Genomic DNA, 72,089 nt, shown 5'->3' with positions numbered 1-72,089 from the left:
AAAGACCAGCTCTCAGAGTGGATACGAACCAATAGGAGATGCTGGCGCTGTGGCCTTGCTCATCAGGCTGTCCACTGTGGACTAAAGAAACCATGTCCACTTTGTCAGAGAAAGCATCTACGAATCCTCCATGAGGTAAATGAGAGGCCTGCCATACAAGCATCCAAAAGAGAGGCTTGCTTAGTCAGCTCAGCAACACAGACATTGTACCTGAACAAACCAGTCAGCAGTAATAAAGTCTTACTCAAAGTTGTCAGAGTTCTCCTTCACCATGGCAATTGCACCCTGGACACATTTGCAATCCTTGATGATGGATCCGAGCGTACGATGCTCCTGCCAGAGGCCGCACAGAAGCTTGGCTTGCGAGGGACTCAAGAAAGCTTAGCTCTGAGAACAATCCGTCATGATGTGCAAACCCTTGATGGAGCTTCAGTCTCATTCTACATTTCTCCATATTCCAGTCCGAAGAAGCGGTATCTCATATCTGGAGCTTTCACTGCCCCACAGCTTGATCTTATTGATCACTCTTACCCAATATCCAAGCTGCAGAAGCAATACAAACACTTGGTTGGACTACCACTGCAGTACTTTGAGAAGGCAAAACCTCTCGTTCTTGTTGGCGCAGATCAAACTCACATAATCTCACCAATCGAGCCAGTAAGACTTGGTCCACCTGGAGGCCCAGCTGCAATAAGAACAAAGCTGGGATGGACACTCCAGGGCCCTACCAGCCTGTTGGAGCAGAAACTCAAGCCAAAACAGTGTCTCCACCTTTCCATTCCCCTCAGCAACACAGAACTGTTCAAGAATGTTGAAAGGCTGTGGCAAGTGGATGTTTTGCCATTTCAGAATGAAAGGGAATGTACAAGATCCAAGCAGGACCAAAGGGCCATTGAGCTACTTGAAACTAAGACTGTCCGCGTAGAGGTGGATGGAATACGCCGCTATGCGACACCCCTGCTACGCAAGTCTGACATGCCCTATCTTCATGCTACTATGGAAGCTGTCATGCCACGCCTACGAAGTACTGAGAGAAAACTTGCTAGAGACCCACAACAAGCTGAAGCTTATTCCTCTGAAATCCTGAAATTGGTTCAGTCTGGAGCTATCAGAAAGCTCAGTCCAGAAGAAAGGAAAAGAGATGGTGAGTCCTGGTTTATTCCACATCACATGGTGTGCCATAATGAAAAGAATCGTGTGGTGTTTGATTGCTCTTTTCAATTCAATGGCCTCAGTCTGAATGATTCCCTCCTTGCTGGCCCCACCTTGGGTTCATCACTCCTTGGGGTCTTACTCAGATTCCGTGAGCATGCAGTGGCCATCAGTGCTGATATTCGGGGCATGTTTCATCAGGTCCGCCTTCTTGCAGTAGATAGACCACTTCTTCGGTTTATCTGGCGTGACTCAAAGGAGAAGAGTTCCCCTGATGTCTTTGAATGGCAAGTTCTGCCATTCGGGACAACCTGCAGCCCCTGCTGTGCTACCTTTGCCTTACAGCAGCATGTAAAGGATCATAGCCAACCCAACGAAGATGTGAGGTTCTCAATAGAACAATGTTTCTACGTCGACAATTGGTTGCAGAGTTTGTCGTCATCAGAGGAGGCAAGGCAATTGGTTGACAAAATGAGGGGTCTGCTGGCTGAGGGAGGTTTTGAGTTGAGACAGTGGGCCAGCAATGTACCAGCTGTCATTCACCATCTTCCACATGAAGCCAGATCGGAAGGTCTTGAACTCTGGCTAGCCCATAAAAAGACTGATGTCCAGGAGTCCACATTAGGCCTTAGCTGGAATTGCCCTACAGATGTCCTTACGTACCGTCACCGGCCCATAAATCATGGCGCTCCAACCATGAGGATTATTTACAAAGTTCTAGCTAGTCAGTACGACCCCTTGGGATATATCCTCCTGTTCACCACCAGGGCTAAAGTACTGGTCCAACAACTTTGGAACAAGCAGCGCAGCTGGGATGACACCCAACTTCCCCAAGCTTTAGTCCAGAACTGGAACGAATGGGAAGGTGAGCTGCGGTTTCTGTACAAGATCAGTTTCCCAAGGTCATACGTACCAGCTTCAGTGGATCAAACCAGATCTGTAACAGACCTTCATGTGTTCAGCGACGCCTCAGAGAGTTCATATGGAGCAGTCGCTTATCTGCGCACTGAAGATCATCTTGGTAAGATCCATCTGTCATTCGTACTGGCACGTTCGAGAGTGGCACCAAAAAGAGTCCTGTCAGTGCCCCGTTTGGAGCTCTGTGCTGCTGTAATTGGTGCACAGTTGACAAACCTGCTGAGAAAAGAGTTAACTTTGCCACTTCGCCACACAGTTCTTTGGACAGACTCCACCACGGTTCTGTCCTGGATTCAGTCAGAGTCCTGCCAATTCAAAGTTTTCGTCGGTACCAGAGTGGCTGAAATCCACGAGCTTACCAACCTCACTGACTGGCGATATGTGGACTCAGGTCAAAATCCAGCAGATGACCTTACAAGGGGAAAGACTTTGAAAGACCTTGCTAAGCCCAACAGATGGAGCCAAGGGCCCCCATTCCTGCTCCTCTCACCAGAAAGCTGGCCAGCAAAACCTGCAGAGTGCCCTGAGATTGACAAGTCTGAGCTCAAGAAATTTGCATTCTGTGGAGTAGTAGCTGTAGATGTATCATTTGGCAGTGAGCACAAGACCTGGACAGAATTGGTAAAGGCTGTTGCACAAGAGCTACATGGGGCGGCTGGAGAGCCAGGAGAACCTACAGCGAACACTTACCAAGCAGCAGAGATCTGCATATTCCAGAAGGTTCAAAGTGAAAGCTTTCCTGAGGAATTACAACGGCTGAAATCAGACAAGCCTCTTCAACATAATAGCCGCTTACTCACCCTAGCTCCAGAATATGATGCAGCTTCCAATCTAATCCGAGTTGGCGGTAGGCTAAGACGTGCTGAAACATTAGATCCTGCCCTGAAACATCCCATTGTACTAGATTCTAAACATCCAGCTGTCAGGTTACTCCTCCAAGATTTCGATAAAAGTCTCTGCCATCCAGGCCCTGATCGGGTGTTTGCAGCAATAAGAAGACAGTTCTGGGTTCTAAGAGGAAGAGAAGCCATCCGCAGCTTACAGCATGCCTGTATAGAATGCCAACGTCTGAGAGCCAAACCTACCGTTCCCAAAATGGCAGACCTTCCTTTAGCACGCTTGCGTCTTTACAAACCAGCCTTTCATTCAACTGGGATGGATTGTTTCGGTCCCTTCCTCGTGAAAATTGGTCGACGAGTAGAAAAGAGGTGGGGTGTCCTCTACAAGTGTCTTACCACCCGGGCTGTACACTTAGACCTTCTGCACAGTTTGGACACTGATTCCTTTCTGATGTCCCTTCGAAGGTTTATTGCACGTAGAGGTTCCCCTGTAGAATTACTATCAGACCAAGGAACAAATTTCCGGGGTGGGGAACGGGAACTCTGCGAAGCATTCCATTCTATGTCACCTGATCTTCAGCAAAGACTTGCACCACGGAAGATAGCATTCCATTTTAATCCTCCTGCAGCACCACACTTTGGGGGAGTGTGGGAGAGGGAGATAAGATCCATTAAAATGGCATTATCTGCGACTATTGGGGCCCAAACAGTATCCGAAGAAGTACTCAGGACCGTGTTGATTGAAGTGGAGAATATTCTTAATTCGAAACCCCTTGGGTATGTGTCCTCTAATGTGGCTGATCCTGATCCAGTAACACCCAACCTTCTTCTCATGGGGCGGCTAGATAACTCCCTGCCTGCAGTCATATACCCTAAAGAAGAAGGCTTGAGTCGTCGTAGATGGAGACACTCCCAGGTACTAGCTGACCACTTCTGGTCCTCCTTTATCCGCCATTATCTTCCAAACTTGCAGGTCAGACAGAAATGGCACCATACATTCCCTAATATAACCAAAGGGACGGTAGTCATGATAATGGACCCCCAGCAGCCCAGAGCACACTGGCCTATTGGAAGAGTAGTCCAACTGCACCCCAGTCAAGACTCACAAGTGAGATCAGTGGACGTTGAAGTTCAAGGAAAGGTTTATACTAGACCTGTAGCTCGACTTGTGGCCCTACCCCCCATCCCGGAAGATGATAAAGAGGAGCCTAACACACCCACTGCTGCATCAGTAGCTCACACGCAACCTTCTCAAGTGTCAAATTGATCACACAATTTGGGGGCGGCTGTATAAACGGCTTACGTGTGTGGCCCCTTTAAGACTTGTTGCCCCTTTAAGAAGTGACGCAGCAAAGTTGTGTGGAGGAAATGCAAGCCGATCCAAGTTGGAGTGTTATATGTGTGCGTGCATCTTATAAAGTGAGTGATTCACTGTTAATATACACTTAGGATAAAGTTTAGCTTGTAATCTTGCATATAATTAAGTGTTGAAGTTAATGTAACTAAATTCAAGTGATTAAGCGTGTTTATCTAGCGATTGGTACATGCACGTGCATATTTACATCTGTCCTCAGATTATATGATCACTTTAATTATACTGATGTTATATCTTCTGTTGAGAGAAATTGTTATTCACATTTTAGATGTTTGTAGGAAATTGCAAATATAAATGTGAGTTGAAGATTATAGTTAAATGGTTATTCAGATGCTAATATGTCTAATTATAGTATTTCATTCATTGCACGTAATATTCCACACTGTGTGAATTATTGTTTAATATATAGGATTGTTAAATAATTGGATCTGTATTATTTACTTATTGTAATTATTTATCTTTGTACAGACCACACACCTAATGCTTCAGTAAAAAAGACCTCAAAGAAAGAACTGTGGTTGACTGAGTTCCTGGGTTCTGACCGGCCCACCAGGGCGAGTGTTTCCTATCAAACAGTCCTTAAGAGATAGAGCTCAAAGTCCAATTTCCAATCCTACAGTTGCACAACGTGTAATCAGAAATGGCAAAGAAACAAAACAAGCAAAATCTAACAACTGTAACCGCTAAAGATAACAATCATATGCAATGGCAATTGCTCTACACTCAATCACAAATAAAACAATTCAATTCACATTTATTTGTATAACGTTTTTCACAATCGATATCGTTTCAATGCATTCTTCTTACAGAGAATGAATGTCAACATTACAATTTAGACTATTCTGTTATCGGAAGTGACGGTCCAATGTATGTGGTTTCAGAAATGTACATACATAATCATGCCGTTGGCTAACAATATAATAATTTAGGCAATTTAATTTACAATCACTGTTAGCAGATTAATGATTAAATGTTAACAATAATTAGGATATAGAAATTTGGGAATGTGCATGTTGATCCGATGTTTCTTCATCTGAAGTCCTCGCAGGAGTTGGTGCCGTCTCTTCACATGTGTTGGTCATCTGAAGTGTTCATAAGAGGCTGGATCCAAACTGAAGCTGATACTCTCTAGTCACCTCAGGACAGGTGTCCTGGGGTAAAACAGAAAAGCAAATGGAGAATAATTAGCGTAGCTGCTGTTCATAATATTAAGCAAAGATAATCATGTGCAATTGATCTGATATGAGATGCATTATGTGAACGCTTAGCTAAAGAGACGTGTCTTTAATCTAGATTTAAAGACAAACAGAATTTCACTCCAAACTCCAAAGCAAAAGTAATCACCAAATCAAACCACTACAAACATACGAGGAAGAAACTGTTCCTATGCCTAGATGTTCTGGTGTTCAGTGCTCTGTTGAGATGTTGTAGGATATAATCAGTGGTGGACAGTAACTAAGTATTTTTACTTCGTTACAATACTTAAGTACATTTTTCAAGTATCTGTACTTTACTTCAGTATTTTTTATTTTTAGCAACTTTTACTTTTACTTCACTACATTCCAAAGCATAAGATCGTACTTTTTACTCCACTAGATTTCATAAAACATGTCGTTACTCATTATTTTAAATGGAAGAAATTATTACATGCTCAGAGACGTTTCGTGCACGAACTGATTCTTTTCAATCATCCTGTTAAATCTGTTCACAAATCACATCAACAATTCATTCGCGAATTGGACTGATCGTATTGCAGCTGTTATCGAGTCAACAAGTTACTGATTCAATGATCCGTTCAAATCAATTTACAAATCTGAAAATTAGCCAAGAACTGTGGGATCCTCTGAGATGTCTGATGGTGAAAAGTAAGTCAGCCTACTAATGTTGAATTTTAGGATTAATTATTGTAACTGAAAATCATATTTAGGTCACAACTTTCAGTTGTTTTTGAACTAAATCTGCTGTAAAGGGCGATCTGTTTAAGCCCACTGACACGTCCACATCAATGTGTCTACAGATCGCGATCTCGATTCAAACAGATCAAATCACATTTTAAAACTAACTTGGTGCTTCAAATAACGGTTGTCAATTACATCGTTATGGCACTAGGAGGCGACAAGTGACTGCTAAAATGTATTTGACAATGAATGATTCATTCAAAAGATTTGTTCAAAAACATTGTTTAATCCACTAATGATAAAAGTGAAGTAGTTATGAGTGAGTCATTGAATCATTCATTCAAACCCATTTTTTAAATAATTAAATTAAATTGTCTGCAGCAATTAATATTTTGTACTCTAGTACATAATTATAGGCTATTTTGTTTAATTGTCTATTCAGAATCGTGGGAGAAGCATGATTTCTATTTGAAACAAACGAACAACAACAACAAAAAAGAAACAAAAATAAACCTTTATTCTCATTTCATCCAGAATCGTGCAACTCCAACACAAATAAAAATAACACATGCACATTCATCTTCCCCCTTGCTGCAATTTTTTAAAATGTTATGTATTTAGCCATATGTATCTTTGACAATTCATAATCATTCATAATTATTTTGAGCAATAGGATTATAAAATATATAATATAATATTAAATTAACTTATATAAGTGGCCTATATAAAATTACAAAATAAACATTCATCAATTACTTTTTTACTTAAGTACATTAAAAATCAAGTACTTTTGTACTTTCACTCAAGTTAAATTGAAAACGAGTACTAAATACTTTCACTTGAGTAATATTTTAATATACGTATCTGTACTTTTACTCAAGTACTTGATTTGTGTACTTCGTCCACCACTGGTTATAATGCAAAAAGTCTTGTTTTCAGGAAAACACATTTGCCAGTGTGGTCAGAAAAAATAAACTTTATTCAAAGAGGAAAAAATACTATATTTCTGACCACATTGACAGATATTTGCATAAACCCACTTCATTTGATACTTTCCTCAGAAAACAGAAAACAAGTCATATTGATTCTCAAGTAAGTGTATTTTGATTTAAGAAAGTTTAGATGTTTGAACTGAAGATTAAGACAAAAATAGTGAGGAAGAACCTCATTTTTTGCAGTGTGTAAAGTGGCTTGAGGCATCAGATTTGATGCAAAACTAGCTGCATCAAACAGGAAAACCGATCTCAAATATTACAATCAATGCATGTAAACACCCAATAAGACAAATGGACAAATACAACTTTTGATTTTAATAATGTAATAGTAAATGTTTAAATTAACATTAATAAGTGCTGTAGAAGTACTGGTGCTGGTCATATAATTAGAATATCATCAAAAAGTTGATTTATTTCACTAATTCCATTCAAAAGGTGAAACTTGTATATTATATTCATTCATTACACACAGACTGATATATTTCAAATGTTTATTTCTTTTAATTTTGATGATTATAACTGACAACTGAGGAAAATCCCAAATTCAGTATCTCAGAAAATTAGAATATTGTGAAAAGGTTCAATATTGAAGACACCTGGTGCCACACTCTAATCAGCTAATTAACTCAAAACACCTGCAAAGGCCTTTAAATGGTCTCTCAGTCTAGTTCTGTAGGCTACACAATCATGGGGAAGACTGCTGACCATTGACACCTTGCACAAGGAGGGCAAGACACAAAAGGTCATTGCAAAAGAGGCTGGCTGTTCACAGAGCTCTGTGTCCAAGCACATTAATAGAGAGGCGAAGGGAAGGAAAAGATGTGGTAGAAAAAAGTGTACAAGCAATAGGGATAGCCGCACCCTGGAGAGGATTGTGAAACAAAACCCATTCAAAAATGTGGGAGAGATTCACAAAGAGTGGACTGCAGCTGGAGTCAGTGCTTCAAGAACCACTACACAGACGTATGCAAGACATGGGTTTCAGCTGTCGCATTCCTTGTGTCAAGCCACTCTTGAACAACAGACAGCGTCAGAAGCGTCTAAAGACAAAAAGGACTGGACTGCTGCTGAGTGGTCCAAAGTTATGTTCTCTGATGAAAGTAAATTTTGCATTTAATTTGGAAATCAGGGTCCCAGAGTCTGGAGGAAGAGAGGAGAGGCACACAATCCACGTTGCTTGAGGTCCAGTGTAAAGTTTCCACAGTCAGTGATGGTTTGGGGTGCCATGTCATCTCCTGGTGTTGGTCCACTGTGTTTTCTGAGGTCCAAGATCAACGCAGCTGTATGCCAGGATGTTTTAGAGCACTTCATGCTTCCTGCTGCTGACAAACTGTATGGAGATGCAGATTTCATTTTCCAACAGGACTTGGCACCTGCACACAGTGCCAAAGCTACCAGTACCTGGTTTAAGAACCATGGTATCCCTGTTCTTAATTGGCCAGCAAACTCGCCTGACCTTAACCTCATGGAAAATCTATGGGGTATTGTGAAGAGGAAGATGAGATATGCCAGACCCAACAATGCAGAAGAGCTGAAGGCCACTATCAGAGCAACCTGGGCTCTCATAACACCTGAGCAGTGCCACACTGCTCAGGTGTTATGAGCAGTGTGACTGGAGGGGCAGTTTCAGATAATTAACCTAATTAATTTACACGAGTGGAGCACATTCAGTTAATCAACTCGTTAATGACAAGAGGTGTATATATATATATATATATATATATATATATATATATATATATATATATTTATATATTTTTATTTATATATATATATATAATATATATATATATATATATATATATATATATATATATATATATATATATATATATATATATATATATATATATATATATATATATATATATATATATATATATATATATATATATACACAACAGTCTTACCTCTGTTGTATACCTTCTTGTCGCTTCATAATATTAAGGTTGAACCACTGCAGTCACGTTGACTTGGGTAAATTAATTAGGAAAACATCAGGAAAATCAGGCCCTTTCTAACAGAACATGCAACACAACTTCTGTTCCAGGCCCTGGTCATTTCTAGGCTTGATTACTGCAATGCTCTTCTGGCTGGACTGCCATCATGCACAATCAAGCCTCTACAAATGATTCAGAACGAAGCAGCACGTCTCGTCTTCAACGAGCCCAAAAGAGCCCACGTCACGCCTCTCTTCATCTCTCTGCAATGGCTACCACTTGCTGCTCGCATCAAATTCAAGGTGTTGACGCTTGCTTACAGATCTACCACAGGCTCAGCACCTTCCTACTTCCACTCACTCTTACGAGTCTACACTCCTACCAGAAACCTGCGCTCAGTAAAGAAGCGAAGGCTTGTGGTACCATCACAGAGAGGCACGAAATCACTTTCCAGAACATTCTCATTCACTGTCCCTTGCTGGTGGAATGATCTTCCTGCCTTCCGGAATCCCTGGCAATATTCAAAAGACAGTTGAAAACTCATCTCTTTCATGAGCATTTAACCTCATCTTTAAAAAAAAAACAAAAAAAAAAAACTTCTTATTCCTATCTATTCCCTCACTATTGTATCTTAGGATAATCTGAGCACTGCATATAACTTGTATTATGAGCACTTCTTGTCTATTTGCCTCGTCATGCCAACTCGCTTGTTGTATTCCTCACTTGTAAGTCGCTTTGGATAAATGTAAATGTAAAGTTGGTTTATATTTGCACATTCGGACATCCGTATTCAATAGCCTTGTTAATCACACTACATTGGACATTCAGTGGACATTCACAATTAAATATGCCATTAAAACAATACTTGCCTATTTTGATCGACTGTGAAAAATGTTGTAAGTTGACAATCGTTGGTTGTCAATATCATGTCGCTGCTTAAAATTCGCAAACATTGATTTATTGCACATTTATTGGAAAGTCTGACTTTATCAGAAGTCCGAATGTGCGAATATAAAACCAACTTTACCCAAGTGTCACATTGACTGCTTTAACAACTTTCTGGACCTCAAAAGATGCAATGACGTTCTTGCCTACGTAGATACCCTCGGATTTCATCAAAAATATCTTAATTTGTGTTTCGAAGATGAACAAAGGTCTTATGGGTGTGGAACGACATGAGGGTGAGTACTTAATGACAGAAATTTTTAGGTGAACTAACATAATAACAAGTAAGAGAGGGCAGATGTTCAAATGCATTCGTGTCTTGAGTTTCTGTTTGCTTAATTACACACTTTGCAGTAAATAACAATACACTTTGTTATTACTTATACTTTGTATAATATAGTCAACATTTGAAGCAGATCAAAACCTTTAATCAAAGTTGTCCTAAAACCTTCTTCTTAGGGCAACTTTGCTGAACTTTTTTGATCCGCTTCAAATGTTGACTACTATACTTTGAATTACATAATCTCACACAATACACTATTATAACTGTGCCACTAATTAAATACAGTTTAACACATTTTCCCAAAGTTGAATCATTTTAGACTTATATTATTATTTTTTTTCTATCGCTTTGAATAGAATTAAATGCATTTATTTATCTAAATAATTTGTGTAACTTGTGTATTGACAGTATATTTCATTTACATATAAGTTTTTGAAATGCGAAACGGTAATAACCTATTTGATGGTGGAAAAATATATATTTTAATATGATTAATTTTAAATCATATACATGATGAGATGTGTTAACTTACCTGCATTTTTCCATATTTTGTATTTTTTCATTATTTATAATTATTTATTATTAATTTAGTAAAGTTTTATTTAACAGGCGGTGATTTTAATAAATATTAGTAGTAGCACTACAGCAATATAGCGCGAGCTTTGGTGAGAACAAACATTTAATTACTACAGTAGTAATTTCTCGATAGAAATGATATCAAAATTGAAATATGTTGGTCAAAATCATACATTTATACACAAACTGAGCAGCAAACGCAACTTTCGGACGCCATCTTTATTTTTCTAGCTCAACTGTCACAGAATGGAAAAGCACAGGATTGTGGGATATAAAGGCAGCTAAGGATACATCTATGCTTCCTTCAAAAATCGATCTGAGGAAGGTATCTCATGAGAGAGGAAGTGAAGCTAACATTGGATTCGGACGTGCCTTGAAGCATTACTACCTTGAAATGTGTCCTCAGAAGGCATTTTCCAGTTTTCGGATGCAGCCAATGGCTCCAGTTTTAGACGCGCACTTGCGAACTTCCCTAAACACTTCCCCTCGGGGGGATCCCTGCCGCCATTTTGAAGTGCGTTCCACTTCGTGAAGTGGACGAGGGAAATTTACATGGACAGACCCTCACTCCCTCGATTTTGACAGAGGGAGCGAGTCTACTTCATATGTACACTTCAGGCAGCTCCATAACCCACAATGCAACACGATTATGACGTCACCGCATATGGCGTTTAATTCACCCCACCACAAACAACTCTATATTAATTATTTTTTTAAACATTTAAAACACACATATATACATATAGAATGCTGTATTCAACAATTTTGTAAGGGGAAAAATAAATAATAAATCAGCTCCATTGTGGATTCCAAGTGATCAAGGGCTTAGGATGTTCCAGTTCAGCCCATTGCAAAGGTTCCGCCAGTAGTGGGCACTCGTGCAACGTAAGCAATGATGTACATCCGAGTCAACGAGCCCAAGGGAAGTTAGCGAGGGAAGGGCATTTAAAAAACGAACTGGAACGCAGCCAATAGAGTACCTCAGGGATGACGTGTTTTTGTAGGCCAACCCGGAAGTTAGCGGCGCACGGTTGAAAGCCTATGCATTTTTCCCATAGACTTTTGGAAAATCGCAGAAAATAAGCTCTGTGTTTAACAAAGGGTGACACTTACACGTTTTGTCTATCAAGATAATGTTTACAAGTTAACACAACTGTTGTATGTTAAAGGTAGTATTGTGTTTGTCCAGTAGGGGCGGTGATGCATGGAGCGCGTAGTCTGAGCGCGCTAGTGTGTGTTTGTTGCTTGCTGCCAAGATGGGTCCTCAATAAAGAAGCCCATTAAGAAGTTCAGTTCTCTGGAGTTTTTCTATTGTATTCAAGATACAACATATGGCGACGAGGATGAAAGTCGGAATAGTGAAGCAGCTATTGTCTGAGTGCAAGTAAAAGAAACAAGGACGTCGGCTGGCAGTAGGAGTAAAATCTTTGCGTGGCAGGGGGAGCTGCCAATAAGACCTGCCACGGTTATGCGCGCCTGCCACTGGACCTGCCACTGTTATATGATGCATATATGATAAATGCCGATTGATGCAGGCGTGCAAACAGTGCACAATCCTGTCCCTCTTTATCATTTTAACTTATATTTTATTTGCTCTTTTTGCCCGAGTGCGTCGCGTTTCTCTTACTAAGCGTCGCGCCTGCCTCAATATCTCTATGTTTTATTCGCTTTTTGTCCATAATGGAGCGCGTCTCGTGGCTTCTATTAGCGTCGCGCCTGCCACAGCTTAGCGTCGCGCCTGCCTCAAGATCTCTCACTGTTTAGCTACCAGACACACCGATTAATACATGAAAGCAAACGGATACATAAATAAGTGCAGGATTGCACTATTTGTCATCTTAACTCATATTTTATTTGCTCTTTTTGTCCATAATGGAGCGCGTCTCGTGGCTATTACTAGCGTCGCGCCTGCCTCAAGATCTCTCACTGTTTACAGCTACCAGACACTGCGATTGACACATGAAAGCAAACGGATACATAAATAAGTGCAGGATTACACTATTTGTCATCTTAACTCATATTTTATTTGCTCTTTTTGTCCATAATGGAGCGCGTCTCGTGGCTCCTACTAGCGTCGCGCCTGCCACAGCTTAGCGTCGCGCCTGCCTCAAGATCTCTCACTGTTTACAGCTACCAGACACTGTGATTGACACATGAAATCAAACGGATAGATAAATAAGAGCAGGATTTCAATATTTATCATCTAAACTCATATTTTATTTGCTCTTTTTGTCCATAATGGAGCGCGTCTCGTGACTATTACTAGCGTCGCGCCTGCCACAGTTTAGCGTCGCGCCTGCCTCAAGATCTCTCACTGTTTAGCTACCAGACACTCCGATTAATGCATGAAAGCAAACGGATACATAAATAAGAGCAGGATTGCACTATTTGTCATCTTTACTCATATTTTATTTGCTCTGTGGCAGGTCCCGAGGCAGACGCATATAACCGTGGCAGGTCCCGAGGCAGACGCATATAACCGTGGCAGGTCCCGAGGCAGGCGCATATAACCGTGGCAGGTCCCGAGGCAGACGCATATAACCGTGGCAGGTCCCGAGGCAGACGCATATAACCGTGGCAGGTCCCGAGGCAGGCGCATATAACGGTGGCAGGTCCCGAGGCAGACGCATGTAACCGTGGCAGGTCCCGAGGTAGGCGCATATAGCCGTGGCAGGTCCCGAGGCAGGCGCGCATAACCGTGGCAGGTCCCGAGGTAGGCGCATATAGCCGTGGCAGGTCCCGAGGCAGGCGCGCATAACCGTGGCAGGTCCCGAGGTAGGCGCATATAGCCGTGGCAGGTCCCGAGGCAGGCGCGCATAACCGTGGCAGGTCCCGAGGTAGGCGCATATAGCCGTGGCAGGTCCCGAGGCAGACGCGCATAACCGTGGCAGGTCCCGAGGTAGGCGCATATAACCGTGGCAGGTCCCGAGGCAGACGCATATAACGGTGGCAGGTCCCGAGGCAGACGCATATAACCGTGGCAGGTCCCGAGGCAGACGCGCATAACCGTGGCAGGTCCCGAGGTAGGCGCATATAACCGTGGCAGGTCCCGAGGCAGACGCATATAACCGTGGCAGGTCCCGAGGCAGACGCATATAACCGTGGCAGGTCCCGAGGCAGACGCATATAACCGTGGCAGGTCCCGAGGCAGACGCATATAACCGTGGCAGGTCCCGAGGCAGACGCATATAACGGTGGCAGGTCCCGAGGCAGACGCATATAACGGTGGCAGGTCCCGAGGCAGACGCATATAACCGTGGCAGGTCCCGAGGCAGACGCATATAACCGTGGCAGGTCCCGAGGCAGGCGCATATAACGGTGGCAGGTCCCGAGGCAGACGCATATAACCGTGGCAGGTCCCGAGGCAGGCGCATATAACGGTGGCAGGTCCCGAGGCAGACGCATATAACCGTGGCAGGTCCCGAGGCAGACGCATATAACCGTGGCAGGTCCCGAGGCAGACGCATATAACCGTGGCAGGTCCCGAGGCAGACGCATATAACCGTGGCAGGTCCCGAGGCAGACGCATATAACCGTGGCAGGTCCCGAGGCAGGCGCATATAACGGTGGCAGGTCCCGAGGCAGACGCATATAACCGTGGCAGGTCCCGAGGCAGGCGCGCATAACCGTGGCAGGTCCCGAGGCAGGCGCGCATAACCGTGGCAGGTCCCGAGGCAGGCGCGCATAACCGTGGCAGGTCGCGGGGCAGGCGCGCATAACCGTGGCAGGTCCAGTGGCAGCTCCCCCTGCCACGCAAAGATTTTACTCCCTCTCGCGGCTGGGTGAGCTGAAGAAAGTTAATAGCTACCACCTGAAGTACTGATTGAATGGAACGATGGCTGGCATGGTGGGAGCCGTGGCACCATTTGACAATAAGGTACAATCATGGGAGGAGTACTGTGAAATAGATTTATAGATTTTGAAGCCTAAATAAAGTGGTCAGATATAAAAAGCTAACAGTAGGCTATAAACGGACTACAGCATACCATGGTCGCAGATCAATGTCACCACCACCAAGCTTCCTCAAACTTTATTTAGAAAACAACTGTATTTAAAAACATGCTCGCTGATTATGATCTGTGCTGTGTATGAATACTTATCCACTTTTTCATGAGAAATGCAGTCCAAATGTCCTGTTTGTCATGATGACGTCTAAAGTCCCCGCCAAAGGAAGTAGTCCCTTTTAGCACTTTGTTAGCAACCGCTATTTTTAAGACACAGTAAAGGTTTACAAAATCACAAGTGGGTTATAACTGGTCTGTTTTATGTCATAGATCAAAACGTGAAAATATTTAGAGGCTTTGTTAACCACAGACCTTATTTCAGGAGATTTAGCAAAAACCCATTCAAAAAACCCATAGACTTTACGGCGTTGGAACCGGAAGCCCTAAAATGCTAACTCTCTTCCGGGTTTTGCCTACAAAAATGCGTCATCCCTGAAGCACTCTATAGTGCACAACAATTTATGCTGCAGCAAGTAAATGCAGCCAGTTATGTGAAGGGAGTGTTGGTAGCATAAGGGCGATCACAAAAAGTGAGGCTGACCATGGTGAGCGTTAAATACTCTTACATGTGAACTCATTCACACAATTGTTCAGCTAAATGCATTTCTATAGCCTTTATCCTATTTTATTGTACATTACCATGAAATGTCTATTTTAAATCCAGATAACTGTTAGAGCTTATGCCTTTTCATGGTTGCTTAACAAACTTTCAATCCGTAAGAAAACTCAGATGAGCATGACGTATTCTCTTATTCATTACTGCAGTGAGCATAATACGTTGAAATAAGAGCCACTTTTTTAAGACGGATAATGCAGACCTCATACATAATTACACCCACAAAAAATATGCACAAAACAATTTTAAAGCAAAACGTGATTGGTTGTAGCGAGTGTGCTACGATTGGTCAGCGCAACGTGGCTGTTATCTGATTGGCTTGAGTAGTCAGTGGGTGGAGTCGACCTATTTGTGGATTTGTCTGCAGTCATGATGCTAGAATTGTTTCAGAATCCACAAATGTGCAGGAAAAAGATCCACAAAAGTGATCCAAAAATGCACAGAAAGCAATTAACAAAATTCAAATTTTTTTTTTATTAGCAAGTCTCATTTTATGTATTTGTGAATTTATTTAATTTTTATGATACTCCAAACATATATTTGTGGATCTCATTTGGTTAATTTGTGCATATGATTATTTTTTTGTGAATATCTTTACATTTATTTTTGGATCATAATCTATTTATTTTTAGATTAGCTACAAATCTACCTCCATGGAAACAGTGTGTATATAGCCGTACAGCTGCAGGTGCCACTGCGGCCACATATCTAACCAAGTTTAGCCGCAACGCCAGGAAAAGAGGAGGAGGGAGATTGAGATTTGGATTTAGCCCGTGGGCCACCAGTTGACGAGCCCTGCATAGAGTATGCTGGTCATTCCCAGGGAATGCATGAACGAATAAGACAATTACTTTGAATGCAATATAAGTTGCTTTAGAAAAATCTGCCACATGCACTAATGTAATGAACAATATGTTGTGCAAAAGGGTGTGAAACTACAAGGTTCTTCTTAGACAGTGACTTTTGGCATCCATTTAAGTTGAAGACTACAAGCTCAATAATGTCTTGTTAAAGCAAATTGAAAACATCACAGAAGAACAAGGAAGGCTGCTAATCTACAAAATATTAAACTCAGGATGTTGTCCAATCATCCTCTGCTTTGTGTTTGGATGCTGATAATCCTGTCAGGGTTTATTTTGGGTTAATGACAACATTAACCTTACACTATTGTACGACATAGTTCATGTTGGCAAATAACAGTATGATGATCAATTATTATAATCCATTTGGTCTTCTTGCTGTTCTTGTTGTCATCCTCCTACACCTGAAAGAACAAACAGATTTAGTTGATCTGCAGTATGTGTCAGTCTGAGGTTTAGATTGCGATCACTTCACCTTAATCACAGCAGTACATTTGCACGTCATTGAGAGCGGTGTCATCTCCTTTTCCCTGTGGACCTTCTACCCGCGTCTTGATGCCGCAGATTCCTGTTCCCTCACACTCTGAGCTCCATTCGCCCCAATCACCCCAGCCTGTGCCGTCACCCTGAAGTAAAGAACCTTGACTGCATTTGAACCTGGAGAACATTCAGATGTGACAATATTACAGGGTTCCTACACATTTTCCATTTCAAAATTCCATACTTTTCCATACTCAAATTTCCAGACCTCCTTCCAAACGATTTCTGCCATTGGTGAGCCTCGGTCTCCTTTTCTATGTTTTTTGGCGCACCAAAAATATTCTCGCCGCTTTATAATATTAATATTGAACCACTGTACTCACATGAACTGATTAATGGATCTTGAGAGAGGAAATGTCACTGCTTCATGTTTGTAGTCCGGGTCCTACAGTCTTTTAGTGATTTTTAAATTAGTGTCTGATTGTTGAAATAAAGTTTTGTATTTAGTATTCATGTCTAGGCCCTTCTCTTCTTAAAAACCACGTACCTGTGTAACTTTTGTTGGGGATAAAATCTACAAGTACTAATATATTCCGTTTAACGAGTTGGCATGACTTAGTTTGTTTCCCTTTCCGGCCATACCACTCGCTTCATAGGCGTGAATATTTAATTTGTCTATTAATTCGATACATTTCCTTTATAGAGATCCTTCTGTGATTCATCCATCTGCTCTGTTCTCGACATTATATGTATCATATATTATCATACATCATATATACATATAATATATGAAACATTATATGTTTCATATATTATATGTGTCAAAGTATTTGTATAGAGTAGCCTACGAGTATGAGTAGCACAAGCAGTTTCCGTAATAATTTAGAAATTCGTAACTCTATAAACATATTTGCAAAGTGAAGAGAGGTGAAAAAGGTGACATGTAGAAAGTAGATAGTTGTAGGGGGTCTGGGGGCATCCTCCCCCAGGAGAAGATTTTTGTGATTTTAACATGTAAAGGAAGCATTCTGGTGCACTCTGAAAATAAAATAAATGGAAAAAACAACATTTGCTGCAAGTAAAAAATAAAAAATAAAACATTTTGGCACCGGGGCTGAGCATGGACAAATTTCACAATTGAATGCGATTTTGATTCAGAAGCTTGCGATTTGATTTTGATTTGATTACCTTTGATTCAGTATTGATTAATTTGGGCCTATCAGGTACAGTACATGGCAAATTTCCTCAAAGAAAAAAATCTCTCAACTAATGCTGTAAACAATACAGGGAACCACAGCTGGTACGTCATTATAATATTAGGTTAAATTGATCGTAAGTTGGCTAACTTGCACATAAGGAAGTTTTTATAATAACGTTATAATAAAAGTGACAATTATTTTTCTACTCTTTATGTAGGCCTAAACATTTAAATGGTGACTGTCATAAAACAGATTTATGTATTCAATATAGAAGCACATGTTAAGTACAAATACAATGAATATGTAATAGCCTATAGAGCATATATTTAGCAAAATGCTCCTCTCAAAGTTCATTTTGTAGCTAAATGATGAGTTATTGGACATTGTAAGGCTTTTCTGAGGTAGGCTGAATGTGACATTTTTACAAGCTGTTTTATTGACGCCTTTCTGCGGTTGAAACGCTGATTAATCGATTGCATGTGACATGACAGATTTTGGTAAGTTGTACTGTATCTTTCAACATACCTTCAGATGTTCAATCATTTTGTGTTGTAACTAGTAAAGCCAAAGAGATGGCTGGTTCACGAGCACTACAGCGATCTGTCACGCCACAGAGCGCCAAGAAAGATCATGACTAACTCCAGTCTATGGAAAAATAGTAACCCCATTTGCAATTCTTATGAGAATCTTGTGTCACACAGTCACTCACCCCGAAAAAATAACTCTTCGGATGTAAACGATTCACATAAATGATGTATTTTGATTCAAAACTGCTAATTTCGCCACAAAGTGACTAGTTTGCAGGTATAATAAATTAGAAAACTCAATAGAGGCAATAGTCTGGAAACACAAATATTTTTCCATACTCTGATTTCAAATTCCATACTTTTCCATACTTTTCCAAACCGCGTGGGAACCCTGATATTACGATTAAATATGTAATTGTGCTGCTGGATTGAATGTCAGTCACATGATCACCTGCAGCCTATGGCCTAATCACAACCACGATCAGCAGCACGACTGAGTGTGATATTAACTAAACTGCTTGATGAGGGAATACAGTCTTTAAATAGCAAAATAAATCCAGCATGATTTACAGCAGCACATTCTCACCTGATGTTGTTTGCGGCCGTATCATCACCAATTCCTTGGGAAGGTTCGACTCTCAGCTGGAAAGCTTTTAAGAATCCAGAAAGACACCACCTGTTATATGTCCACTCACCCCAGCTGAAGAAAAGACAGGTTTCTTGAGCAAATTGATTATTATTTTCAAGAAAATCCTCAATTCATTAATGAAGAATAAACACAGCGTAAGAATTCGGTATAATCTGAGCCCATTACTTTCCTATGCTGGACTCAACTGAGGCATAATAGCCTGATGATCCTTTTGATGAATAGACACAGTGAAGACGAATCCCATTGAGTGATGACTCATCAAACACAACATAGGAAGGTTCTTCCACCTAAAAATGACAACACTGAACCCAACCCATTATAACATTTATCTTTATGCTCTTTAGTATTATAAAGACCCTTAAAAAAATCTTAAACAGGTGCAGTTCCCAGGAGATTAAATGACTAACAGCAAATTAACAGTTTTGAACCTTTGAAGCACTAATCCACCAGTGTATTAGCATATTAAAATCAATGCCCAACTTACCCTCAGACTGAATCCTGCGGCATACATTCCAGTTGGACACATGTCCTGATGACCCCACGACCCCCAGGACATTCCGTTAGACACGCTCAACACTGATTTGTAACTTCGGTGTGTGCTCCGCTCATATGGTCTTACTGTGGACTGAACGCTCACATGCTGCCCAATAATGATGATCAGTGAAAACACAATGGAAAGAAAGTGACGCATTGCTATCGCACTAGACTGATAAAAAAAAAATAATAATAATAATAATTTTGTTTGGTTTGCAAACTAAAACTGCTCTAAGAGACAACTGCTCCTGCAAATCCAGAACCGTCTGTGGTCCTTCAGCAGAATCTGCCTGATTCCTTCTTTGAGCCGATCAGAACTTCTTCAGACTACATTTATATGGTTTATCAATTTTGGGAGGTCCTGGTTCTACCCAATCAGCAGCCAGGAGCACCGAGTGCACCTCAATGACCTGTACATGAACACAAAAGCAAACAAACACTGATCCAGCAAAATATCCATTTATTTAACTGTAGTGCCCTTGAAAACTGTTTTTCTTGGTGAAATGCCTATACAAAAAGGAGTTATTTGATTGAAATAAGGGAACCACAGATAAAAGATCAGTTTGAAGATCATTCTGTCATCATTCACTCATTATGTCATTCTAAACCCAAGCAGAATTTAAAGGGTTAGTTCACCCAAAAATGTAAATTCTGTCATTAATTACTCACCATCATGCCGTTCCACACCTGTAAGACCTTCATTCATCTTCAGAACACAAATTAAGATATTTTTGATCAAAACCAATGGAGAAGGTCTAACAGGTGTGGAACAGCATGAGGGTGAGTAATAAATAGCAGAATTTTCATTTTTGGGTGAACTAACCTTTTAATTTTATGAAGCGAAACTGTTGAACTGTTATAAGCAGTTGAACACGTACAAAAAAGTATTTTCTTCATAGCATGAAGGTTGAACCACTGCAGTCATATAAACTATTTTAATGATGTCTTTAGTAGCATTCTGGGCCTCAAAAGATGACGTTGCTCCCTATGTGTGGATCAGACACCCTCGGATTTCATCAAAAATATCTTAATTTGTGCTCTGAAGATGAAGTCTTACTGGTGTGGAACGACATGAGGGTGAGTAATAAGTGACAAAATTAACCCTTTATGTGTCATAAGTGTATTTTCACACAATTTATAGGGTTGGGAAGAAATAAATACTCACAGATCACATTCAGTTAGCAAAAGAATCAGTGTTTAACCATATTATTGTTCCAGTCAGCGATCAAGACAAAACTAAATGATTGTGCAAGTCAATGACCTAAACATGAACTTTAAACAAACACTGATCTAGCTGAATGTTGCTCATTGCTAATAAAAGCATGTGCCCTTTGAAACAACTTTGCTTGATCATTTATTTACACTTTTTCTCTTTCATGACGTTTTCATGAAAAATAGGTGATAACTTTAAGCAAATTTGATCCATGAAGCATCTCTGTATCTGTAGGATAATAACAGTCTTTGATCTCTGATTCATAAGTGCTTCTTGATTCTGGCACCGTTTGTGATATTAGCTGCTGGTGTGTGCGTACAATCTGTCCCATCATCCTCTGCTCTGGCCTTCCTCTCGTTCATGTCGTCCACAAGTGTTTTCAGTCTGTCCAGGTGATGAAGAGTTCTAAGAAACAGATAAAAGAAGAACGATCAACACCAAATGATGAGAGTAACACTGCTCCACTGAGATCACATGACTCTCCTGACCTCCGTAACGACTCGCCACTTCCCATGACAGTTTCTTCTGTTTCCTCCTGAGGAACCTTAAATACATACAATTAAAAAAGTAAGAGGCTGTGAAAGAATAATGCAGAAAAATACTGCATTAACATGTCGTGATTGGCTGGTCACGACATACAAGAATCAATGGTCTTTATCGTCAGCTACACTAAATGTCGGTTTGTGTGATGAAATTAGGAATATATTGCATGACATACATAGTTTTATGGTGCCTTCTTTGACCTTTTTGCTCCTTTTTAGAGCATAGAGGTACAAAAACTAATTGCAAAATGCAGAAAAGACCAGCACAACTTCCCTTTCATGGTGCCTTTAGCGGAGTGAACTGTGCTTATTTTTGTTTCTGATGGCACAATCATCCTACATAGCATATATATGGGATCTAGTTTTAGAAGTTTGTACATAGACCTCAACACACAAACCTCAAGAACGGTGACGACCAAGAAATGAAAAAAAAAAATCACTAGAAATAATGATAAAACAACAAGAATAGTTTAAATCATTTTTATTGGCCTCGTTTACTGTACCGGCTCCAGTGTTTCTCTCTCCAAGTGTGCAGTGGTTTGGTCTTCACTGGACGCATGTGATTGGCTGATGTTGTGTTCGACGGCCTGTAGGCGGAACAGCATGTGTTTGAGCGCCTCTACTGGACCAGGATGTTTCCTGCTGCTGTATCCTGATGAACAGGAAGCTGCAGACTAGACAAACACTGTCTCATATCAGTACAGTAAAGAGCATCGAGTCTGAATCATAATGACCGTCTCATACTGTACCTTGCTCCTCTGAAGTTCTTCAGGCGGTTGCGGCTCATCTGCGCCACCCACTGGCACTGGAGATTTACTACAGATGATGGGACACATTTTACATTTATACAGTAGTAGATGCTTTATTTTTATTCATGCATTCCCTGGGAATCGAACCCATGGCTAGCATTGGTGTTGCTTTTGAATTACAGACATTTTATTTTTATTTTGGTAACTAATAAGTCAAAGATGGCGGTTTAAAACCGCACATGTGACTAAATATGTAAAAACAACACACAGTATGTAATAATAAACATTTCAAACAGCAGTATGTTGCTATTGTTGTCACATGACCTCTTTACTTTGCATGAAAAATAAGTATCTAAAAATGAATCATGAAAATTTTAACAGGATATGTGTTTCATAGTATTTTCTTCAGTTGGAAGATGATCTTAGTCAAAGATTTTGCTAATAAATAAATAATGAGATTAAATGTGAAATCACTCACAAGGCCACAGGCGGATTGTCCCAGGATCGGTTTGCGTCCAGCGCGTCCTCCGTATCTCCTGAGCTGTTGTGCTCCTTCAGCGGCTCACAGAGACCAAGAGAAGACGAGTTTAACATCTGCTCGGCTCTTAAGATCAGAGAACCAATCTGATCTTCTGAACAGAGCCAAGAACAAGAGAGCAATGAGGGTTTCATCTGAAATGACTTGGAGGAAGTGACGTTATCATGAACTAAAACTAAAAAACATTCTTGTTAATTGAAATGAAATGAATGATTTAATTTCACCAAGTTACCAAGCCAACATTTCATTTAGTTTAAGTTCTACAAGTACTAAAATAGCTTGTACAAAAACTGAAATAAAAATAAAAACTAAATAGAACGGAAAATGTAAAGACTAATTAAAAATATTAATAAATACTGTATTAGTATCAGTGTTATTTTAGTTTTATTATTAATTTGGATGTTTTTTTAAATTTATATTTTTAGTTATATGTTAATTTTAGTTTAAATTTTAGTAATTACATTGTTTTTTTTAAGTATTACTAATTAGATTTAATGTATTTTTATTTCAGTTTTAAATTTTTATTTTTTCCAGTTCATAATTTTAGTGATTCAACTTCAACTTATTTCAGTTTATTGCCAATGCAACATTTCTAATTTTCTTTTAATTTAATTTAATAACTATTATTCATTATTAATTTGATTTCAGCTTTATTGCAATGAACATAAGTGTTTTTAATGGTTTTAGTTAATGATATTACAGCTGATTAGTATATTAATGATAGTAAAAGTATTGTACATGATCATTTAATTGTCATAATCAGGTGAAATATGCCTTTGATATGCCGGTAGTGTTACTCTATTATAATTGAGATACTATTATATTTTTTTATTAATATTTTGAAAAATTTGTTGATTTTTATATTTTCAATTTTAATTTGAAAGTTTTTGTAATTTTGTTGATTTTTTTGTGTTATTTTTACTAGTTTTTGTAAATTTTTAAAATAAATTTTTAGTTTTAGTTATTTTATTATATCAAGTTAAAGTAAATGAAAATGAGTGACAGATGATATACATGAAATATATATTTCGAGTACCAGTTTTTTATGGTTTTAGTGAACTATAATGACCTTTAGTGTCTCTGCTGGACTGTTCCAGCTCTCCGACCCATGAAGGAACTCTGAGAGGACGATCGCTCTGCTGGCCGTCGGACGACACCTCACACTGTCTGAGCCACACCGGGTACTTCAGGTCAGGAACGCTGGTCATGCCCGAAAAATCCATTTCAGATTTCTGGCTGGTCATCCAGCGTGGGAGATCCCTGGATCTGGGTGTGTCGGGTGGATGCGTCTGATTGGCTAGCAGGATGTTAGGAGGAGGAGCTTGGTGACATGATCGCAAGCTGCCCATCAGTAAATTGTCCACAGGCAGAGACTTCCTGCTGGCTGGTGGAACGGGTCGCTGCGCGGAGCGTTTCTGAGTCACTCCGGGCCGCGAGTGCGACCGGGAACTAGAGTTGAAGCTCAATCCCAACGGAAAGCTCCCTGACCGGGAGAGGAGGGCGGAGGTGCGGGTCACAGGGAGAGAGCCGTCATTTGGGAGAGCCAAGAGGTCATCGGTGGTCACACTGAGACGATCGGAGTCTCTCTTCCGGACGGGAATATTCAGGAAGTTCAACTCTCCATCCGTCAAACTCGTCTTCAGGACTGCACGTGTCAATCAAAGCAAATAAAAACACAAGATGTTATGCATGAGATCAAGAGAACAGGCACTGCAGATTCAGAGTTGCTATCGTTAAATGAAACTTAAAATACACTTTCATTAACTGAAATAAGAAACATAAACTGAAATAATATAAATATATATTTGTATATATGTATGTAAGTATATGTCTATATATAATTAGAAATAATATCAAATATCAAATCAGAAATAATCAAATTAGAAATATTGACTTGTCAATTAACTAAAAAAAAAAAGAAAAAAAAAAGCTTAAGTACAAAAAATACTGAAACTACAATTTAAATAAAGATTAATAAAAACTAAATAAGGCAAAAACCACACAATACTAAAACTAAAACAGAAAAATCTAAAAATAAAAAATTAACATTTATTTATATATTATTTATATTAATTTCATTACAAACAAACTAAAATAATTAGAAATGTTGACTTGGCAATTAACTAAAATAAAACAGTACAAAAATTACTGAATCCAAAACTGAAAAAGATTAATAAAAATAAACACTTAAAAATAAAAAAGGCAAAAACACACAATAAAATTACTAAAGCTTAAATTGAGTTTACAATAAAAACACAAATTAAGATTAATATTTATTTATATATTTATAATAATTAAAATACTTAAACCAAACAAGTTAGAAACGTTGACTTGGCAACTAACTGAAATAAAAGAAGTTTAAGTCCTAAATTATATTAATAAAACTAAAAATAAAATAATCATTAAAAACAAAGCTAATAAAAACAACAAAAATGACTAAAGATTAAATTGAAATTATAATGAATAGGGAAAATATAAAAATAAAAATTAATATCTGTTTATATATATTTATAATAATCAAACTTACTAAATTATGCTAATTAGAAATGTTGATAAATATGTTAAGTGCTAAATGACGAAAATTAAAAACGAACTAAATAAACAAAGAAACTAATAAAAGAAAAAAAAACTAAAAATTACTCAAACTAAAATTACAATGGAAAATATAAAAATAAAAAATAATTCAAAATATTAATAAATAATAATATAGTGTTAATAAAAAAATAAGTAGTACATTAATGATACTAAAATAACACTGCTGATCTTAAGGAATATTCCAGATTAAATACAATTTGTCACAGCTGTCTGTGGTGATTTACAGAACTTATGTTGTATATAGAATATAACATTTACCATCTCTGTTCCTGGGATGAGGTTTTGAAAGCTCTTTGGGCAGCTCAAGCCTCCCTGTTGACGTCTCAGAGTCCCGCAGACTCCTCTGGAAATCACAGATGTACGCATCCAGCGCCTCTGACGCAGAGACGTAGCGTTTGTCCTTGTATTTGATGATGGCGACGGGCTCTGGATGGAACGAGCTCTGCAGGCGTCCTGACGTGGCCAGCAGAGACGTGACGCTCGACTCAGGGGACGCCAGGCCCTCTTCAGACGCCATGATCACACGCTCGACTCATAGCGCTCTGCAGAAACAGATCATGGGTTTGGGTTAAATATCTGTAAGATGTGTCATAAACATTCAATTATGCACTTTATAATTCAGGGCTCTCACACCTTTTGTCCAACGAATGCATGTATGGGTCATTGATGAATAAGGTTTTTAAATATGTAAAAAAAATTAATAATTTTGAAGTTTTATTAAGTGTAAACAAAGAGATTGTGCTTTTTATAATCAATTAACACTGATATTGTCAGGTTTTTACAAGATGGACAAAATTTGTCACCAAAAAAGTCATTCAGTTTAACCAAAATTTCAGTTTTACAGAATGACACTTTTGGATATACCGAATTATGATATTTTCAAACAATGCTAACAGGCTGATATCTAGCTAGCAAAAGCACAATCAAACATTTTATATTTAGTACAAGTTTTTAAAATATTACAACATTTTCCATGTTTTATAGCATTTATTACATTTTATTACATTTTAAGATATTTTAATCACAAATGAAATGGCTGTATTGGCCTTTGCACGGTTAAACTGAATGAGTTTTTTAATCCTGAACATTCCAGGATTTTTATCCATATAATGGACTTCAATGGACTCCAAAACGGTTGAAGGTCAAAATGACAGTTTCAGTGCAGCTTCAAAGGGCTTTAAACGATACCAGACGAGGAATACGAGTCTTATCTAGAGGAACGATCACTCATTTTCTAAAAAAAAAATTAAAAATTATATACGTTTTAAACATAAATGCTCATCTTGAACTAGCTCTCTTCTTCTTTTCTATTTGAATTCCAGCAGTGTAGACACTGCTAAGTGTATTACTGCCCTCCACAGGTCAAAGTTTTACTAATTTGTCATATATAATATGCTAGTGCAAGTATATAACAATTAGTTCAAACTTTGACCTGTGGAGGGCAGTAATACATGAGAGCTAGTTCAAGATGAGCATTTATGGTTAAAACGTATATAATTATTTTATTTTTTTTTTAGAAAATGGCCGATCGTTTCTCTAGATTAGACTCTTATTCCTCGTCTGGTATCGTTTAAAGCCCTTTGCAGCTGCACCGAAACTGTAATTTTGACCTTCAACCGTTTGGAGTCCATTGAAGCCCACTATATGGAGAAAAATCCTGGAATGTTTTCATCAAAAACCTTTATTTCTTTTCGACTGAAGAAAGAAAGACATGAACATCTTGGACGACATGGGGGTGAGTAAATGATCAGGAAATTTTAATTTGAAAGTAAACTAATCCTTTAATCACATCTAACATATAAGTATTTGTGTAGCTATATATATATATATATATATATATATATTATATATATATATATTTACAAACTTTTGACTTTTTCTAAAAAATAACAAAAATACAGTACTATAGTAAGTATAAAAAAGTAATCATATAAAACATTTTCTAAAAGTAGATTTCACACATATTCATATTAACTTTGCAAAGTATAAATTAGGTCTTTATGTCATGAAAATATATAGCTGCCTTTTAAATTTTATGATCATGTCCCTCTTATTTGGGGTCTACGGCATCTAAAATTATTGATAACTCCATTAACTAACGATAACTTATATACAGCTATTGAAAAAATTCACTTAACATTGATTTCTGAACTTGGAGTGGTCTCTTAATTTTTTCAATAGCTGTATATTAAATATAAACGATAACTTAGTTTAGTAAGGTAAGTAAAACCTAGTTTAACTGATTCCAGTCCTTTAACAGCTTTGAGTTGATATGTTTGACAGGAGTTTCAGGTTTTTTGGTTTCTGTTGCATAATTTCGACTAGAAATACACCTAATGTAGTTTATTGCTACGTTAATATAACATTAATATCTTAATTAGTTAGTTTGTTTCCTACGTTAATTAGTAAATTTGTCACTGAGCTTGATAAATAAAGACGATCTGATTTTGGACTCAACTGACAATGTTTAAACGTTCGCATTCCCACATCAGAAACCAGTTTACAAAACAGAAACTTACCAGATGAATCCACTGCAGATCCCGAACAGAAACCGAAAGTAATGATCTAATGAAGTAAAAATGATTACAAGAAAACATAAACATACGCGTGTAAACACCCAACAGAAAACTCAAATCACTCAGACAACCGCCAGCGGCACTGCGCATGCGCACTGGATCACGGGATCTTTCTCGAGATATCCTTTGCTCGCTAGCTACTCCACTCTGACGCGTTCTGAGCGAGCTGCGCATGCGTATTGGGTCATATGACCTTTCCTCGAGATGCTCTATGCTCATTAGCTGCTCCACTCAAACAGAATAATAGGATTGATAGGATATCAATGATTATGCGAAAAGTTGTTGATTTATGTCACAGTGCTTCGCATGTATCGCGTTAATATGGAGGTCAATCGAAACTATTTTCATGAGTGAGTGAACATTAGATAGTTCAGACTGAGGGAGTAATACTTTATAAAAATGCCTGATTCACGAGTGGGCGGCGGTTCTTTCGTTTCTCGCTAGAAATAGAATTAGCAGGAAGGAAGGGAAACATTATTAAACGTGTCTCGAAATGGACGTTGTCGCTAGTTGGTCAAAGTTCACTTGTAATATATTTTATAAATTACAAATATATTTTTTATGTTTCCATTTGCACAAATAGCAAAATAAAAACTCCACAATAATGTTTTCATAACTTTAAAAAAGAGAAAAAAAAATAGAGAGCGATTGATAACTGAGAGGAGATAAAGATGTCATTTTCAGCGATAACTATTTTTTGTAATTTGATGCAACGGTAATATAATACTAAGTATAGTGTTATAAATGTACATGCGTGTTTTTTAAAAAATTAAAATATAAAAAAACTGCAGGATTTACGATAGTGATGACCGTTAAAGGTCTGTGGTCACGTGACACTACCCGGACAGCGGTTGAAGCATAAATATTATACGTCTTTTTTTGTAGAGATTTAAATACCGTGTTTTCTTTTAGATGTCATATAATAATCTTTTGAAGTAATATTTTTAAATGTTTGTACTTTACAGATTACAGATATCTCAAATAAGACAAACATCGTCGTGAGCCATCGAGCGCCCCCTGCAGGATCACCGGACTGTGTCTCTTTAGAAACGGCTGTTTTCGGCTCAGTGTGGGTTTCGCTGTCGCTGTGCTGCTGAGTTCCTGACACATGTAAACACTCTCCGTCCGGACCAGCTGCTCTGTCTCTTTGTGCTTCTGTGTCCGAACCGAGCTGATCATGTGGCTCCGGTCCTGCTGTGTTTGGGGCACTGGGTTGATCTGCATTCTGCTGTTAATCGCCGGGATTGCGATGGTTGTGTCGCAAGTCTTTCTGAAGCTCTTAAACAACAGAATAAAGGAGGTCAGTGAGTGTGTGTGTGTGTGTGTGTGTGTGTGTGTGTTCATATGTTCATATGTTTATATGTTTTTCATTCATATCACGTTTATGGTGTTTTTTTATATAGATACTGTGACAAAAATAAACATAGTAGAGATATGTTTTATATAAATAAAACAATATTATATATTATGTTTATATTATAATATAACATATTATAATATATAAATCAATTATTATTATTATTATTAGTAGTAGTAGTAGTAGTAGTATAATTTTCCCCTCACATGGTATTATGAAGATAAATAATAATACATTATAATATTTGATATTATTAAATGTTATTATTAATTTTTATTTTATTATATATGTATATATATATATATATATATATATATATATATATATATATATATATATATATATATATATACATATATATATAATTTATTAAATAATAATATTACATTTATATTATGAAATATAAATATATAAATCCATAGTGTGTGTATCAAACATATTATTATCTTATATGTATTGCAATATAATATGTAATACATATATTTGGATTATCAACTATATTATTATGTATTATGTATTGTAATATAATATGTAATATTTTGTTACGTTAGTATTATGAGTATTAGGATTATTTTTTCGAAATATTCTTATTATGATTTTCTCCACACATGTTATGAAAAAAATCTTATAATATATAATATAATAATTTGTTATAATATGATAGTATATTGTATAATAATATTATATTTTATAAATCAAACATAATATTATGTAAAATATATTATAATATAAGATATGATATATTTTATTAGTATTAGTAGTAGTATTATGATTAAGGAGAGAAATTACATAATACCATGTCCAGAAAATATCTTTTTTTTTTTTTTTTACACACATTTTTGTAAATGTGCACTTTGAATTGTATATTATAAATATATAATATTAAGAAGCTGTCTCTTGTGCCAAAGTAGTTTTATGTGTTTCTCTTCCTAAAATATGAGTAGCTCTGGTAATTTTAACCCACAATTCACTTTCCCTTACAGCAAGTAGTTCTGGAAAATGGTACAGAAGCGTTTTCAGTGTGGCAAAACCCGCCTCCGCCTGTTTACATGCAGTTTTACTTCTTTAATCTGACCAATCCAGAAGAGGTTCTGAACGGAGACAAACCCTCGGTCATAGAGATCGGCCCGTACACGTACAGGTGAGCATGACATGTGACATACAATAGACTGTCTATTCTGCTCATCAAGGCATTTATTTGATCAAAAATACAGAAAAAAATTGTGAAATATTATTAAAATTTAAATATCTGTTTTCTATATGAATATATAGTAAAGTGTAATTTATATCCATTGATCAAAGCTGAATTTTCATCATCATTACTCCAGTCTTCAGTCACATGATACTTCAGAATAATATGCTGATTTGATGCAGTTTCTCCTCCACAAGTTTTATGACACATCAAAAACTGTTCCTAAAAAACGAGTAACAGGCGGCGCCCATGTATCAGCAGCTTCAGGGCTTCAGATCTTAGTATTTATTTATCTGAATCACATGATGTGTTGTTGAAAAGTAGCTCAGTTTCGTGACATTGCTGTTTTCTTTGGTCAATAATAACCAGATCTGAATACTTGAATTTCCTCTTTTTAGGGAGTATCGACCAAAAGAGGATGTGAAATTTATGGACAACGGAACCAGAGTTCAGGCTGTCAATCCAAAAACATACGTGTTTGAGCCTAACATGTCACGCGGCTCTGAGGACGACCTTGTTCGGACGGTCAACATCCCCGCTGTGGTGAGATTATGATTTGACATACTAAAACCACAGAGAAATGAGAGTGTGTCATGTGTTTAACAGGTGGAAAGCATGTCACATTTCACTCCAAAGTCAAAATAACAGTAAGAAAATGATACTTTCCATTAAGAAATGATGTCTGAGATGAGCTGACTCACTGTGTATGTGTGTGTTTTTGACTTCAGACCGTGATGGAGAAATACAAAGATACCTTCTTAGTCAGTCGCATCATCTCTGACCTGATGAAATCCCTGAGCGTCGGCGTGTTCAAGACGTTCAGTGTCGGTGACCTGCTGTGGGGTTACGAAGACCCGCTGCTTAAAGAATTCAAGGTTTTTGAGCCTGCGCTGGACGACCACTTCGGACTTTTCTACAAGGTTAGAGTCATTTGAGGTTTTTAGCATCAGTCAGTAACTGTCCCTACATTAACTGATTTTTAGGTTCAGTATACACAAGCCATCACAAGCGAGGACGACACATTTGCTTACTAAAAAGAAGCTTTAATGCTGTATTATGAAGCAAACTTGCATTCACACTGAAAATTCGCAGCTTTATTATTGAGGTGGGAACTTTATGTGTCTAACGTTATCTATTTTTCAAGAAAGAAATTGCGCACACACACACATGCATTCAGCACCTTTGCCCGCTTAATTTAAAAGAGTTGTTTTTCTTATAAGCCAAAAGCTTCACTGTAGCTACTCTCTCTCTCTCTCTCTCCCTCGCTCAAATTCATTCAGAAAAATTGAATTCTTAAACTAATAACTGTAGATAAAATATCAAACGCAAATTACCTTTATTTTCCGGTCTATATCCGTTCAGTCAGATTTTGTGCTGCAATACAACCATGACACTGACAGCTGTTAACTTATCCATGTTAATCAGGTAATCATGGCCACTCGAGATATATATATATATATATATATATATATATATATATATATATAAATATATATATATATATATATATATATATATATATATATATATATATAAATAATTTTAATAGCACAGCCATTCAGAAACCGAGCATCTACAAACCCGATTTCAAAAAAGTTGGGATTCTGTACAAATTGTGAATAAAAAAGGAATGCAATAATTTACAAATCTCATAAACTTATATTTTATTCACAATAGAATATAGATAACATATCAAATGTTGAAAGTGAGACATTTTGAAATCTCATGCCAAATATGGGCTCATTTTGGATTTCATGAGAGCTACACATTCCAAAAAAGTTGGGACAGGTAGCAATAAGGGGCCGGAAAAGTTAAATGTACATATAAGGAACAGCTGGAGGACCAATTTGCAACTTATTAGGTCAATTGGCAACATGATTGGGTATAAAAAGCCTCTCAGAGTGGCAGTGTCTCTCAGAAGTCAAGATGGACAGGAGATCATCAATTCCCCCAATGCTGCGGCGAAAAATAGTGGAGCAATATCTGAAAAGTTTGAAGTTATCATCATCTACAGTGCTTATCATCCAAAGATTCAGAGAATCTGGAACAATCTCTGTGCGTAAGGGTCAAGGCCGGAAAACCATAATGAATGCCCGTGATCTTCGGCCCTTACACGGCACTGCATCACATACAGGAATGCTACTGTAATGGAAATCACAACATGGACTCAGGAATACTTCCAGAAAACATTGTCGGTGAACACAATCCACCGTGCCATTCGCCGTTTCTGGCTAAAACTCTATAGGTCAAAAAAGAAGCCTAAACATGATCCAGAAGCGCAGGCGTTTTCTCTGGGCCAAGGTTAATTTAAAATGGACTGTGGCAAAGTGGAAAACTGTTCTGTGGTCAGAAAATCAAAATTTGAAGTTCTTTTTGGAAAACTGGGACACCATGTCATCCGGACAAAAGAGGACAAGGACAACCCAAGTTGTTATCAGCGCTCAGTTCAGAAGCCTGCATCTCTGATGGTATGGGGTTGCATGAGTGCGTGTGGCATGGGCAGCTTACACATCTGGAAAGGCACCATCAATGCTGAAAGGTATATCCAAGTTCTAGAAGTTCTGCTCCCATCCAGACGTCGTCTCTTTCAGGGAAGACCTTGCATTTTCCAACATGACAATGCCAGACCACAAACTGCATCAATTACAACATCATGGCTGCGTAGAAGAAGGATCCGGGTACTGAAATGGCCAGCCTGCAGTCCAGATCTTTCACCCATAGAAAACATTTGGTGCATCATAAAGAGGAAGATGCGACAAAGAAGACCTAAGACAGTTGAGCAACTAGAAGCCTGTATTAGACAAGAATGGGACAACATTCCTATTCCTAAACTTGAGCAACTTGTCTCCTCAGTCCCCAGACGTTTGCAGACTGTTATAAAAAGAAGAGGGGATGCCACACAGTGGTAAACATGGCCTTGTCCCAACTTTTTTGAGATGTGTTGATGCCATGAAATTTAAAATCAACTTATTTTTCCCTTAAAATGATACATTTTCTCAGTTTAAACATTTGATATGTCATCTATGTTGTATTCTGAATAAAATATTGAAATTTGAAACTTCCACATCATTGCATTCTGTTTTTATTCACAATTTGTACAGTGTCCCAACTTTTCTGGAATCAGGTTTGAACTATGTGCATGTAAAACTATCAGTGATGATCATTTTGGGGCAGGAAGTAATGTAAACACAGATATCGGATACCAGTCGCGTCTACAGTTAATGTAAACACACTGTCCAAAAAAATCGGAAATGGTCAAAAGATCGGATCTGTGCAGTAAGACTTGCAGTGTAAATGCAGCCAATGAGCCTCAGCCGCCCATGACCCTGTCGCCGGGTCACCACTGTTCCTTCCTTGGAGCACTTTAGATAGATACTGACCACTGCAGACCGGGAACACCCCACAAGAGCTGCAGTTTTGGAGATGCTCTGACCCAGTCGTCTAGCCATCACAATTTGGTCCTTGTCAAACTCGCTCAAATCCTTACACTTGCCCATTTTTCCTGCTTCTACCACATCAACTTTGAGGATAAAATGTTCCCTTGCTGCCTAATATATCCACCCACTCACAGGTGCCGTGATGAAGAGATGATCAGTGTTACTCACTTCACCTGTCAGTGCTCATAATGTTATGCCTGATGTTGTGCATTATGTTGCTATTGAAGATTCAGTTTCAGTCGATGGCTAATCAAAGCAGCTGATATTTGTGTTTCTCTGTTTAGTTCATCCGTTAACTGTTTAATTCTCATGTCATTGATTATGTTTCAGAAAAATGGCACAAATGACGGTGATTATGTGTTCTTCACGGGGAAGAAGAATTATCAGGACTTTGCTCGTATAAACGAGTGGAACGGACAGAGGTAAAATCAGCAGAAAACTCGTTTTATCTCCAGAAGATTCATGAATGGATTTCAAACGAGCTGCACAATCAGCATGTGCTGAGAGAAAATTGAATTATGGATTATTTGCTCTGTTTGTCAGTTCATTAAACTGGTGGAGTTCAGACGAGTGTAACATGATCAACGGCACAGACGGAGCGTCTTTCCATCCAATCATCACGAAAACTGAGAAACTCTACATATTCTCCTCTGATCTGTGCAGGTGAGGATTTCAACATTTCTACAGTGAAATACTGTTAGTATTTAGCATTAACATACACCACCGTTCAAATGTTTGGCGTCCATAAAGATTTTTTTTGAGAGAAATTAATACTTTTATTCAATAAGGACACATTAAATTGATCAGACAAAAGACATTTATAATTCTACAAAATATTTTCTATTTATATAAATGCTGATCTTTTGAACTTTCTATTCATCAAAGAATCCTGAAAAATAAAATGTATCATGGCTTCCAAAAAAATATGAACTGTTTTCAACATTGATAATAATCAGAAATGTTTCATGAGCATCAAATCATCATATTAGAATGATTTCTGAAGGATCATGTGACACTGAAGACTGGAGTAATGATGCTGAAAATTCAGCTTTGATCACTGGATATAAATTACACTTTACTGTATATTCACATAGAAAACAGCTGTTTAAATTGCAAAAATATTTTACAATTTTTACTGTAATAACTATTTTTTTTTAATTTTTTTACTGTATTAACTGTTTGATTAACTAAATGCAGCCTTGGTGAGCAGAAGAGAAAAATTTAAACGATCTAACCCCAAAAATTTGAACAGTTGGGTATATGATAATACTATTACTATTAATATGTGATCTTATTCTTAATCTTAAATGATATATGGTTAATATAATAATATGATGAATATTAATATATGATTATATACACTTCTGTATATAGATTTACATTTAATTTAGCTTATTATTAACTTATTAAAAATATTTAATATTCATATTAGTTTGCCAAATCATGAATAAAAATAGACATATTATATTATTGAATTTTTTTATTGCAAATTTTCTAGAAGTGATTAATAATAGTTGCTGAGCTGTTTAGAAATGCTCTTATTGATTCAGTATTGATCATATTGGGTCTGAACATGTGACCCCTTACACTGGTTTATCTGAAAGGTCTTTGCATCAGAAAAGGTTTTTGTGTCACCAAGCGTTTTTCCTAAATAAGTGATTTTTAATCTGTCATGTATATAGGTCAAATGTGAGTCGGTCTTCATGTGGTTTGAATCAGAATCAGCTGATCACAAGCACAACTATTCAGCAGTTTACAGAAGTGATTACTAAACATAAAAATGTGTTACATCACAGGAACAGAAACAATCCTTTAGCCGGAACCATGTTAAAGTTTATAGGGTAATTATAGTGACAGACAAAGCCAATAAAAATATGAGAAGTAGGTCAAACTGAAACACATCTGACTCTTTCCTTGTTTGAGTGAAATGAATTGGAAAACAATTCTAGTGCTAATTAATTTCAGTTTTGTGTTGACAGGTCCATTTATGCTCTGTACGAGTCTGACGTGAGCGTTCAAGGGGTTCCTGGTTTCCGTTTTGTTCCACCCAGCGAGGTTTTCGCTAATCTTACGATTAACCCAGATAACGCAGGTTTCTGTGTGCCGGCCGGTAACTGTCTCGGCTCCGGCCTCCTCAACGCCAGTGTGTGTAAAGAAGGTCAGTGTAAATGTTGTTTGTGACAGAACAGATGCTGGACGGCCCGCTGACGCCTGTGTGTGTGTGTGTGTCTCCTCTCAGGTGCGCCCATCATCATGTCCTCCCCTCACTTCTACCAGGCAGATGACAAGTTTGTCCAGGATGTTTTCGGGATGAATCCCAAGAAGGAGGAGCACGAGACGGTCATTGACATCAACCCGGTACGTATGTTTAGCCACCCTGAAAACCTCTGTCACATACAAACCTGCTGCACGCTCACATATGGGAAATAAAGGTGTATGGATGGATGGATGGATGGATGCATATGGATGGGTGGGTGGGTGGGTGGGTGTATGGATGGATGGATAAATATAGATGGTTGATGGATGGGTCAGTGGATGGATGATCATTTGGTGGATGAATATGGATGGATGGATGATAGGTCGGTGGGTTGTTGGATGGATAGATGGATGGTTTGATTGATGGATAAATGGATGGATGATGGATGGGTGTATGGATGATGGATGATGGATGGATGGATGGATGGATGGATGGATGGATGGATGAATGGATGGATGGATGGGTGGTCGGTGGATTGATGGATGGATTGATTGATGGGTTGGTGGATGAAGATGGATGGACGGACGGATGGATGGATGGATGGATGATAGATAAATGATGTATGGATGGATGGATGATAGGTCGGTGGGTTGTTGGATTGATGAATGGATTGATGGATTGATGGATTGATTGATGGGTGGATGGATGGATGGGTGGATGGATGGATGGGTGTATGGATGATGGATGGGTGGGTCGGTCGGTGGATTGATGGATGGATTGATTGATGGGTTAGTGGATGAATATGGATGGGTGGATGGATGGATGGATGGATGATAGGTGGATGGGTGTATGGATGATGGATAAATGATGTATGGATGGATGGATGATAGGTGGGTGGGTTGTTGGATGGATTGATGGATGGATGGATGGATGGATGATAGATGGATGGGTGTATGGATGATGGATAAATGATGTATGGATGGATGGATGATAGGTGGGTGGGTTGTTGGATGGATTGATGGATGGATGGATGGATGGATGATAGATGGATGGGTGTATGGATGATGGATAAATGATGTATGGATGGATGGATGATAGGTGGGTGGGTTGTTTGATGGATGAATGGATGGATAATGGATGGATGGATGGATGGGTGGGTGATGAATATGGAAGGATGGATGGGTGGATTGATGATTATTTACTCAGAAATAATTAAATTAGTTGTCTTCACAATATCATACATCATATTTTTCTCAGACACTATTTCTTAACATGAAAATACATAGATGCCTTTATTAGTGTTCATATATCTGCACTTCCATAAGAGGGCGTCAGCGCACCACACTCAGGCCTCCGTGTTAAAGTAGACACTCTTTCATCATTAAACTCACGTTTTCACATGACAGCAGTGCCTCAGATCCAGAGCGAGTGAGTGAATGAATTAATGAATGAATGAATAACAGTATTTGTGAATTTATGAGTTACTGACAGAACAAACAAACATGTTACATGAGTCACTCACTGATAAACTGATCATGTTTGGATGAGGTTATCTGATTTCCCAGTTAGTCCAGAGGCATCCCACTTCCCGACAGGTAGTTAGTCATTAAACAGGTGGGAGGTTTGGTTGGTTTGTGTGCTGTGGGAGTTTAGTTTTATGAGTCCTTGTGCTGCAGGATTGGGATCGACACGGATCAACAGGATAAAGTTTGCTGTAGGTGTGTTTTATGGTGTTTGTGTAGGTTCACTTGGAACAGATTCAACCCTATATTATCTGGCAGTAACATGGTACAGTAACAGTATCAGAGGGTAAAACAGCTGTGGTAAAGAATCATTACCATATTTTCTGTTGTTGTATTCGCTCTTCACTTGAGGATAGAGGTTAGGCTCCGGTTTGTGTTAATGCAGGTGCATGTCATGCAGTGTCTTCTCATATCAGTACCCATCATGCCTTTTGCACACGGCACACGCGTGATGGTAGCATCTTTCACCCCAGTGTGGGTGAAATGTTTTTAAGTGGGTCGCAGATGTGTGTCTGTGTTTGAGTGTTCACACTTTCCATCATCACCATGAGATCAAACTGCTGACCATCAGAATCCATACGTTCTTTAAAGCTCCTGATCTTGTGAACGATCCATCAGTTCACGATAACCTAAAGAAAATACATGTTTGTCTTGGTGACCTTGGCTGACTTTTTTTTTTTCTTGTCATTGTCTAGAGCAGGGATTCCCAAACTTAAAGGGATAGTTCACCCAAAAATGAAAATTTGAGGTTTATCTGCTTACCCCCAGTGCATCCAAGATGTAGGTGACTTTTTTTCTTCAGTCGAACGCAAATTATGATTTTTAACTGCAACCGCTGCCGTCTGTCATTCAAATAATTGCAGTAGATGGGAACTTCAACTATAAGAGTGAATAAAACTTGCTTAGACAAATCCAAATTAAACCCTGCGGCTCGTGACGACACATTAATGTCCTAAGACACGAAACGATCGGTTTGTGCGAGAAACCGAACAGTATTTATATAATTTTTTACCTCTAATACACCACTATGTCCAACTTCGTTCAGCTTCCTGTTAGTGAGGTCTGATCGCGCTCTGACAACGGAAGTGATGTCTCGCGCTCATTGAAGTATATGGGCGAGACATCACTTCCGTCATCACAACGCGTTTTTTACCTCACTAACAGGAAGCTGAACGAAGTTGGACATAGTGGTGTATTAGAGGTAAAAATTATATAAATAATGTTCGGTTTCTCGCACAAACCGATCGTTTCGTGTCTTAGGACATTAATGTGTCGTCACGAGCCGCAGGGTTTCATTTTGATTTGTCTAAGCAAGTTTTATTCACTCTTATAGATGAAGTTCCCATCCACTGCTATTATTTGACTGACAGACGGCAGCGGTTGCAGTTAAAAATCATCATTTGTGATCGACTGAAGAAAAAATGTCACCTACATCTTGGATGCACTGGGGGTAAGCAGATAAACATCAAATTTTCATTTTTGGGTGAACTATCCCTTTAAATATTTCAGTAATTCAACAACATATTCACATGATTATGGTTCTTTGATGCTGGTTAATGTTGGTCAAAACAAAATAAAAAAGGTATGAATATATTTTAATATTTTATAAGTATTTTTTTATTAATAATAATGATTATTATTATTTATTTTTATTGTACATGGTTGTGATTTCATAAATTTTTGGTGTATTATTGTTTATTTTTAAATTATTTATTTTACTTATACATTTTTATGATTTAATACATTTTTAGTTAGTGTTTCAATTGAATGGGTTTTATTTTAAAACCATTTTAATTTAAATTTTTTAAGATTTATTTAATTTTAGTAAGTATTTTATTTTGATAGTTTTTATTTAAGAATTATTTATTTTAATCTTAAATATTTTTGGATTGTTTTATTTAATGGCTTTTATTTTAAAATAATTTATTCATTTAAATTTTATATTTACAATCTATTACAATCTGATTACCTCTTCATAAACTCACAAGCCTTGTATTGAATAATGTGAAGGAGTTGTCGAATAGCGATTTATTGGTTGTTTGAGGGAATCTCATGTTGATTTGGTGTGTGTTTGTGTTCTCAGCTCACGGGACTCTTGCTTCGGGGAGCGAAGCGTGTTCAGGTGAACGTCTACCTGCATCAGATCCCAACGTTCAGGTGAGGAAGAGTCTGATCACAAACCATCATGATAGTGAGTTTAGCATGAACTGCTCACATTTCCTTCAGAAAATCGAGAAAGGCAGTGGCTTCACACACTCCTCATAAACATTTGCAGGTTTTTGAGATATTGGAACAGACCAAATTCAAGTGGTAAACAAATAGAAACTTTTAAGGAAAAGTTACAAAGATAAAATACTTACAGTGACCTGGTTTTATGTTTCATATTCTTTTCCATAGTAGTTTCGGTGAAATGTCATTTGCTGGTGTGTTGAGCATCAGTAGTGTAATACTTAGTTTAGAAAATAGTCAGGCACAGCATTGATTTAGTTATTCAAACGTAAGACGGCATAAAAAATAAATAAAGACGTACCTCACTATTAGTTCAATTCGACCATCAGTTTTCAAACTTTTATGTGAAAAAAAGCTTCAAAATTTAAATATTGCACTTTAGTTAGATTAATTGAATAAAATGTGAGTTCAAGTGTGCTGAAATCATTGATCTTGCGCTGCACTGACTGACAGCTGCTGTGATTATAAAGAGAGAGCGGCGCTCGCTTTCTGTGTCATTCATTCACAAGAAAAGTTATTGTTTTTCATGAGATTTTTTGAGTATTTCATACTTCACATTGACAAAATGTTTTTTTAAACCTAGTTATTTTATAATGTTTAATATTTAATCAAAAAGAAGTGAAAATCAATTAGAGGAAATGGCTGATATATGCGCAAATAAATGCTACTCTGCCGCCACCTGCTGGTTAAAGTGGTAATTATTGTCTTTTTTATTTTTAAATAAGTGTTTTCTATCAAATTTTGAATTTCCTACATTTTGAAACATTCGGTTTTACAATGAGGACAATCTCAGAAGGATGAACAAATAATGTTTGTGGTCATCACATTAAAAACATTCCCATTAGCTTCGTCTTTATTGCAATCAATAAAACTGTTTTATTGGCAAATTAGATAAATGTGATAACTGCATTAAAATATGAATACAACATTAAAAAGTCAACCACTGATGGTTTTGTGTCGACGTACAGCGAGTACAGAAGTACCTCATAATGCTTTTTTGACTATTATCTTTCATGCAATGTGTGATAAAACTGCTTTTGAGTGTAAAATGCTGTTAAATGGGGTGTATCCAATAATAAATATTTGATTCTGAATGAGTTGTCAGTAATTCCAGTCTCACCTTCTGCTGAATCTATGTAGATTTGTAACTAATTTGCAAAATGGCCACCTACAGTCTTCATTGGCTGAACAGCGTCTCTTTGCCCCGCGTCAATCACTGTAGTTGGTTGGTGTTGTTCATGTCAAGAAGACGTTGTTTTCCACTTCGATGAGATTGATACGGTAAAACTGTTACTGTTCGTATCACTGTGAATCAAGAGCTGAGATTCAGATATGGTAATGAGCATTTGGTTTCTGACCAATCACAGCAGACTGGGCCATCTGACCAATCAGAGCAGAGCAGCTCTCAGAAAGGCGGGGTTTAGAGAGACTGAATCTTCAAACGAATTGTTTCAGACTCTTTGAGAAATGAGCTGATGTGTGTTGGACATTATGAGAAAATGAAAGCATTTTTTGACCTCTGATGAATGTAAATCTATTGTATGAGACTTCTTTAAAAATAGCATAATAGGGCTCTTAAATTTGATTGACACTCTTTTGCTGTTTCCAATCAAATGCAACAAGTTTGATCAATGTAAAACTGAGCTCAGAGGGATTATTTTTAGCTCCAGAACTACTTTTGATTGATTGAGTAACACATGTTTGTAAGGTTACATGAGCTCCAGTAAACCTCATACATTACATAATCCTCTCATGAACCCTGACCTGAAGTAGGTCACTCCAGCTGTAATGATTGACAGCTGCTCGTTAAAGCCGATCAGAGTTATTTTAGGACATGAATAGTGTTACAGAGCGAGCGGATCACTTTCAGAGTCCGTTTGGGGTCCGATGACGTGACCGAAGAAAGATTTCCCACTCTCCCGACAGCTTGTTGGCGTGGTTTTGAAATGTGATATATCTGAGAGCCAAGCAGATAAATCATCCTCATGAGCGTGTGAACGGAAAACATCTCTGCTCATCTATAATTATCAGCCTGACACGTGGACGTGAACCAACTTCCCGCTGTCCCGCCGATCTGATAATGTTCATCTCAGAGGGCTTTCTTGGAGGGATCCTTGTTTCCATCCGCCTGTTTTTATGTGTATTTTGGGATAAAAAATGGTGGATGGAAATGTCAAGATGTGCAGAAAAAACTTGAGGCGGATCTTTTTTTATCTGATAAGAATACACGCACATCAACTACGATGTACTGAACAAATCCCTCAAAAATTAATGTGACTTTGCCTCATCAGAGGATGTGATTGGATAACTGGACTAACCAGCAGACCAATCGCATCGCAGCATCTCAGATGTTGTTTTGGTGGTTCTGAAACATCTGAGTCAGAGTCTGTCATCAGAATGATTTGGTTTAATTTCCTCCAGAGGCGTCTCACACGATTGTGCTCACAACTTACGTTTTTATTACCTATATTTTGCACCAGTTTCGCAGGAAGTGATGATTTTGTTCTCTTGAACACATGGGATGGAAACGCTGCTTTATTCACAAATGTTTTATGTGATATTCCAATTTCGCTCACAAGTTAAATTCACAACTTTTAATGGAAACATCGCTGGTGTTCATTAATATTTTGAATTAACTTTTATATCTTATATCTAGGTTATATCTTATATCTATTTTTATATCTAGGTTTAATTGATTTTGATGGATTTTATTTTAAAATTATTTATTTGTTTTATACATTTTTATGATTTATTTAATTTTTAGTGTTTAATTTTGGTGGATTTTATTTTAAAAATAATATTTATTTTATTTTACACTTTTATGATTTAATTAATTTTTATAAGTGTCTTGGTGTTTTTTTATTTTTATATGATTTGTTTATTTTTATAAAAAAAATATGATTAATTTTAGTAAGTGTTTTATTTTGATGTTTTTTATTTAATTTTTTTTTTTTTTTTACATATTTATCATTTAATTTCAATGAGTTTTATTTTGATGGCTTTTATTTTCAAATTATTTATTTTAATTTTACATTTACAGTCTTTTTCAATCTAATTCAACTCACAAACCTAGTATTGAATAAAGTTAACGAGTTGTCAAATAGCAATTTATTTCATTTCATGTATTTCAGTTTTAGTTTTTATTTATTTCCAGTTATTGATTTTGCCGCTTATTTCACTTTCTAATTTTCATTTAGTTTAAGTTTTTTCAACTAATATTAATATTTTATTTTATTTCATCTTTATTTCAGTTAACAGAAATGTTTTTAATAGGTTTAGTGAACGATAGTAACGCTGACATGTGTCTGTCAAATATTGCATTCATCTCAGATGTCTAAACATCTTCACACACTCTTAATTACCAAAATCATATGTTCTTCTTTTGGTTTGCAGTGAAACTGGGAAAATCCGGACGCTGGTGTTTCCAGTGATGTACCTTAATGAGGTAAAGTTTTACAAAATCACCATCAATATCTTATCACAAGACGTTTTTAGGATGTTGAGGTTGTTTACATGTTAAATCCGATTTTTCGACATGAGGATCTGAGTCCGTCCCGCTGGATGATTTTAACACTCCAGACGGATTATCAAGCACTTCAGAGCTTCAGAAGAAGAACTCTTCCTGGATGCTTATCTCAGTTTATCTGTGCTTTGAACTCTTGTTTGTGTATCAAAACTGAAGCTGGAAGCATTGGCTTCACTTCCCAGGAGAACCGGGTGCTCAGGCCAGACATTTAGAGATGTTTTCCTCACTGTTGCTTTGTTGAGATGCAAAATTAGGACAGGGTGAAAGGTGTAATGGACAGAGCAACCAAACATGATGCAAAATATTTACTTAATATTTACTTTTGAATGACACAAGCCATGGAAGATTAAAGGAGACACAGAGATTCAAGGTTGCATCAGTTTGATTTGGTTGACCAACTTGACTCATTACTTAAACTCACATGAGTTTAAAATGAAAGATATAAACCATTTTGTCTGTTTTATATATAATATAACATGACTCTCCTGCTTCTCCTTCCACACCGATAAAAGGAAACACGATATTGTGCATTTGATGGCATTTCTTTAAGCGCTTAACTTTTCCTAATTTTGACGGCAAAATGTGATCGTAATTAAATCTACATAATTATTGCGGTTACGTCAAATGTTCAGATGTTTAATCAGAAATCACAACAGGCCTAAACTCAATACTGTCGATGGTGATATGAACTTATTGAAGTTATTTTTGAGTTTTAATGAGTTCACATATCAGACAGGATGTAGCGCAGAGCAACAAAGCAGGAAATATGAAAGTGTCTGTCTCTTCTTATCTACTAAACACTGTCATCCTGTTTTCCAGAGCGTGGTTATTGATGAGGAATCTGCCAAGAAGCTGCAAGTGGTGGTTAATGAGGCTAACGTGATCATCAACATCCCCTTCATAGTGATCAGTGTAGGCATCTTACTGGGCGTGATCTTCATCGTGCTCGTGTGCCGACAGCAGGTGCCAGAGGTGAGGCGCTCACATTACTGATACATCTGTGGTGTCACTTCCTGTGTTGTCATTGTTTACTAAAACTGTCATTGAAATAAAGCTGCAATAAAATAAATAAATAAATAAATATTGGAGTAGGTTTTACAAGAAAACCTTTGTAATTGTTTTTGAAACTTACTAGCAATTTTTGAGTGAAAAGTCTGAGTGTTTCTATGCCAAATTATTTTTAGTGTAACTGAAATAAGTTGCAATACTAAAATTATTACCTGAAATAAGCTGTGTATGGAAGAGCTTCTGTGCTCCAATTGGTCAATGTCACAAATTGTGGAGGGCCGAAAAAAAAAGAGAAACATTCTAGTCCATTATGACACTATACAAGATGAAACATTATCGATTATCGCCTATTGTTGTTTACAAATCACTATGACAGGGTTCAAAGTTGAATTTATAGGATTAGTTCACTTCAGAATTAAAAATCCTGGAATGTTTTCATCAAAAACCTTCATTTCTTTTCGACTGAAGAAAGAAAGACAAACATCTTGGATGACAAATTATCAGGACATTTTAATTCAAAAGTGAACTAATCCTTTAAGTCCCGGAAAACCGTCGAAAACAGCCATATTTATGCAAAGGTACTTAAAGTGTTTGAATTATTGAAAGACAATGTATGAAATTAGTGTTTAATTTTTATAACAATCATTTCACACTAAATTAACACTGCTGCCCGTCTGATATGTCTGAGCCATTTCGCATGGCTATGACTGTGATATTGTTCATTTATTTCCAAGTATAAGATACAGCTTTCATTTTTCAGGTCAATCATATATTAATGGGAAAAAAAAAACATTTGAGGAAAGCGATATCTTTGTCATAGTATCCTTTCCCATGACTGACAGCACTGGTCAATGGATTGATCTCTATGAAGCGAAGCGTCTGATTTAGATTCACTCTTTGCTTGTTGGCTACACCTTATTAGGTGTTGTTCAGAGTTAAAATAACTTCCTTGCATACAACCTTGCAGAATGAATCAGCGTTTTTTAATGAAAAGTCACTCTCTTGGCGCACTTGCTAGCACCTACTCTGAAGTCATTGATAAACCCCAGAAACCTTTCTCAATACCAAGTACGCAAACATTGTGATACAAAATATTATCTTTTACATTATATCTGTAATTTGATTAAAAATATTTTTAGTGCGAACAAGTCATTGCAGTATCATTTGCAATTAGTTGCAATGAAATGCTTTTCATTTTACAAATGGAATTTTCTTCTGTTATTACATCTTTTAATAAGAATTGAAGAAGCCTTCTTTCTATTTGCTCTTCTATGCACTGAAAATTGTAGGGCTTGATTAATGTTCCCATACTTAAATTTGCATATATTTTGCATGTGCTGCACTTTATTTGTGCCATTATTTTTTTATTATTTATTTCTTTTTAGAATTTAAAAGATAATAAAGACAAGTTTGCTAAGTTAGATCTCTGATTGTAGTCTGTGAAAACCCCAAAAGTAGTGCTTGAAAAGTACTTAAATTTTACAGTACCTAACAAAGGATTGTGCCAAAATCAGGCTGATATTGTGTAGTATGAACCCATCATAACAGTGTGATATTCTAAAAAAATACACAAATATTGGGTAAAATTGTCCAGTTTTAATTAGATCCATCCATTTCCTTACTGCAATGCTTTCTGGAATTGCATTTGTCCATAAAGACAACATACACTGCCTTTGCTGTATATTAAAGCCTTTGTGTTTTTCAGAGCACTGTGGATGAGCGGCAGCCCCTGATTTCATCATAAACTCACCATAAACTGGAGGACATCATGATGAACTAACATTCGTTTAGACTTCGAGGTTGATTTCATTTTCACACGGCGAGAGTCAAAGGTTGAAGGAGCAGAGATTGATGCATCAGACGGCTCAAAGTGCAAAGTTTGCCTCAGGTCAGCCTGGCTGTTGGATCCATCGCCCAGGACGTGTTTTTAATGCCATTTAAAGCTTTTAGTGACTGAGTGTCATGGAACCCCCCAAAAAATGTGCAGGTGCCTCAAAATTAGCCAGAATGAGTTTTATGTTATGAAAAAAATGAGAAAACACTACTGAAGTGACAGCAGATGTGATGCAACACGTTACACATCACAGGTCGAGATATTGTAAACATCACCATCGACATCAGCTGTATTATTAATGCACTTATGCAATTCTTTAATGACAGCCATGAGCTCATCTGGCAAATAAACTGACAGTGATGCCAATTTCAGCACTAATGTAAGGTATCGTCTGTGGATTTAGTCAATAACGTTCAGGATCATTATGTGTTTCAAAATTCTGTTGCTGACCAAATTGCCACTATATTTGATTTGAAGCAGTGATGTATTTGCACTAAGTTTGTCTCCTCTTCTGCCATATTAAGTGATTTTCTTTGATGCAAACCAATTTTGATGTTTTTTAGACTCAATTATTAACCTGTATATATAATAAACTGGTACAGTGAGAGACTTTGCCACTAAAAGTATGAGCTTGATCACTGATTTGAACTCTGAAATAAGTGTTCAGTGTAAAGAGTTTCATAGCTTCAGTATTACTACAGCATTGAGAAGGTTCAGCTTGAACTCAATAACCGTCTCAAAATGTTCAATATTCATTTAATTCGTGCACTGATCAGTCAGAGATGCCTTGTTTTTATCTGATGTCTATTAAACCTCATGTCCAGCATGGTTCATTTTGTCTTTTATTTTTGTAGTGCATAATGTTCAGGTGTTTGGTGGCTGGAGGTTATGGTGTATTTTAGGTTTGAAAAGGGACGAGGGTGACTAGTTGTTTATTTCTGGTGAAGTTAACAATATTACAACATAATGCCTGAAACCGTGGTCTGATTTCAGTTTCACTTCAACCGTAAACGTGCAACAGTGACTGTTGTTTACTGGGAGAACTTTTCCCTGGGTGGAAATATTAATTAAAGCTCATAGTAATTATATATTGTGAAATGTGCTTATGAATAAAGAGCAAGTGATGAAGACAGCAACAGCTGTTTTAGGTTTTAAAAAAGAAATGTTAATGATTCAGTTTTTAAAATTATTTTTTTTTATCAATTTATTTCATGTGAGCATTTTTAGTTTATGTTTTTCTTTAAAAAAATGTATTGCACTATCAATGTAACAAGATATTGAGACAAACAATAAAACATTTTAACAAAAAAGCATGTTACACCATCTCACTTTATGTCTGATATTTACAAAATAAATAAAGTCCTGATTCTTCTGGAAGCTGCAGCTCATAATGAAATACATTTGCTACAGATTATTTTTTGCCATATATGTTTGTATTTTATCAGATCAAACATCGGCCTCATTGAATCTGAATCAAAAACTATGCATGCAAAGTTAATATTTCACACGTTATCAAGATATGCACAACTGAAACAACTCTGGTAATGGTGTTTGATGATGAAACTGGAGTTCTAGACGTGTTCCTGAGTTTCTGAAAGGGTGAATCTGTCAAGAATTTGTCATATTTCACCCCAAAATCAAAATAAAAAAATAAGTTATATTTTAAATATATATTTTATTTTAATTTTGGAGTTTACTATGACCTGGACATTAGGAGAGATTCACCTGGATACAGTCTTGAGATTCGTGTAGGTCTGACAGTTTTTAGATGTTGATATTTAGGTCCTGATGTTTGAGAAATCGAGGGATGGTCCATATATTCGCCATTTTGTTTTCCATGATTTGAATTTGGCGCCAGAATAACGTCGCCTCAGCTACGCCTGTAGAGCTTTATTAAAGGAGCACGTGTGTTTCCTGAAAGAGAGGAAAAGGTTGGTAAGTTAAACTTAAGCACTCACAAAAATATAATGACAATCATAAAAAGCAAATATAAAATGCTTGAAATATAACCCCGCTTGCTGAAGTGAAGCATAATAAACGTCAATTGTACTGGAGTTGCTGATTCACGCAGCGGTTAATCTTTTCTGTGATAAACTAATCTTGTCTTTGTACCGGTTGAGGTTCAGGTTTCTGTGTGAAAGTGTTTTTGTGATTAGGGCTGTGTGTCGACATCGATACAATCATAGCGATATTTTTGCAATTCTGAGCACCGACAATCTCCATTAATGCGCCGTAAAAAACCCGATAGGTGAATCGCGCGCGCGTCTAGTCACAATCTTGATCATTTTTATGTCTTTTTAACTAAATATTAACGCCCCTTTTTAAAAGAGAACGATCTTTTATCACAATTAAGTGAAAATATAGGTGAATTTCAAATCATTTATCTACTTTGGTTTTAATGGATGCTCGTAATTTTTGTCTCTTCCAGGAGGAAGTGACATAGTTTACAGATAAACAACAAACATCAGTAAGTACTATCTTAGGATTTGAGACAAACAAACTGTCGATATTTCATTGATTAATGACTTTAATGGTTTACGAAATTCATGTCTGCCAAACCTAGAAACACTTTACAACAACTTTACAATAAGTTCTTATTTGTTGTATAGTTAAAGGATTAGTTCACTTCTGAATTAAAATTTCCTGATAATTTACTCACCCCCATGTCATCCAAGATGTTCATGTCTTTCTTTCTTCAGTTGAAAAAAAGAGTTTATGATTTTAAGATATGTTAAGATTTTTGAGGAAAACATTCCAGGATTTTTCTCCATATAGTGGACTTCACTGGGGTTCAACGGGTTGAAGGTCCAAATGTCCGTTTCAGTGCAGCTTCAAAGAGCTCTACATGATCCCAGACGAGGAATAAGAGTCTTATTTAGAGAAACCATCGGTAATTTCTAAAAATAAATAACACAACGCACTATATGGATGAGTACATAGTGTATAAGTGCATACTGTATAGTGCGTCATTTGGGACACAACTTTAGTCTTTGCATGTTCGCTTTGTAGACTCTAGATCGGTACTTACACCTACGTCACGCGTGACCTTTCCAACATGATTATGTAATTTGTGGAGCATCGCAGAGCAGTGCAAGATGAGCATTTGTGGTTAAAAAGTATAAAAATTAATTTTTTTAGAAAATGGCCGATGGTTTCTCTAGATAAGACTCTTATTCCTCGTCTGGGATCATGTAGAGCTCTTTGAAGCTGCACTGAAAATGACATTTGGACCTTCAACCCGTTGAACCCCAGTGAAGTCCACTATATGGAGAAAAATCCTGGAATGTTTTGCTTAATTTCTTTTCGACTGAAGAAAGAAGGACATGAACATCTTGGATGACATGGGGGTGAGGAAATTATCAGGAAATTTGAATTCTGAAGTGAACTAATCCATTAACTAACGTTAACTAATGGGACTTTATTGTTGTGTTGCCATTTATATTTGACTAATTTCAAGCAATTTAAGCACAGGGATTAAATGACTTTAGAAACATACATTTAGTCAATTGTGTCAAACTTAAATGCATTAACTAACATTAACTAATATTGGGCCCTGTTGGTGCTTCACCTGCAGTAGTTTGTTCCACACTCGTAGTGATCTCTGCATCCAGAACCCACGGGTTTCAGAGTGTTCCAGCGCCATAGTAACGAGCGTTTGGCCCGATGGATCAGTCCAGTTGCCCAGTCAGTATCTACGGGTGCCGACTGGACCTACAGACAGACAGACAGAGAGAGAGTGTGTGTTAAAGTCACCATGAAAGCGTTTATTATAAATGATTTATCGGTGCGCAATGTTCCTCGTAATCTTGAATAGCAAACCACAACCATCCAATCAATTCACCACAGACAATCAACCCCCGCCCTACATTTGTTCTTGTTCCAGAAGCCGTTTCACTAGAATATACGAGAAGAAAAGACTAGCGCAACTTCCCTTTCATGCCCATTTTAAGTTTTGAACTTCACCGTTCATCGTGACACTTTCAGTTCACTGATGAAGGTTATTTATTAAACGTCATCATATCATTGACTCTGAAGGATAATAAGTGTCCCGAAATTACAAATTTAGACTTTTGAGCAACTAAATTTAGAAAGCCGACAACGTCGGTCTTTCTTCAAACGTTGGCATAACATTGTGCAACTTCTGACAATGATTTACCAAAGCCTTCGGATCCTCATCGCTGTGTGTTACTGTACATGTACAAACAAAAGACAGAAGAAACCAGGCGTTTCAGTTCACATGTACAATCACAGGAAACTGATGAGACGAGATCCATGTTTTTCCAGCTGGAGGAAACCTTTCACATGCAGATGATCCGGTTTAGAAAGAGTGACATCTGCAACTAACATCTGAGCATCTGATAGTGTGTTTTATGACAGAAGTGAAGAACATTTTAATCATTTTTCCACTTTTGTGGATTGAAAAGGGCAATCATCAAAGCCAATAAATGGCATCATCAAAGCCAATAAAGAAGCTCTATTTTTAAGACACAATTTAATTTTATGCATTATGGTGCCATTTATGAGTAGATCAAATGTTGCAAACTTAAATTACAACAAAAAAAAACAATTGAATATCGGTTAAAAAAAAAAAAAAAGTGGTTGAAATGCTGATCAGTATATCCCTGTACTAACAGCTATTAATTGAGTAGCTGATTAACTATTGATTAACTATTGTTGGTATTTAATTAATCTGTTGATTATTTGTATGTTTTAATTAAAGAAAAATGTCTTAAATTACACAAATAAAATAAGCATTCCAAAGGATAATGTCAAAGTTAACGTCAACAAACTGTCAATTTTTCATTGAGCAAAAACCTCAACTCTTTACAAAAATGCTTCTCTTGTCACTGTCTAAATGATCGTTTTCGGTAAAGTTTGTTTTCAGTGCTTTATTGAAGCTAGGGCTATAAAACCACACAACAAACGTGCGTTTCTGAACTACGGATCCCGTAAAGGGATATGGTGATTCAAAAATATGAGTAAAAAATATTTCCCCCACCACAATGTCCCTTTAAGGGCTCTGTAGCTTTACATTCAGTGCAAAAAAAGTTGACAATTTTAGATGCTGCCTATATAATTTAGGATTTTCTTCATAGTTATCTTCCCCACAGTTAGTTTGCGGCGTCAAAGCGTGATTGTGAAGTGATGTACCTGCAAGGCCAAGAGTAGAGCGAGCAGAAGGACGAGCAGACGCTGGTTTGCTGTGATCATGTTCAGGTTTTCCAGTGAGACAGTGATTGAGCTGGACGCTGTTTATATTAACAGCTGATAACAGTATCAGAGATCAATGATCAGCGGACACTTTAACCACAGAAATTAGGGCGACTCCACGTCTGCGAGGGTAACGGGACCTTTTATCAAACCAACTGCAAATGACAAATCATATCAGGAGTAGACGAACGGAGTGAGGTGGAAGAGCAGATTAAAATGCAAGTCCTGCTGAGATCAGACTAATGAAATTAATGACTGAGTTTCCTGTTAGTCACACTGATGATTCTTGTATTGATGTTTACTTGGTCAATGTCCAATTTGAGCTCTGTTTGAAATTCCCACAGGATCCCCAATGAAGAATCCATATTTACAGGGAAACTCAAGACCTATACATGTAATGTAAGTCTAAAATGATGAATCATCATGAATTAATCCAACTTTCTTCTTAATTGTCCAGATTCCAGCTCTGCTCAATCCTGGGATGCTACTAAATATATTAAAATTAAAGTTTTGTAATAATATGGCAGACACTTGACAATAAAATGAGCAATATCTACAGCATTAGTTGATGATAATGTCAACATCATTTATGAACACATTATTAAAATCAAAAGTTATATCTGTTAATATTATTTGATGGACCTGAGCTGATATGAACTAACATTAACAAGGATTAATACTGTAACAAATAAGTTTAATGGGACTAATGGGATGGGATCTTATTGTAAAGTGTTATCTTTTATATTTGACTAATTTCAAGAAGCCTTTAAAAATGATTAAATGTTTTTAATATTATTTTGAAACGTAAATTTAGTCAAGTGTGTCCAAACGTTTATCATATAAATCTTATTATAATAGAGTCATATATATGTGGATAGCAGAATTAAAGGGATAGTTCACCCAAAAAATGCAAATTCTGTCATCATTTACTCTCCCTCAAGTTAAAACCTGTATAAATGTCTTTGTTCTGCTGAACACAAAAGAAGATATTTGGAAGAATGTTTGTAACCAAGCAGATCTCGCCCCCCCATTGATTACCATAGTAGGAAAAAAAAATACTACGGTAGTCAATGGTAGTCTTTCAATGGTAGGGGAAAAGATGTTATTTTAGCTTTCTTTTACTCCATTACTGAGTCAAGATGAAAGACATAAACAAGCTAATAATAAGTCACAGCTAACAATAAAATATGCGTTTTTGTTGCTGAGGTTTGATCGTTTGCTTCACCTGTCCAGCAGAGGGCAGCGTTACTCCAGCTCATTTACTGCCTTCTTTATGCAGTTGGACTAATTTCTGATGTAGTTTTGGGTCTGTTCATGATAATGATAACAATGACGTTGTTTACACAAATTCTCGTAATACCTGCAGGTGTTTTCCTCCTCTGAAATGACAGAACTGCATCTTTTTTGACTTTACATTTAACATGGATTCTTACTGATTGCTGCCTTTTAATTAACATTTAAAGTCCCCCTGTGGTGAAAATCAAGTTTTTAATGTTGTTTATATGTCTATGTGGTGTTTTTAATATGCTTTAAGACAAACCATGTGCATTGCTGAGTATTTTCTCTTTAAAACTGCAGTGAAAAAAGATTCAAAAATGCAGTTTGAAATCGCTGGTGTTTGGGCCGTCACAAACTACTACCTTGTAACCAATCACGTCAATGTGCCGGTAGGCTTTAGTATATCAAGGAATTCTAAAGAGAAGAAATTTTTAATGTTGATATGAAAAATCGGGTATGTTTAACAATATAGCGGGTGTATGATATAAATTACAAATGCTATGATGGAATATATGCCTTTCTCCACTGACATTCTGAATTGTTTAAAGCGTTTATATGGATACTGATTGTTAGAAGACAGCTGTCTGACTCGTGATCCGGAATATGGTTTGTGTGACATTAGCAACACATTATTAGCTGTTTAATAACATAGTCAAGCACAAGCCTAATCATATTAAAGGGTTATTTCACCCAAAAATGAAAATTCTGTCAGTAATTACTCACCCATAAGACCTTTGTTGATCTTTGGAACACAAATGAAGATATTTTTGATGAAATTCGATGGCTCAGTGAGGCCTGCATTCACAGCAATGACATTTCCTCTCTCAAGATCCATTAATGTACTAAAAACATATTTAAATCAGTTCATGTGAGTACAGTGGTTCAATATTAATATTATAAAGCCACGAGAATATTTTTGGTGCACCAAAAAAAACAAAATAATGACTTATTTAGTGATGGCCGATTTCAAAACACAATGAATCAGTGTCGAATCATGATTCAGATCGCATGTCAAACGGCCAAACTGCTGAAATCACGTGACTTTGGTGCTCCGAACAGCAGATTCGATACACTGATTCATAACACTCCGATGCTTCCTAAAGCAGTGTTTTGAAATCGGTCATCACTATATAATTTGTTATTTAGTTTTTTGGTGCGCCAAAAATATTCTCGTCGCTTTATAATATTAATATTGAGCCACTGTACTCATATGAACTGATTTAAATATGTTTTTAGTACCTTTATGGATCTTGAGAGAGGAAATGTCATTGCTGGCTATGCAGGCATCACTGAGCCGTCGGATTTCATCAAAAATATCTTAATTTGTGTTCCGAAGATGAACGAAGGTCTTACGGGTGTGGAACGACATGAGGGTGAGTAATAAATGACAGAATTTTCTAACCCTTTAATTACCGTTATGTGTCCGACATTGTAAAGTGCAATACCATTGTGCATCTCTGAGCTTGTGCGAGTGAGTGGAGGCGGGGCTAATTAGCATATTCAAAGATCCTCTTATAGTAAATGAAGCAAGGGTGTAGTTGCGTTCAAGCTATTTTAAGACATGAAAAAATCTTTTTCACAGGAAAAAACATTTAAATATGTAATTTTGGTGATCAAAGATGAGTTTTAAGGGATACAATTATTGACTACAGGGGAAGTAACAAGGAATCTATGTTTTCACATAAATGTATAATTTTTTTTATTATAAAAATAAAATGAGTACAGATATTAAAATCTAAAAAATAAAAATGTACTTAAATACAGTGACAGAGTAAAATGTTTCATTAGTGTCCACTTTACCAGTATTACTAGCTGTGGATCTAAACCTGTACTAAGAGATACTGAGTAATTATGAGCTTGTGCGATTTTGCTGTTTTAAACTTCTAAATATTTATTATTATAATTATATTCAGTGTTGGGGAAAGTTACTTTATTCAATTATTCATACCCTTGGAAAGTTACTTTGAAAGTAATGTGTTACAATAATGCGTTACTCCCTAAAAAAAAAAAGAGTAACTAATTGCAGTACTTAGTTACTTTTTATGGAAAGTAATCTGATACGTTACTTTTGCGTTACTTTTTCTACCTGGGCTGGGCTTTCTTGTTTGTTTGTTTGTTTGATTTGTAATAACTAAAAAGTATCATATATTTTATTGTAAATGTAAAAGTAATGCATTACTTTACTAGTTACTTGAAAAAAGTAATCTGATTATGTAACTTGTACCCACAACACTGATTATATTTCTGTGTTTAAGGCCAGACTCTTCACTGGAATCAGTGGCTATTTCATTTGATTCGCCCCTTGCGCGCTAAATCATTAGTGCTTATGTGAAGTTATGAAATTTGCGTGATTAGTGATGTCATTAATGATGTATTGTCTGTCATTTAGATGCTGTTGATCCAGACACACCCTTCACTGAGAGTTCAGTGCTATTATGGGCAGGTGGGTAACCATGGTAACGGGTTACCTGGTGTTCTGGGATGTTTCAACTCCGATAACCCGTGAACAGGAAGTGGTCCATTCTGCTGCATCACATGATCTCAGAGAGTTCAGGTAAAGGCTATACGTGATGGTAAACCTCATTCTGTGAAACTGCACGAACTGAAACACAGACTCAAAATGTCAATCAGTCAAATTTATTTATATAGTGCTTTTCACAATACATATTCTTTCAAAGCAGCTGTGCATAAAATCATGAGGTTAATATTTATAATATCTTCATGCCTTATGGCCCGTTCACATGATAATGATAATGATAAAAATATAAAAATTGTTCTAAATATAAGATTCATACCACAATATTGTTGAACAGCTGATGAACAATAAAAACATTGACAGCCAACCATCCTACATGGACTATATAAACCATCATCCAACCAAGATTTTCTATTTATTAGGCTATATATCGCTTTACAGGAGTGTGCTGTATGTACAAAGTAGGACATACACTACTATATATATATAATATATATATATATATATATATATATATATAATATATTACAAATTTCAATATATAGTTTTTGATGATTTAACAATTAAGCAGTTGAGATTTGCTATATAGTATATAATGTTTAACATGAGTGTCCAGTTAAGTTTGGATTTACTTTTAGTGTTCGATATTAATTCATAAATTATTTTGAGATATTATTTCGTTATACTGTGATATTGAAAATTATGGTTTTGTTCAGTTATAACAATAACGTTCAGTTAAAATACAACGTTCGTTCAAAGTTTTCTGGTCTTTAATAACGTCAGCACAAAAATATTATTTATACAACATTCATGGAACGTTTGGTTGGATGTTCCTCTAACGTTTTTTTATAATGTTTAAATGTAACGTTCCCATCATGTTTGAAGAATGATATGATAGAATATTCCCTTAACGATCAAATAACCAAAAAAATAAAATCATGTTTTCTAATAAGAACGCTAGCGTGTTTTTGTTAGAACTAGTTTGAAGGAGATCAGAATAAGCGTGAGCTCATGTTTTTTGTGTGCACTACAGCACTGTATATATATACATATATATATACGTCTTTGTCTTTACATACTACCCAGACATTCCCATCATTGTGTTTCTGAATACCGGGAAGTGCTTCCCAAAATTAACCCCCAGAAATGTTGGACCCCCCAGAAGCCCTAGTGAGTGTGTTTGTGTGTTTATCGTCTGGGATTGTGGGTATAGAGACATTCCTGTCCTGGAAAACTCCTCACTTCTTTAGAAAGACTGGTTAGTCCTATAAATGACTTGAACACACGGGCTTCTGTTTGTTTCTTGTATCTCATCTGGGCCCCTAAACGTCTATTGTTGTTTCATGGTCATGTGTGAATGCGTCTCCTCCTGAAAGAAACACAATGAGGATCTGATCTAGAGGCCCCATCCTCCTCAGCTTTCATTGCTATTAACGGGTGACATTTCTGCTCCAGGACCTCGTGCTCCTTTGATCAGACTCTGATTTTCACCTTCAAAGCCTTCAGTTAGTGAATGTAAGTTCAGAATCTGCTAAATATAGTGAATGATTGACAGGGGAGTGGGCGGAGCTTCACTGGACGCATCAGAGCATATTACTGTTTATATTGCAAATATGGTCACGTGTGTTTTTACTCACAGCACACTTTGGATCCCATTTAAAGTGAAAAAATATATATATTATTTAAAAAATATATTAGAATGATTTCTGAAGGATCATGTGGCACTGAAGACTGGAGTAATGATGCTGAAAATTCATCTTTGGTCACAGGATATAAATTACATTTCACAATATATTCACATAGAAAACAGTAACATTAAATTGTAATAATATTTCACTGTTTTTACTGTATCTTTGATCAAAGAAATTCTTATATATTCCACATTATAGTAATCTGAATGAGTTATATTTGCATTACTTTATTAGTATGTTAATGTTGCATATTTTATATAATTTTAAATATATTAATTTGTATATAATTAGTTTTTGTTTTTTGTAATATTTTAAATAAATGTTATAAAATTAGATTATATTAAATAATATAAAATTATAATAATATTAATCACTAGTATTTATATAATTAATATACATACTGTTGATTAATATTATTATTATAATTTACTATTAATTAATTTGTAACTTAATGATTTGTATTTAAATTTAAAGTGTTTATATAACTTGTTTTATCTGTTGTACTGCGTATAATTTTTGTTAAAGTAATAAAAATCAGAATCATTGAGAATTTCATACTAAAAAAACACCTGTTTGCCCTGTAATATAAAAATAAATAACCAGTGAATATTGAGTTTTTATATATATACTGAAGAACTCAGTGTTGTTTTGGAGCCGTCAGACCGAGAGCTCATTATTATGGGACCCCCTCCTGTGCCCAGTAATCAGACTGTACTGTAAAGGACCTTAGTGGGGCCCCTCGTCACAGGACCTGGGACATTCCTGTTCGTCCCCTTGACGACAGCGCTAGATTGTTTGAATAAAAGATGTCTGTGGCTTCCACACACACAGTGAGCAGAATACAAACACCTCCAACTCGGTCCACACCACTGAAGCTCCGTGAAGAAGATAAATGAGCTTTTTGATCATCCTCCTCATGTAAATCTGAGTTGATCAGGTTTGTGAGGATTCTCAACTTGCTGTTATTAATGTAAAAACTCAGTATACACTGTAAAAATAAGATTATTGGAGTATGTTTTACAAGAAAATATTATTTCCGTTTTTTTTAGTGTATTAACCCAAAAATCTCTTGATGTTCTCCCAGCGCAGTGACGTGTCGCTCATGTCCACCAGCAGGAGGCGTTAGACGTCCTCGCCTGATGATCACATGTTTCTTCAGTCCCCGCACTGAGAGGTGAGTCAGTGTGATTATGGGCTGTATGGAGGCCAGAGGTAACCACAGTAACAGTTTCCTGCTGTCCTGGAATGTCTGACTCTAATCACCTGTGAAGAGGAAGTGCTCCATTCTTCTGGACGCTGCATCACATGATCCCAGAGAATTCAGGTGAAAGAGCACAGGGTGTGACCTCTGAACTGACCTTTCACTTCTCACACACATGACTTCTGTACTCACAGAACACGGAGTGACAGTTCTGACTCACACACAACTGTCCTGAAATGCCAACTTGACCTTAATTGACTTGTACATAACGTCACGATGGAAAACAAAATCTTAGTGATCCTACAACAGGTTTCATTTTCTTTACGCAAAAATAAAATGTTTGCAGTATTTATTTGTCATATTCTTTGTATTCATTTTTATTTTCCTCACTAGGACAAATTCTGAAAACTTGATAAATGGGGTTCAATAATATTCAGCCCCTCCAAAATTAGTCACAAGAATTAATGCAAATATTTTAATTTTTTTTTTTTTGCCAAAAACAATATTAGCTAATTAAAATCCATGATTCTGAGTGCAAACAATTATTATATAACAAATGTATGCCTATATAACAAATTGCACAAATGTATTAACCACAGCTGTTTTCAGTCATCATGCACAAAAATATTTACTGCTAACTGACCTTTCGCCGTGAGTTTGATTGACAGGCGATCTAACCAATCAGAACACTGAACTCACCGTTTTGTCCGAGAAAGCAGTCTGGAGTTAGCAGATTAACGTCGGTGGACTTGAACTTGAAAAAGTTGTTCTGACATCTTTCCGCGATTGAAACAACATACCTTCTGATGTTCATTCATGTTTATTTGATGCTATAAATGAACTAGTAGGAAGAGATGATCGGTTCACGAGCCGCTTGAACTGGGACGTTAAAACGATCTGTCACGACACAATTTCTTTAAAAATGACAAAATTTTGTTTCATATCAAAAGTAACCTATCACTGCGTGATAACATGATGTGTGGTGAGAGAGCGGCATGGCTTGTTAGACGTAGCAACAGTAACTAAAGGGGGCGGTACTTTGCAAATGGCTAGTACAGTCACTAATACTAATTACATAAATGTATGATGATTATTGGTGTGTTTTCATTGCAAAATAATAGAAAAATGCTGCAAATGCCACAGCAGATTGAGTCATTTTGGACTGCAAAAATCAGAAAATGTCTGAATAATGTTTTAAAATTAAGTACTGTGGTATATCATAAGGTACAGTACTGAACTTAACCGTGTACCATGGTATTTACAGTACATGATACTCCAAAAAAGATGATTAATATTCAGTAATAAAACCTTCTAGTACAGCCCGAAAACACTAAGACTTTGTATAAGGGCGTACCAGGTCCTCTTTAATATCTGCAGGCGTTTGACCCTTTAACTCTCGAGACTTTGTGCTCCACTGACCTCCATATGCGGTTCTTTCACAAACATATTCCACTCCTCCTCGCTTTCTCTCTGAGCGGTCCATCCACGCCTGGATCCGCAGATGTTTTCCACTGAGCCCTGCGTGTGTCCAGTGAAGAGAGGTCAGGGTGGATCTTTCTTCTTCAGCCTATATGACACGCATAGGTCACATACTTCCTCTGGCATTTGCCGTGACATGGTACAAAGTTCCCATATTTCTTAATAAAGACCATGAAATGCCACAGAGTTCACAAAAAAATGAGAACCGTAGAAGTTCTGATCATTGAAAGCGAGAGAGAGAGAGTCCTAGACTTGCACAGGGTTTGTTTATGAAGTTTTCAGCTGTTTTGTCTTGCTGGATGTTTAATTAAACAGCTCCGTGTGGAAAACGGTTTCTTTACAAGCATGTCTTGCTAAATATTTGAGTATTTCTTCAAACATTTAAAGGGCATTACACGCCCTGTTAAAGGAAACAGGAAAATGCATACTGCACATTTTCCCACAAATGCATTAATATCAACATCAAGTTCTTGATGAAACATATCAAAAATCAACGTTTCACCTCAAAGTCACAAAGAAAATGAAACCTGTTTTAGCACCATTTTATATTGACATTATTTTTCATGACATTCAAACACATTTTACCCCCAAAATATCTTTTTTGTGGTTTTAACTCTCTCTCTCTCTCTCTCTCTCTCTCTCTCTCTCTCTCTCTCTATATATATATATATATATATATATATATATATATATATATATATATATATATATATATATATATATATATATATATATATAATAGAACATAGATAACATAACAAATATTTAAACTTAGAAATTTTTCAACTTTATGCACAAAATGAGCTCATTTCAAATGTAAAGCCTGCTACAGGTCTCAAAATATTTTGGACGGGGACATGTTCACCATGGTGTAGCATCTCCTCTTCTTTTCAAAACAGTTTCTGGACATCGAGGTTATGAGTTTCTGGAGTTTTGGTGTTGAAATTCGGTCCCATTCTTGCCTGATATAGGTTTCCAGCTGCTGAAGAGTTCGTGGTCGTCTTTGACGCATTTTTCGTTTAATGATGCACCAAATGTTCTCTATAGGTGAAAGATCTGGACTGCAGGTAGGCCAGTTCAGCACCCGGTCTCTTCTACAACGAAGCCATGCTGTTGTAATAGCTGCAGTATGTGGTTTTGCATTGTCCTGCTGAAATACACAAGGCCCTCCCTAAAATAGACATCGTCTGGAGGGGAGCATATGTTGCTCTAAAACCTTTATATACCTTTCAGCATTCATAGTGCCTTACAAAACATGCAAGCTGCCCATAACGTATGCACTTATGCACCCCCATGCCATCAGAGATGCTGGATTTTGAACTGAACGCTGATAACACGCTGACACGACGTCCGTGATTTCTAACAAGTCTACTCGTCTGACCATACAACACTTTTCCACTTTGAAACAGTCCATTTTAAATGAGCATGGCCCACAGGACACAATGGCGCTTCTGCACCATGTTCACATATTACTTCCTTACTGCATGATGGAGCTTTAGTTGGCATCTGCAGATGGCACGGCGGATTGTGTTTGCCGGTTTCTAGAAGTATTCCTGGGCCCATTTAGTAATGTCATTGACACAATCAGTGTCTTCTGAGGGCCCGAAGACCACAGGCATCCAATAAAGGTCTTCGGCCCTGTCCCTTTCGCACAGAGATTTCTCCAGTTTCTCTGAATCTTTTGATGATGTTATGCACTGTAGATGATGAGATTCGCAAAGCCTTTGCAATTTGACGTTGAGGAACATTGTTTTTAAAGTATTCCACAATCGGCCTCTTTAAGACATCCCTTTTATGCCTAATCATGTTACAGACCTGATATCAATTAACTTAATTAGTTGCTAGATGTTCTCCCAGCTGAATCTTTTAAAAATGTCTTGCTTTTTCTTTTTCTTTGCCCCTGTGCCAACTATTTTGAGACCTGTAGCAGGCAAATTTGAAATGAGCTCATTTAGTGTATAAAAGTGTAAAATTTCTCAGTTTAAACATTTATGTTATCTATGCTCTATTGTGAATAAAATATTGGCTCGTGTGATTTGAAAGTCTTTTAGTTTTCATTTTATTCAAATTTAAAAAATGTCGCAACATTTCCAGAATTCAGGTTGTGTGTATGTATGTGTGCAAATAAATAAAATTCATTAATCAGAATTAATTATGTTTTTATAAACAATGTCACATTTATGTCATAATGTTTCTAAAACGTGTTTAATTTTCTTTATGCAAAATATAATTTATGTATGTCACATTTGTTATATCCTTTGTTTTCATTGCATTTGGTTTGTATTTTGTACATTTTATGTAATTTGTCAAAGTGCCAAACAATATTCATCATACACAATGGCAGATTAAGAAGTAAGCTAGAGAGAAAAAAATATAAGAATGTTTATAAGAAAAAAAATCACAAATATTATTTGCAAAACATCTTTTTAGAGTTTGTTTTTGATTTTGGTGGTGAAATGTGATCTGAATGTGAGTTGTGAATTTACACACAACAGAAGGTCCAGTTAAATCTGGCTGAAGCACTAAAACAGTCGGTCACCTTGATCCATGCATAAAAATCTAAACACAGACCCTCCTACACACACTCTCTCTCTTTCTCTCTCTCTCTCTCTCAGTTCCCTCCCACTCTCGGTGACGTTCTTCCCTCCACACTGCACTCATTCATTCAAATACTGAGCCACCCGCTGGATCGCGTTTACTCCTCTGAAGAGCTTCTGGAGCAAATACTATTACAGGAGCCAGTCGCAGTGAACACACAGCAGCTGATTTATTATCTCATGCAAATCTGCTGCAAGTGCTGAACTTTCCACCCTGTGTGTGTGTGTGTGTGTGTTTAGGAGGAGAAACTCACACACACGTCCAGCTGCTGTAGCAGTGGAATCAGACTTTCAGCTCCATCAGCCTCAGCTTTATTTACACCTGCATCATGAGGAAAGGCTCCTGTTGCATGTTCACGTCTGGAATCCTCGGCGCTCTTCTCCTGGTCACAGGAGTCGCCCTGTTTGTGTCCGGAGTTTTCCAGACCTTGATCCACAACAAGCTGAAGAGAGTAAGAGTCTGTTTTCATCACAAGTTTATTAGTGCTTGTGTCTTAGTCATAATTCTTTTGTTTAATTATAATTTTATATTTTTATGATTTATTTTTTGTAAGTTTTATATTGATTATTTTAATTTATTATTATAATCTTTAGTAAGTATTTTGTACTGATTTTTAAATTTTTTATGATTTATTTATTTTTATATTCATTGTTTATTTTTTTAATTATTCATTTTAATTTTTATTTCATTTTTTGGTATTTTATTTGATTGTTTTTATTTATTTATTTTAATTTTAATTTTAATTAAATTAATACCATTACATCAACTCACAAACCCCACACTCTAAAAAATGCTTGGTTAAAAACAAACCAAGTTGGGTTAAAAATGTACAAACTCAGTGATTGGGTTGTTTTAACCCAGCAGTTGGGTTAAATGTTTGCCCATCATGCTGGGCGGTTTTATTTAACCTAACTATTGTTTAAAAATTACTATACTATATTACAATAACTTTTTTAGTGTGCATGTCTGGGTGAAATATGGGCAAACCTAACCGTTGGGTTTAAAACTTAATTAATGAATGAAAACCACCAGTTAAATTTGTCCATATTTGACCCAAACATGCGTTGAATCAACCCAGCATTTTTTTAGAGTGCAGTTTCTGAAAGATCCAGTGGCGGGAAACAAGCTTGAATGTGTTCAAGCTGTTAGTCGAGCATGTGCTCAGAGCCTCATTCTGTGTAATCAGAGAGTGACATGTAACAAGTGCTCTGTGTTTCTGTCTTCACCACATTCGGCAGCCGCGTCCACGTGTTTTCTTCCTCTTAGAGCTTCGTGTAAATGTGACGTCTGCAGAAATCACATCACATGATCGTTTGTCAGACAAAGTAGAGAACGATCAGCAGGAGATTGTGAAGTCATCAGGAACATAAACCACTCATATTGACTTCTAATTCTATTCATTTTCGTATTGAAATCTAAGCCTTTTTGCACATAATGTTAGTGTCAAATCAACCATTCAAATGCTTTCTGACTGCATGTAAATGTCATCAGCTGCAGGAACAGGAAACACATTGTGTGTTTTCTGAATGTGATGTGTGTCACAGTGGTGAGAGTGTGTGTGTGTGGGGGGTCCTGGTATTCCCTACGTTATGGGGACTAATATATCTCCACATAGATAGTAATACCAATTAAATTTGACCTTTATAGGGAACTTTTTTCATACATTACTTGCTGTTTCTTTGTAATTATTTAGTGAAATTTACTTGCAATTTCTGAGTCAAAGTTGTTTCTACCCATATTTTTCTTTCAGTGCAGCACTAAAACTACAAGCAAATTCTGATTTTAGTGTAAGTTGAAGTTCTTTCAGCAGAGTAGCAATTTACCGTCTTAAGTTCAGCCCACAGCTGAGAATAATGTTGCGCGGGTCGTCCTGATTGAAGTGGTCGGACACTCCGGGCATGGAGACGGTTTGAGCCGCCCATGTTTAGAGGCGTCTGATGATTATATCCGAGACATCAAACTCCTCAGATAAACCTCTGCTTTCATCTGCTGTCATGTTCAGCAGATGTTTGGAAGAGGAAATCACACACATGCTGCCCATCTAAGATGTATCTGATTGTCCAGATGGTTCACACTGGAGACTTTTGACTATCTGCATGAATTCTGGTTCATGTTTTGTTTTGTTTTTGTTTTGTTTTGTTTTGTTTTTGTGTTTTTTTTTTTTTTTTTTGGATGTCGTTTAGAGGCAGATGAATGTGAAATGGATGGATGCCACAATAATAGATCAGATACTGTTCAAAGGTTTGGGATTTTTTTTGTAAAAGAAATAATACTTCTATTTAGCAAGGACATTAAATTGATCAAAAGTGACAGGAACACTCTTGGAAAAAAGTTTCAATGTGGTTCTAAATAGAACTCAAGGGTTCTTGACTCAATTTTAAAGAACCCTTTATGCCAAAAAGTTTCAAAGGAATCTTTAAAAAACATTCTAAAAAAATCTTTCGGTCATGGTTATTCTCAGTTAGAAAAGCACTGAATTTATTGTCACACTAAGATATTATGAAGACTTTTTGGGCAACTAGTAGTACACTCACTTAGTTTGTGGCTGTGGCCGTCAGTGTGTCTGACTCTGGTTTGTGTCTGACCTCATTCCTTCAGTTCTACAGATAGTCAAACACTATCCACAAACTACAGATGAAAGTACAGGCCTGAGGAGGAGAAACTCAACAGTTTGTTCCCCACATCCGTCTGTTAAGAACAAACATTGTACTTAGTGGTGTTTGCTAAGTTGTATCTTTCATTGACATAAGCACCAAAACATATCTGAAGTGTTTTCTGGTTATTTTACTAACTATGCACGACTATATGGTTAGTTGCATTTAATAAAATGCATTCAGCATGTTTTTCCCTGCTGGGACCATGCAATTAATCTGGAGTTTGGCATATAATTAATATACTCTTTTGGCCATTGAAAGAGTGTTAAATAGCAGTGAAGCTTAGATTAGTATAAACACGTCATTGTTCTGGACGAATACTTCAGCATTTTTTCTAGAGGTCTTGGCTGGTGGCTGCTGGATTTTTACATGAGAAAAGAATTGAAGAAAAGAAATGTTGCCCCAGTTGATTTCAGGAATGAGTGTGAGCTGATGGTCATGTGATCTGTGAGGTGTGTTTGTGTGTTAATGAGAGGTCATTCAGTCCAGCCTCACATGTGTGTGTGTTTCATTGGTTTAATAGGGAAGAAACTCATTGTGCTTTCAGATTCATAATGTACTTTTGCTGACAGGTTAGTAATTTAAATGTGGTTTAGATGTTGAATACCAATTGTAAAAGCGCTATATAAATAAATTTGACTTGACTTGACTTGAGTAAGTCTGTTCAGATTGTGTAGTATTATCATTGGACACATCATTGAAACGAGGTAGGCCGATATGAATCAACCATTTTGAGATGATCAGCCTATAACTGCTCGCTTGGCCAATCAACAGAAGGGTTGGTATATACCAGCAGCTCTGCTGATCTCAGTATCTGCCATTGGAAAAACCCATGAATGATATATCAGAACATTCAGTAAAAGTGATTCATTCACACTGAGGCATTATGGGTCATTCTGTGAGGTTTATGACAGATCATTTAGTCTTTATATATATATATATATCAGGCATAACATAATGACCACCTTCATAATATTGTGTTGGTCCCCCTTTTGCTGCCCTGAGCCGTCGAGGCATGGACTCCTCTAGACCCCTGAAGGTGTGCTGTGGTATCTGCACCAAGATGTTAGCAGCAGATCCTTCAAGTCCTGTAAGTTGTGAGGTAGATCCTCCATGGATTGGACTTGTTTGTTCAGCACATCCCACAGATGCTCGAATGGATTGAGATCTGGGGAATTTGGAGGCCAAATCAACACCTCAAACTCTTTGTTGTGCTCCTCAAACCATTCCTGAACCATTTCTGCTTTGTGTCAGGAGCATTATCCTGCTGAAAGAGGCCACAGCCACCAGGGAATAACATTTCCATGAAAGGGTGTACATGATCTGCAACAATGCTTAGGTATGTGGTACGTGGCAAAGTAACATCCACATGGATGGCAGGACCCAAGGTTTCCCAGCAGAACATTGTCTAAAGCATTACACTGCCTCCGCCAGCTTGCCTTCTTCCCATAGTGCATCCTGGTGCCATGTGTTCCCCAGGTAAGAGACGCACACACACCCAGCCATCCACGTGATGTAAAAGAAAACGTGATTCATCAGACCAGGCCACCTTCTTCCATTTCTCCGTGGTCCAGTTCTGATGCTCACGTGTCCACTGTTGGCTCTTTCGGCGGTGGACAGGGGTCAGCATGGGCGCCCTGACTGGTCTGCAGCTCCATACGCAACAAACTGATGCACTGTGTATTCTGACACCTTTCTATCAGAACCAGCATTAATTTCTTGAGCAATCTGAGCTACAGTAGCTCGTCTGTTGGATCGGACCACACAGGCCAGCCTTTGCTGAGTCTTAGCCGCCCATGACCCTGTCACCGGGTCACCACTGTTCCTTCCTTGGAGCACTTTTGATAGACACTGACCACTGCAGACCGGGAACACCCACAAGAGCTGCAGTTTTGGAGATGCTCTGACCCAGTCGTCTAGCCATCACAATTTGGTCCTTGTCAAACTCACTCAAATCCTTACGCTTGCCCATTTTTCCTGCTTCTAACACATCAACTTTGAGGATAAAATGTTAATTTGCTGCCTAATATATCCACCCACTAACAGGTGCCATGATGAAGAGATGATCAGTGTTTTTCACTTCACCTGTCGTAATGTTATGCCTGATCTGCGTGTGTATATAATATAATATAATATAATATAATATAATATAATATAATATAATATAATATAATATACCATTATTGTGATTTGTCCAATTTCAATCAGGTTTATATTATATCAACTTTTCAACACTTGATTATAATAATAATTATTATAAAGATATTATAAAATGTTGAATTTAGTGTCAGTTCTGTTTTCCAAGCAAACATCCCTATTTATAAATGTGAGAAATGGGTGCTCAAATTATTAATATAGTAAACTGTTTATGGTTAAACATCTTTACTTAGAGTTTCTGCCCAAGTGAGAAGATGACTATCTTTATATGGTAAAGTTCTGAATTACAGTTCCTCCTCAGAGACTTTTGTTGAACCACTACAATGTGTATGTACTGTATAAATATATGTTAAGGTCTGTGCCCCAGTGATAATCAAACTTCACAAACACCCCTGAGTCACAAGTTAAAGCTGTGCTGTTTGTGATCGCTGGCCTGTTTTCTGGCAAACGGGAATGGGTCAATGTCAAACACACCTCAAGGGTCCAATCACCCCGCCGGACAGGCTGGTTAGAGGTTATCTGAGTGTTGCGTTTTTCAGTGCGATGGGCGGGGGAATTCAGATGGTTTGGTAACAGAGTATCTAATAACTAGATAAAAAAGTTTGAGGACAAACTTTAAGTTGGCTTGAAAAAGCATAGCCAGAAAGTTTGAAGAAGTTTTAAAAGTTTGAAGTTTGAAAGTTTTATTAGATAGATAGATAGATTGGTAGTTGTCACAGATGGATACTATGGAGTTTTTATAGAGTTATTAGCATGTTCTTAGCCCACTTTAGCACTTAGCTAATCACTATTAGCATGTAGCTATTCACTGCTAGCATGTTGAAGTCCAGATTGCTAGCATGAGTCAAAAGAGCCAACCGCCATGTCTCTACGATGTACTGATGCAGAGATATAGATTTTGCAAAACGGTTGCTAGGGTACTCTGTTTGGTTGCTAGGGAGTGGCTTGGCAGCTACCAGTGATGATACTCCAAAGGCTGCTTGACAATATAAACCAACCCCCATGTCTGGAAGATGTTCTGATGCAGAGATATAGATTTTGCAAATTGGTTGCTAGGGCACTCTGTTTGGTTGCTATGGTGTTGCTATGCAGTTGCTAGGGTACTTGGGGTGGTTGCTAAGGTGTTGCTATGCAGTTGCTAGGGTACTCGGGGTGGTTGCTAAGGTGTTGCTATGCGGTTGCTAGGGTGTTGCTATGCAGTTGCTAGGGTACTCGGGGTGGTTGCTAAGGTGTTGCTATGCGGTTGCTATGGTACTCGGGGTGGTTGCTAAGGTGTTGCTATGCGGTTGCTATGGTACTCGGGTGGTTGCTAGGGTGTTGCTATGCGGTTGCTAGGGTACTCGGGGTGGTTGCTAAGGTGTTGCTAGGGTACTCGGGGTGGTTGCTAAGGTGTTGCTATGCGGTTGCTAGGGTACTCGGGGTGGTTGCTAGGGTGTTGCTATGCGGTTGCTATAGTACTCGGGGTGGTTGCTAAGGTGTTGCTATGCGGTTGCTAGGGTACTCGGGTGGTTGCTAGGGTGTTGCTATGCGGTTGCTAGGGTACTTGGGGTGGTTGTTAGGGTGTTGCTAGGGTACTCGGGGTGGTTGCTAAGGTGTTGCTAGGGTACTCGGGGTGGTTGCTAAGGTGTTGCTATGCTGTTGCTAGGGTACTCGGGGTGGTTGCTAGGGTGTTGCTATGCGGTTGCTAGGGTACTCGGGGTGGTTGCTAGGGTGTTGCTATGCGGTTGCTATAGTACTCGGGGTGGTTGCTAAGGTGTTGCTATGCGGTTGCTAGGGTACTCGGGTGGTTGCTAGGGTGTTGCTATGCGGTTGCTAGGGTACTTGGGGTGGTTGTTAGGGTGTTGCTAGGGTACTCGGGGTGGTTGCTAAGGTGTTGCTAGGGTACTCGGGGTGGTTGCTAAGGTGTTGCTATGCTGTTGCTAGGGTACTCGGGGTGGTTGCTAGGGTGTTGCTATGCGGTTGCTAGGGTACTCGGGGCGGTTGCTAGGGTGTTGCTATGCGGTTGCTAGGGTACTCGGGGTGGTTGCCATGGTGTTGCTATGTGGTTGCTATTGTATCCAGGCTGGTTGCTAGGATGATGCCAGGGTGATTTGTGTGGTTGCTATGCAGTTGCCATGGTGTTCTGGGTGGTTGCTAGGTTGGTTTGGGTGGTTGCTATGAGAGTTGATCATAGATAGAGAGATAGATAGAGAGATAGATGAGAAGTGATAGATGAGAAGAGAGATAGATGAGAAGTGATAGATGAGAAGATAGATAGATAGATAGATTGATAGATGAGTGATAGATGAGAAGAAAGATAGATTGATAGATAGATGAGAAGGGATAGATAGATAGATAGATAGATAGATAGATAGATAGATAGATAGATTTAGTTTGATAGATAGATAGAGATAGATAGATTAAAAAGAGAAATAGATAGATAGATAGATAGATTTAGTTTGATAGATAGATAGATAGATAGATAGATAGATAGATAGATAGATAGATAGATTAGAAAGAGAAATAGATAGATGATAGATAGATAGATAGATAGATAGATAGATTAGATAGATAGATAGATAGATAGATAGATTAGAAAGAGAAATAGATAGATAGATAGAAAGATAGATAGATAGATTTAGTTTGATAGATTTAGATTTAGATAGATAGATTTAGTTTGATAGAGTTAGATTTAGATAGATAGATAGATAGATTTAGTTTGATAGAGTTATATTTAGATAGATAGATAGATAGATAGATAGATAGAATGAGTTTGAATGAGTTTGAATGAGTTTAAATGGCTTGGAAATAGGAATGGCAGTTTAATTGAGTCTGTGTGTTTGAATTTGAATTTTGACAGTTGGACGGAATGTTCAGATCAGCCAAGGCAGTTCAATGAAAGTCAATGGGAGTTTTTTCCAGGTTTAATCAGCATTTTTAGGAAAACCGTAAGTCGGATCAGTCTGAAAAGATATAGCACACTAAGTCAGAACAGTCTGAAGGTCTAGTCCGAGTTTGGTGGTTGTAGCTTGAACAGTCTAGGAGGAGATGCATTTAGAAATTTAGTCTAAGAAGAATAATAATAAGCTTAAGACGTAGATCAGTAAGTTGGCTTTTTCAAGCCAACTTAATTACCATCATGGTTGAGTATCTTTCATACTGTACTTCATGTTTCTGCTGATTCTTTGGCTGAAGTTCTGCTGATCTGGAGGCAGAATGAACTTCATTAGGATTTGAGGAATTTAGAAATGTTACATTTGAGTATGCAATAATGTAGCGCATTTGGTCAGGTGACACCTGAATGGCCTAAATACTGTATCCTATAATGCAATGTGCTCAGTTTTACCTTCTATTTCTAGTGTGATGAATGACATAAAATAGCATGTTGTTTTGCTGTTATGTTTTATATTTTACAGCAAAACATTACATAAAACATAATACAACATAAAACTTGTATATTTTTGGTCCATTTCCCTGCAAGAGAACATTTGAAATGTTATACGTACATTTGAGGAGCAGAGCACATAAATGAGCTCAAAGCTGACAGACATGAACTAAAGCCACAAAACATTTGACTGAGTCTCTAAACTGAACAAACACATGTTGTAATAAAACGACATAAAACAAAAGATAACAAAACGTAACATTGTTTTTTATGTTATGTCGTATTTTTATGTTGTTATAAAACAAAACATAGCAAAGGATATCTTAACATTTTATCTTAACATGTTTTTTGTTATGTTTTATATTATAAAAAATCATAAACTACAGCAAAGCATTACATATGACAACAAAACATCATGTTATGTTTATAATTTAGAAAACAACATAAAACATCATAAAAAAATAATGTAACTAAAGATAACATTTTGCTGTTGTTTTATATTTTACAACATATATTTTACATAAAACAGCTTAACGTAAAATTTATATTTTATATATTTTTTTTATTTTGTTGATTTATATTTATGTATATATATATATTTTGCTGTTATGTTTTTTATTATAAAACAAAACATAACAGCAAAATTTACTGTAACATGTTGTGTTATGTTTTTATTATATATGACAACATGTTTTATATTTTAGATGACAACATAAAAATAACATAACAAAAGATAACATGTTTTGAGTTATGTTTTATATTTTATGACATATAAAAACATAGCATAACATAAATGTTGTTTTTACATTTTGCTGTTATGTTTTTTTGTTATAAAACACCATAAAGCAAAATATACTTTAACATGTGACTGTATGTTGTGTTATGCTTTTTCGTTGTTTTTTTATGTTATGAGAATATCATAAAACACCAAAACATTACATATAACAACAAAACGTCATGTTATATGCTGTTTTTATTTAGAAACAAATAACATAACATAAATAACAACATAAAAGATAAGGTGTTTTGCTGTTTTGTAATGTTTTCTATTTAGCAACATATAACAGTAAAACATTACATAAAACATATCATAATGTAAAATTTAAGATGTTATGTTTCTCTGATCCATTGTGCTGCAAAAGAACATTTTAAAATACTCTGTTTGAGGAGCAAATCACATAAATGAGCACAAAAAAGCTGACAGAAATGAGCTAAAGCCTCAGAATATCAGGGGTGTGTTTCCCGAAAACTTTGTTAACAACTAGGGTCGCAAGTTCTGTCATTTTCAGCATAGCTGAACGTGTTTCCCGAAACCACAGTTCCAACGAACATTCGCAAACGGCATCACACAGTTGTGTGATTGGAAGGACAGATCTCGAGCTGTGGTTACAAGAATAGTTTCTTGCATCACATGTGGACTTATCTTGAGCAAAATAAGCAAGCTGACATTCAGTACAATGATATTTTTTATTTCAAATATATACAAATGTCATTTAGATGTTTTAGTTTGTCAAGAGATTTAAAGCGCCGTTTTTGAAGAGTGTGCATGTGTGTTTGTGTCTATTAACCGAGGTGGTTGAACGACAAATTTGCGACAATACGGTTTCAGGAAACTGGCTCTCTAAACTGAACGGACCCCCCTATTGAATCTATGATATGATGTGTGTGTTTTGT

At 37.1% G+C, this 72,089-nt stretch overlaps 5 protein-coding genes across 7 annotated transcripts in view; 2 read left to right on the top strand and 3 right to left on the bottom strand.

Annotated features, from left to right (window-relative positions):
- Nucleotides 1–14,557: 14,557 nt before the first annotated feature.
- Nucleotides 14,558–20,080, bottom strand: LOC137013172 (vitelline membrane outer layer protein 1-like). 2 transcript variants are annotated; one of them, XM_067376803.1, is made up of 5 exons: nt 19,741–20,080; nt 19,422–19,543; nt 19,194–19,307; nt 16,877–17,058; nt 14,558–16,805 (listed from the first exon to the last, which is right to left on the bottom strand). In XM_067376803.1, the coding sequence occupies exons 1-4, from the start codon at nt 19,945–19,947 to the stop codon at nt 16,878–16,880; spliced, it is 624 nt and encodes a 207-aa protein (XP_067232904.1). In that variant the 5' UTR covers nt 19,948–20,080; the 3' UTR covers nt 14,558–16,805; nt 16,877. The 2 variants fall into 2 exon arrangements, with proteins under 2 accessions (XP_067232904.1, XP_067232905.1); XM_067376804.1 differs by lacking the exon at nt 14,558–16,805 and having other exon boundaries at nt 16,925–17,027.
- A 522-nt stretch (nt 20,081–20,602) lies between these two features.
- On the bottom strand, nt 20,603–29,077 carry c22h18orf54 (chromosome 22 C18orf54 homolog). Of its 2 annotated transcripts, XM_067375844.1 has the most exons (9): nt 28,967–29,077; nt 27,947–27,992; nt 25,686–25,969; nt 23,902–24,477; nt 22,773–22,926; nt 22,295–22,361; nt 22,049–22,219; nt 21,492–21,547; nt 20,603–21,408 (listed from the first exon to the last, which is right to left on the bottom strand). In XM_067375844.1, exons 3-9 carry the CDS (start codon nt 25,942–25,944, stop codon nt 21,264–21,266), a joined length of 1,428 nt encoding a protein of 475 aa, XP_067231945.1. In that variant the 5' UTR covers nt 25,945–25,969; nt 27,947–27,992; nt 28,967–29,077; the 3' UTR covers nt 20,603–21,263. The 2 variants fall into 2 exon arrangements, with proteins under 2 accessions (XP_067231945.1, XP_067231944.1); XM_067375843.1 differs by lacking the exon at nt 28,967–29,077 and having other exon boundaries at nt 27,947–28,201.
- On the top strand, nt 29,075–47,611 carry scarb2c (scavenger receptor class B, member 2c). The gene is made up of 12 exons (XM_067375842.1): nt 29,075–29,303; nt 30,344–30,501; nt 30,951–31,095; nt 31,281–31,472; nt 34,320–34,411; nt 34,533–34,652; nt 35,969–36,147; nt 36,229–36,347; nt 39,793–39,866; nt 43,332–43,383; nt 44,284–44,436; nt 46,178–47,611. Exons 1-12 carry the CDS (start codon nt 29,181–29,183, stop codon nt 46,214–46,216), a joined length of 1,446 nt encoding a protein of 481 aa, XP_067231943.1. The 5' UTR covers nt 29,075–29,180; the 3' UTR covers nt 46,217–47,611.
- Nucleotides 47,612–48,053: 442 nt separating this feature from the next.
- On the bottom strand, nt 48,054–51,517 carry LOC137012550 (liver-expressed antimicrobial peptide 2-like). Its single transcript, XM_067375845.1, has 3 exons — nt 51,458–51,517; nt 49,875–50,017; nt 48,054–48,220 (listed from the first exon to the last, which is right to left on the bottom strand). Exons 1-3 carry the CDS (start codon nt 51,515–51,517, stop codon nt 48,181–48,183), a joined length of 243 nt encoding a protein of 80 aa, XP_067231946.1. The 3' UTR covers nt 48,054–48,180.
- A 10,788-nt stretch (nt 51,518–62,305) lies between these two features.
- Nucleotides 62,306–72,089, top strand: part of scarb2b (scavenger receptor class B, member 2b) — a 32,578-nt gene continuing 22,794 nt past the window's right edge. The window contains exon 1 of the mRNA XM_067375841.1: nt 62,306–62,691. Coding sequence (XP_067231942.1) covers nt 62,569–62,691 — 123 coding nt within the window. The 5' untranslated portion in view covers nt 62,306–62,568. The remainder of the gene's footprint in view (nt 62,692–72,089) is intronic.

This window comes from Chanodichthys erythropterus, chromosome 22 (assembly GCF_024489055.1).
Source record: "Chanodichthys erythropterus isolate Z2021 chromosome 22, ASM2448905v1, whole genome shotgun sequence".
NCBI classification, from domain to species: domain Eukaryota; kingdom Metazoa; phylum Chordata; class Actinopteri; order Cypriniformes; family Xenocyprididae; genus Chanodichthys; species Chanodichthys erythropterus.
Note: the sequence above shows the minus strand (reverse complement) of the source record. Positions and strands in the feature narration are given on the sequence as shown.

Excerpts from the sequence above, each read along its gene's own strand:
- LOC137013172 (XM_067376803.1), bottom strand. The coding sequence starts at position 19,947 with ATGCGTCACTTTCTTTCCATTGTGTTTTCACTGATCATCATTATTGGG. Across the intron at positions 19,544-19,740 it reads CCGCAGGATTCAGTCTGAGG|GTGGAAGAACCTTCCTATGT; the intron begins GTAAGTTGGGCA and ends TGTCATTTTTAG. Across the intron at positions 19,308-19,421 it reads GTTGAGTCCAGCATAGGAAA|CTGGGGTGAGTGGACATATA; the intron begins GTAATGGGCTCA and ends TCTTTTCTTCAG.
- c22h18orf54 (XM_067375844.1), bottom strand. The coding sequence starts at position 25,944 with ATGGCGTCTGAAGAGGGCCTGGCGTCCCCTGAGTCGAGCGTCACGTCT. Across the intron at positions 22,927-23,901 it reads GTCCAGCAGAGACACTAAAG|AAGATCAGATTGGTTCTCTG; the intron begins GTCATTATAGTT and ends GGCTCTGTTCAG. Across the intron at positions 22,220-22,294 it reads AAGAACTTCAGAGGAGCAAG|TCTGCAGCTTCCTGTTCATC; the intron begins GTACAGTATGAG and ends GTGTTTGTCTAG.
- scarb2c (XM_067375842.1), top strand. The coding sequence starts at position 29,181 with ATGTGGCTCCGGTCCTGCTGTGTTTGGGGCACTGGGTTGATCTGCATT. Across the intron at positions 31,096-31,280 it reads CGGTCAACATCCCCGCTGTG|ACCGTGATGGAGAAATACAA; the intron begins GTGAGATTATGA and ends TTTTGACTTCAG. Across the intron at positions 39,867-43,331 it reads CATCAGATCCCAACGTTCAG|TGAAACTGGGAAAATCCGGA; the intron begins GTGAGGAAGAGT and ends TTTGGTTTGCAG.
- LOC137012550 (XM_067375845.1), bottom strand. The coding sequence starts at position 51,517 with ATGATCACAGCAAACCAGCGTCTGCTCGTCCTTCTGCTCGCTCTACTC. Across the intron at positions 50,018-51,457 it reads CTCTACTCTTGGCCTTGCAG|GTCCAGTCGGCACCCGTAGA; the intron begins GTACATCACTTC and ends GTCTGTCTGTAG. Across the intron at positions 48,221-49,874 it reads TGTGGAACAAACTACTGCAG|GAAACACACGTGCTCCTTTA; the intron begins GTGAAGCACCAA and ends CCTCTCTTTCAG.